At 36.9% G+C, this 72,089-nt stretch overlaps 1 protein-coding gene across 1 annotated transcript; it reads right to left on the bottom strand.

Moving 5' to 3' along the window:
- Positions 1–21,384: 21,384 nt before the first annotated feature.
- Positions 21,385–43,551, bottom strand: LOC106956511 (solute carrier family 2, facilitated glucose transporter member 1-like). Its single transcript, XM_015047395.1, has 10 exons — positions 43,147–43,551; positions 31,855–31,950; positions 27,093–27,253; positions 26,749–26,989; positions 26,097–26,259; positions 25,057–25,244; positions 24,855–24,959; positions 24,315–24,416; positions 24,024–24,227; positions 21,385–23,055 (listed from the first exon to the last, which is right to left on the bottom strand). The coding sequence occupies exons 1-10, from the start codon at positions 43,159–43,161 to the stop codon at positions 22,855–22,857; spliced, it is 1,476 nt and encodes a 491-aa protein (XP_014902881.1). The 5' UTR covers positions 43,162–43,551; the 3' UTR covers positions 21,385–22,854.
- Positions 43,552–72,089: the final 28,538 nt, after the last annotated feature.

The following is a 72,089-nucleotide window of genomic DNA, read 5'->3' as shown; positions in this document are numbered from 1 at the left end:
GTTCAATTTTGAAAGCAATTCAGGCTCCCACACCCTTTGCAGACCTTCTGTGAGTAACAACGCATTCAGTCCACTACAAACCCACATTCTGCTCCCCAGCAGAATAATGATAATATTCCTGGTCATCTTGAGTATTTCATAAATAAGACCTTCTTTAAGGCTATACATACAAGAGGTTGCAGACACATTTATTACTAAGGACATTACTGTAAATCTGACAGCCGCCCCACTGCATCTTTCTGGCTGAAGAATGATGTTCCTCGCATTAGAGCTAACATGATGAAATATTAAAATGAAACTGAAAATATTAACACTGATTCTGAAATAAATGTAGTAAAAAAATTTTGCATTGAAAGTGAAACAAAAAATTTTTTGTGAAAAAAGATTCATTGAAACTCTAAATATATAAGACTGAAGATTGAATCGTTCTATTTTTCCTTCTTGCATTCAGACATGGAACCAAACCAGCTTTGTTTGAAATGATGTCACACTTTATTGCATGTCCTGTTTGAATTGGTTCACAACAGTGTATGCATCAATCACATCATCTTTTTTCTGTCTTATTTCATTAAATAAACTGGTGAACAGGAGTTCACCAGTTTGGATTGGATTAGGTCTAAATACAATGACCTAATCATTGTATTAGGTCAGTCACTCCTGGTGCTTTCCACATTGTGAGGATAATTTCCATACTGAAGACATTTATTACACAAAAGCATGTTTCTTTCCTAATGAACTGGGAAAATATGTCTACGGAAATAAAACGCAGCAGCTTGGTATGCTGCAGGGAGTGCCTCGCTGATGATCTATTTATTATGCATGTTAAAACCGTACCTCTTGCTCCATTTTTCTTTGATTTTGTTAGTGAGCTATCTACTGTTGTGCCAGCAGTGCAGGTCAGGGAGGATCTGAGTTCGTACAGTGAATTTAAAGCACTTATTCAAAGAGACAATGTCCTTTCACTAACCTCAGAAAAAATACTTTTGGTGTAAAATGTACCAAAAAAGATCCTCTGTTGAACTTAATTTAACTCAGATCACTTCATGGTAATTTTACTTGAGATGAAAGGATTAAAAAAAAAAACCAACATTTTTTGCGAAACTGAATTGAAACAGGCTTTTCTTCTGGGGAAAGTGAATATTCCTAGGAAATTTAGCTTGGTGAAATTCACCCAAAACAATCTTCTGTCGTGTTTTCTTTTATTTAGGCTATCAATATTTCATTACATGCAATGAGATTTCTAGATTTAAAATGTGTTTGTCAGATTCAAATAGATCTTAGCAGGAAAACAAGTTTGAAAAGGTCTTAAATAAATAATAAATAGACCTTCTCTAAATTTTTGCTGCATTCTGTTGCAGAAATGTCCAAATTCTGGAGTAAAACAGTCAAGGACACAGCCAAAAACATCTGCTTTTATTTTCACCCAGTTGTTTGTTTTCACTTTTAACCATGAATTAAAATGCAGCTATGGAAATGTGAGTGTCTGTTATTATACACTAAAAATGGGCAGGACAGTATGCTGTGTATGTTTTGCACAACTGTGTTATTCTAATGCGTTTTAATGAAGAACACTTTACCTCAGCCATCAAACCTAAATGTTATCTCATATCTGTTGCCTCCAAGCCTGAAGGCCTTCTCTACAAAATCCCAAAACAGTTTTATGGAAGTGATTGTTTTGCTGTTTGGTGTGAATATTAAAGACTTTTGCATACTGCATACTGTTAACCCCAAACTTCCAAAAAGTGAAAGGAATTGGATTTGGTCCATGTTGTTAAAGTCTGCAGAAAATGACTTGATTAGCAGGCAAAATTTAATGATGGTGCAGAAACATGACCTTCTATATAAGGGATTTTTTTTTTTTACCTTCTCCTGTCCTTTTCCTCATTTTTTTCCTGTCCACATCATGTTCAACACCTTCATTTCATGCCCAAACTTCCTCATTTTCTTAACACTGTTAGAAATAAAATCCATTAACCTTCTGTCATGTAATTAATGATCCCCTTGACCTTTCTGAGTAATTATTATGCAAAAGACTGAGAAAAGTACACATAATTCTTCTTACTGCCACAGCTGATCTTTCTGTCCTCACCTCTTATAATTTCAAATAGCGTTCAAGTCTTTTCTTAAGCCTTCGGTAAATTATAATTATAAAAGCTACGTAAAAAAGCACGATAACGTTAAATATCAGCGTATGAATCTCCGTTTTTATTCAAATAGCTTTTTGTGTTAAATGACAAAAAAATAACTATGCAGTCATTCTGTCACTTAATTGTTTTTGTCATTTTGAGCACAAGTTATTTGTTAGACGCAGCTTTTAAAATTTGATGACTAGAGCTGTCACAGATGGTTTGAGTGTATTATGTGGAAATAAATATAAATGACACAATTAATCAATCAACAGAAAGCCTGGTGCCATGTCTCAGATTTGACAAAGAGTCTTGCAGTTTCTTTGACATTTGATGCTTCAGTAGTTTTGGTGTACATATCTAGTCTAGTACCAGCTACACTTTCATCATTTTCTTAATTTAAGTCAAAATTAATTATGCGTTTTCTTTATCATAAAATTTCACTAGGGACTTTTTATTTCTGCAAGTCTCGTCTAGCAAAGAAAAGGATTGAAGTATCAAATATGTGACCATATGAGGCAAAACGTATCCTGATTTCAACCAGACATGCTCGTCCTCAGAGCTTAGCTGCCAACACTCATAACCACTTCATTTTGCTGTTTTTAAAAATTTTCCAAGAAAGGCCATTTCAAATCAGGCTCACTTTCTATGAAGCCCAATTGGTCCGAGACCAAATTTTCAAATTGCTATTGATTTTTCTTGGAATGTACAAAGCTCATTGAAAGAAATCCAATCATCTCCACTAACCGTTCTGTCATTAACGAGGAGGGTATTAGATTTTCAAGGCCTGGAAAATTTCAATCTTGCAAAACAGAGAGTGACATTCAGAAACTGAGTAATGGATTAATGTCACTGAGCTGGCAGATGCACAAAAAGGGGGGACTGTCAGACTAATAATGTCATTCATATGCTGACTATCTGAATATGCAACTTATAATACACACTACTATAGCCCCCCATATTGAAAAGATTTTTTTTCACTACAGATGTGAATAGTGTTTATGATTTGACAGGTTTGCTTTTATAACTGAAGAACATATTTCCATAGATGTTTTGATGATGTTGTTCTCAAGAACTCTGCCTGAAACCAGATTTGCTTAAAAGCTCAATGCAATCACATTATAGTGAAGCATAACTAATGATTTTTACATTTTCTTTTAAAAGAGCACTTATTTGTTGTTCAAAGTGCGGCTGTATGACATTGTTCAGTTAAGAGCCACGGCCAAACACTTAAATCAGATGATAATTGACAGAGCAGACTGCTTTCAAATGGGCTGAGCAAGGACAGTATACCTGAAAGGTGAAGGGCACCAACGCTGCTTAACAGATCAGTATTCATTACTCAGACCTCAGTTGCACTGAATATTTTCAGGGAAAATATAAACATGACGTGTGTGTAGCAAACTGCAGGAGGGGGAAATTGGTGAGTTAGAAGACTTTAATCTTAGTGTGACTGATAATGAATGATAATAAACTGATAATAAATGATTATGTTGATTTGTTAACAGGATGAGGGGATCAATTTTCTTTTCATATATTTTCAGTTAAAGTTAGTAAGACTTATTCTATATCATCAAACTTGCACATATACACAGTACTTTTGTATGTTTTTTGTAAAGAAGCCCTTGTTGTTTCTGACAAAGTCTCGCCGTAAGCAACAGAGGTGTAAACATTTGCATGCTCCTCCAGTCGTCACACCCAGTCAACCCAGCAGAACATAGAAACAGAAAGAAATAATGCAGTGTTCAAAATAATATCAGTATTACCTGACCGCTAATGTTGCAAGAGATTTTATTTCTACATGACAAATATATTTACTTGTGGTTGTAGTAGAGCAAAATACATGTTTCTAATTCTGCATAATTGAATTATTTCTGTAAACATGTGGTCATAATGGTAAGAGTGTGCATCAGTCAGTGAGGTCAACACGTCAAACAGCTGACGATTTATTAGATTCCTTGTTTCTGTAGAATATTACTCTAAAGTATTCGCAGATAAAAACGGCCTCTCCTATATTTCAGTATAGCTGTGGAACAATCTAACCAAGAACTTTAAATGGGAATGAATATAGAAACATCCAAAAATTGAGTGTGTTGGAATTTAAATTCCTTTCAGTTTGAGTCAGAAAATGTCACCATACATGACTTTGACATTTAACATTAATGTTTTATGTGTCTTGAAATCATGAAAGTGTGAGAAGGAAACCAACAACATGCACGAATGCTACGAACAGTATACATAAGTAGTTTCTTCTCTAGCTTCTCTAGTTATTTTCAAAAATTTCACTGAGCAGCAATTAAGCCATGGACAGCTGGTACAAATCCATCCATCAGGCGTTGCTCAAGCAGAAGTCATGTCATTATTCCTCCATGGTCTGCTGCCTCATAAATCCTTGGCTTTGCTGCTTATTTTGTCCCTTGTGGTCTGTTCACAAATGATAGAGGAAAGACAGTATTACTTCTGAGTCCAACGTTTCAACATGTTTTGTTTGAATGAAAACAAAACATTGCAAAAAAAAAAAAAAAAAGACAGACATATTTTAGATCAAATCCAACACGGAATAAAGAGTTTTAGAGAAGGTAGCATAGCCGTGTGGTTTTGGTAAGGAAACGTGGAGAAATTATTTCAAGTTTTTTGTAGACAGCAGAACTACAGTTTAAAAATTTAAGTATGTTTCTATGGCAATACATTAAGTAATTGTAAAAGTTTAACAGGATATGAGAAAAAAAAAACATAGCAGAAATTTTACAGCCCATTTTTAGGTTTTCTTCCCTTGGAACCCCTTAATTAGTTTATTATTGACCTAATTCAGAGCCACTGAGTTTATCAGAACAACCTGATCTGAACAAATCCTCTAATTCAGAGAAAGAGGTGAACAAGTGTCACAATTCCCCTCAACTTGAGGTTCTCCTGTTAATCAAATAACATTACATCCTCTTCAATAGTAGCTTATGGTAGCAGCCAATATCACCTCGGATGACGCTGATTATCAGAACCCTGGAAGGGACTGTCGTATCCTGGCTTTTCTGCAGTCACACAGAGCAGTGTTACTGCCTCTCTGTCCTCCTCCATCTGCTCTCATTGTTGTGTGCCACTTTTGATTAATTATGTTTCACTGCCAGAGAATCAGCTCATGATTTCTAAAACAACAACAAAAAAACAACCTTTTAGAAAACTCTATTAATTGCATTTATTAAAGGTAATTTTTCATTCTCTCTTGAGTTCCCATTCAATGTGAGTCACTCTTTGTTCACGTAACACATAAACATATAGTGCCCACCATCAGAAACAGACTGATGGAAAAAAAAAGAGATGATGTGTGGTGGCTTTTGAAAAAGCAGTGTCTCACTCCATGTGTTTGTATTGCTCTGCCGTGGACAAGCTTAATATGGTACACCAACATAAAGTGGTATAAAAATTGTAAAATGGAAGTAAAATTTCATCAAATAGAAGGAAAAATAAAACGGCTTTGTGGAGAGCGTTTTTATTCAGCCCATTTGAGTTAGCACTTTGTAGAACAGCTTTCCTGCAGTTATAGGTGCACAGTTTTTGGATTATATGTCTAACATTTCTAGTGAGTGTAATTTTCATTATTCCAAATTAGCTTAATATCATTCAGATCTGATCAATGATGGCAACATTTGAGCACCGCTTACGTTACAGAATTGGTGTTGAGCCAGTTTAACACATGATCTAAACCAATCTATTATATCTCTGGCTCTTTAGAGTCATTGGCTGGAAGGCAAAACTAACTCGTTTGCTGCCTCTTGCAGATTTTTTTTTTTCAGAATTGCACTGCATTAAGCTCCATCCATCTTTCAATCATTCACTAATCAATCAACTTGAACAAGCTGCCCTGTCCTGTGGGGGAAAAAAAGGCATGCCCAGACCATGATGCTGTCCCCACTAATATCATCATGTAGGTTGAAACTTTGTCTGGCTTTCTACTTGGAGAGCACAGCTAATAGAAGAGCTGACCTCAACCTGAGCTGTGGATCTGTACAGCCTCTCCATAACTGGAGACTCTTGGCTCATTTCATGCTTAATAAAGCTCTGAGCCACTGTATTTGTCCTGAGAATTACACACAGATAAACATTTCAGGTTTTTTTTATTACAAAAAAATGTAAAACTTGTAACTATCTCCTTATAAATATGCAATACTTTATCAATCAAACAAGTTTATTTGTGTAACACATTTCAGCAACAAGGCATAGCAAAGTGCTTACATCATAAAAACTTTATGATTGTTTAATACTGAAAATCCTGTTAAAATACATTAAAAATTGTGGTTGGAATTTGACAAAATGTCAAAATATTTCGAAAATGAAAATACTTTTGCAAGGCACAGTATTTGTTGTGTATTAAGGAAATTATCTCTGTTATGCCAAATAAACAGAACTGAAAGGAATTGATGTAGAATCTCTTTAGGAAAAAAATCCTCGATTTTAATTAATTCTTTAATATGATAAATATGTTTTTAAAAGAACAATCCAGATGATGTTATGTGGGTTGGAATACTGTTTTTCTTTTCGTCCTAGATGATACTGTGTTCTATCAGTGAAGATGAATTCTTTGGCTGGTGAATGTGCACAAATTGATTTGTCTTGAAAGGTTGTTTTTTTTTTTTCTTTAAGCCACACATGATCCTGACATGTGGGTGTTGTTTGATAGACACACAACAAAAGAGGCCAAGAAATCATGTAGGAGGGTTGTCAGTTGTTTATTTGAAAAAAAAAAAGAAACAATTCTGCACGTCAATAACATGCTCAAACCAAAAACACAGCTCTTCTTTTCATATGATGCCGAAGGACTTTCACCCTCATATCTTTGGCTTGCAAGAGATCTAAATATTCAAGACCATTGCAGATGTTTACAGATCGCCCCCCCCCACACACACATACCCCCCCCCCCCACACACACACACACACACACACACACTTCACCTCTTAGAAGAGTCTCTATTTCCCTTCTGGTGACTGTTGACTTCATTGAGCCTTTGATCAATAAAACACAGTTTAATCTTTGTGCTGTTGTAATAAACCTCTGTATTACAGCTGGGCAGCCATGAAAAAGGAGCTCCCCCATAATGCCCACCTCAGTGATTGAAAACAGTAAAGCAAGGCAGCAGGTGGGAGGTAGGGATGTCTGTTGTGTATGTGGATGAAAAAGTGAGGTCTGCGAATTGTTCACTCAAAAACAAAGTCAATCAATCTGTAAAAATGGAAAACTACCAAATGCAACAGACTCCTTCTTAATTCTGTCTGATTAAAAAAATTATCTGTACAAGGAAAAATTCAACGTCTGTTGGGATTTCAAACCACTAACCTCCTACGACTGAACAACAGATGAGTCAAACATATTTTGCCTGCATGAACTCTCTCAAAGACTAAAAACCCAACATATTTATTTTAAGGTTTCTGTGGTTTCGGTGCATCTGTACATCTACTGGAGCATCAGAACAAAATAGAAACGCTTTATTGTCATCAAATAGTGCGAAATAAAATGCAGCAATAGTCAGATGTCATTCAGGTTCATCTTTAAGTTTGCATTGTTTGTTAGTTTCAGCACACCAAAACCCTCATACATCTTAAACAACAGCAAACATTCTGAAGTGCAAAGTCAAGGTATTAACAATTTGTGAAGCCATTAGAAAGCATAAAATAACAAATAGATTTTTAAAATAATTTTGTTCTATTTTTATTCTTAAACAAAAAGTTATATTTTTTTTTGTTAAAGAAACAATAACAAAACTGTTTTCTTCCTTTAACTGGACAAAAATTTGACACCAAGAGGAAAGTGACTTTTTCCAAGAAATACCAAGTATTTTGACTTTTAATGCTGGAAAACATCAGCAAACAGGTTTATAATTTATTTCACTGAATATTCCTTGTGTATAAGTTTGTGTATGTTTATATTGTGTAATAGCTGTCATATATTCTGAATGATTGTTCTGCTTTTTTGTCATGGATAATAACTTTAAACTATTATGTCTTGAATTACCTACCACTGGCTCTCACATTGTTGTAGCTGTCTCAATACCTGTACAATTCATCTTGGACCTGACAAACACGTACTGTGCTGGAGAACTGCAACAGACTTGTGGTTTCCCTGCTGGATCAATTGCAATTAAGTCTTATGATGCTCTGTGACCACCAGCACCAAGACCTTAAGTTCCTTTAAATCTCAGAGAGGATTTCATTGAAATTATCTTTAAGAGCCGATTATGTAGATCTCCCTGGTTGCAATTGGTAGTCGCAGCATGTCTAAATGATATACAGCTTCTGTCATAGAAGGTGACATGAGACTTCTATTCCACAATATAAATGACAAATGAATGTCAAAGCTGGTTCTGAAGGCCGTTTTTCTATTTGACATTTTATTTAACCACAAACTGACAACAAAAATATAGTAATAAATTAATCAGATTGATATGCTATCGTTAGATCTGGTACTTTTGTGTCTGTGATGCATCTTCAGGTATCTTGAATCCTGACGTGAAGCTTCAACAATTGTATCTTGAACGTGCACCCAAAGTGAAACATGATTGTTCATATTCCAAAGGTTACCGTTAAATAAAGGAGGAAAGTGGGGCTGAGGAATCTAAATCTGAAGTAATCAGCAAATGCCTGTACTTCTATTTGGAATATTTTTACCTCATATAGTTATTTGGTCATTTATACGTTCTTCTATGTTCCTTCATTGCATTTCCTTTGCGCACAATCACATGACATACCAGTCATTTCATCTCTGACAAACTTCTCTGCCTAAAACAGAAAACGTCCTTTTAACCAATTAGTTTAGATTTAAAAGCATATAAAATTCCACTACACTACTACAGAGTTGATTAATATATTTACCTTCATATTGTAGCAGATGTGAGGCAGCTTTATCACCTAGGCCCCAAAATATGTCAGCCTACTTTTTCTGTTGACGTGTGGTGTTAAGGTTCTGAGTGGGTTGTATGTCGGCCAATCTTATTACTTTGTGAATATTGGTATGCCTGAGAACGTTTTACATTGGCTCATAGCTTCTCTCTCTGATCAGTGGAGTTGGTGAAGCAACTAAATATGCTACTATACATAATTAGACTTTCCCATTTGTTATTTAAAACAGTCGAAGGTGCAGAAGCAGGTGTTTTCAGATTTTCTTCATGAAAAAATATTTTTAAAAAAGACCATTTATTCATGTGGGTGGAGTTTTGGGTCCAGTCTCAATTTAATTTGAGAGAACTTGCATTAAAAAACAAATAAAGCAGAAAATGTTCTTATACAGAAGGGAGTTGTTGCACTGCAGTACAGCTAGCTGCCACAGGAAGCTAGAAAAGTGGCAACAAAAATCCCCAGTAAGCTGCAAAATATTAAAAAGTTATTCAGTTGTTTATGATTTGCTGTTGTTTTTTTCCCCCTTTTGTGATAGCAGCCATTTAGGTTTTTAACAGTACATGTTCATGATATAGATTAATATTTTTTATTAAAATAGATGATTAACAGGCATTAAAACAAAAATTTTCCAACAACAACATATTTTCTTTCAAGATGTTAAGTGTGTGAAAAGATAAAGCAATACGAATTTCCTACTAACTTACACACATATATTTGTCACTGTTACGACCTTGTTGTGAATTTAGTTAATGCTCCTTTGCTGCACATCTGTGTCTTCCTGATGTTCTTCATCAGAGGTGCAGTTGTTTAGAAAGTAGTCTTCAACACTCCCAAACCAGGAAGCATAGTTAGAATAAATGAAATATGATTACTTTCTCTTTATACTAAAGAATGAAAACAGTGAAAATCAATCAAATGATTAATCCATATTTTCCCTTTCAATACTATTTATCCCATTCTGAATTTGTAAATCTCCTTCAATCAGAAACATTAATAACCGGCAATAATTTCCGTAGTAGTACCTCAGCAACAGGTCTGTTTCTTTAGGGTAATTGGGTTCCTGGAAATGGCTCCAGCAGTGAAAACTCATCTTCAGAAGACAATAAATCTGTTCTGAACAACAAATAAAAACAACTGAGGAATATATATAAACTGCTTTGAGGTGTATCCTAGCAGACCACTTGCTGTCCCACAAGAGCTGCAAAGAAATATTGAAGTCGGAAAAGTGAGTTTCAAGCTTGCATCCCTGTGCTGTGATTAAGCCTCAGTTTGTGTTTCATTCAGTTTAACTATAAGAGTTTATAGGACAGTAGAGTTTGACTTTCATAGCCCTGTGAATAGTAGAGAATGACATATTACCCTGTTAAAAAAAAAGTCTTGGTTCATTTTTAATTAACTTTGTATCTTAGCCTGGTTTGTTTTCTGTATGCACTGAAACACAAAGAGCACCTTGAGAAACTCACTACAACTTCTAAACAACAATACAGAAACAAGCAAACATTTAAAAACGTGTAATTAAAAATATTCCCCAGACTCATTTCTTCAAATTGAATGGATGAAATAAATCTAATCTGGATGTGGTTTCTCATCAGAGTTAGGCAGCAACCAGTTACACTCCCACAAGCTTTGAGGGTTCCCAGTCTAACCCTTCCAACTCCAATTCCAACCATCCAACATTTACACAAAGCTATGGTTTGTCTGATGATATAATTATTAAACATTAAATGATTGATTTTTTTATTTTATTTTTTACCATTAACTTTTTTTATGTAACTTGATTAATTTCTTGGACAGCTACTTTTTACTTGAGTAAAAATATGTTGAAGTACTGCTGCTCATACTTGAGAAAAGTGTTTTGGTAGTCTACCCACCACTGTTTCTCATTAAACCACATGCTAATCAGACTTCCAGATACTTTTCATTCACAGTATCCACAGTACCCTGATATGAAGATTCAGTACGACTGTTTGTCCGTCTGAATGGTAGTCTGTCAATCTTCACATTTAACCAAAGACTCCGAAGCTCTGCTGCATCTCATTTTGAAACTTATTTTGCATTCAAAGCTTCTTCCAGTTCTCATCCAAATCTGCTTACTCTCAGAAAATTACCAGAACACATTTATGAAAAATTTCTCTGAGGGTAGTTGCTTCTTTAGTACAGTGTATAATAACTGAGAATGATGGATGAAGTGCTGAATTCATCCATTTATTTATCTGTCCGTCCATCCATCTATCTATCGTTTTTCCTTAACTGCCTATTCATGTAGTAAAGGGAACAAATGCTGCGACCCACTCAAACAGGTCAAAGTACACCGGCTAATCTGCATTCAGTTGGCAGTAGAATCATCATTATGATTTAAAACAAGGGTCTGCTTTATTAATGTAAGTTTTTTCCTCAACATAATGAGGCTTCATGGTTTCATTCACAGAGGTGTGGGCCAGAATGCACTCGCTATGCTGACTGTTCTGTGCTACAATCCCATTGCTGGTCTCGTGGGATCCCGTTTGGTGAAGTAGAAGATGTGGAGGATGGGAATCCAGGGCTCTGTGTGGCAGAGCTGCTGAATTATTCATGTCCCCCAGCTCTGTTTGCCTCCGTTCCTCTCTGCAGTGTTGACTTCCATAGCACTGTGAATGAACGATCCCTGTCTTTCCTTTTCACTAAATCTCAAATGGGGTGTTCTTTGTCAGTTTTATATAACTCTTTTTCTAAAAGCTAGCAGCCACCAGATTTGGCGATTGTGATTCTATTATTCTCGGCATGAAATGTAGAAATAATTTATTCCAAAGCTTCACTCAAAGAACAGCCAAAAAGTTCTTTTGGTTTTCATTTAAACTGCAACAGGTTCTTGATTGAAACATCGAGATCAATTGTTGGAACAAACTCCCTCACTCTGAAATATTCGACATGAGTCCATAACCCGCTTAATCACGAGTTGATGTTCAGACAAACGAGGGCCCTCACAAATACAAATGACAGCCTAACAGAGGCTGAGTGATCCTTAGCAAACACGGAGCACTAAATTTGTCTGACCTCGGTTACCGTGGAGAAAATGGATCAGCTTGGGGGAACACTTGTACTTGTTTCTCCCAGTCTGCCTCCCTCAAAATGTCAAATTTGCGTTTCACCTCACAGACACGATGCTTCAGCTGCGCCCGTGCTCCAGCACAGCATCAGGCCAACTAATGAGAATTAGTTTTGCTCCTCATTAGTATTCAGTGGCGTCCCCAGAACTCCTGCCTTATTAGAGGCTCCCCACAGGCTACTGTCTCTGTGTCCATGCTGATTTATCCATCAAGATGAGTGGCTTGATTGATGGATGAACAGACTTATAACCAAAGGACTCAGTGATAGGTGTTCTCTCAACTCATATTTAGATTATTCCCCGTCCTCCTCATCATTTCCTCTCCAATATGCTGCTGATGTTTAGCTGTTTCATATTAATATCCAGGTTTTGCCCTTCCTCCGTATGCCAAGTTTGGCTTAATTGTCATATAGCTCAAAGTGACAGTAACAAATGTGGATATTTGCCTCAGTTTGTCACAGTTATTTGCACAGAGGCCAGTCTGTGAGGGGGAAAATGATAAGCTGCTTGTTTTTGGGCAAACATCAAATATCATTCAATCTTTCTCATTTTACTGTGTTAGCTCACTGAGGAGAGGACAGAGATATTGAAACAATTTTCTACATACAGTTATGGCTTATTGCCAGGTCACTGAGCATAGCAACTAGCAAATTCCCCTTGGTTTTCCAACTTCAGACTGGAACAAACTGAAGTTGGATGTGACCAAGGAAGGAGCAGGTCTAAACTATGGGGTTACATTAGCACCAAAAATATGTTCACATATCTATGGAAGATGTGTATGTAACATGCTTATGTATTGTAACGTTCTATGTTGAGTCTATGTGGTCCACCTAATGTGGTGTACTGACCCACAGCAGTTCTAAATGAAGACCCATGCTCTAAACCTTTTAGCTTTTGTCAACACTTAAGGTGAAGTTCAAATGAATCCCTTCATCTCTGTACAGCTGGAGTCTTTTTGTTTGGTATTTTGAGCTAAATCGAGTTGTTTTTCACCACCGTTAATATTTATGAAGAAGTCTCACCTAGAAGAAATATTTACCCAGCACACAGTGAACACTGGGATTTAATAAAAACAGTGAAAGCATTACTCTAATTTTCTAAAATTACACTCTGGAATAGAGACAAAATCTAGAAGCTAAGCTTGTTTTAACCAAGGTTGTACCTGTGAGTGTAAGCCTGGCCTGTCCTCCTTTCATTAGCCCCCCAAACTTGACAGACTAACACGGGCTCCTGTGTTCCCTAACCCAGCTGTCTCAACAGGAATTTTCCTATTTTCTACCGATTAACCACATCAGGCCCAGTGACAAGTAAAATCAATCTGTCATTTGTTTAACTGACTTATGTGTTTCCAGCCAGCGCAGACTATTTGAATGTTAATGAAATCTGACTTTTTACTGCTTTATCTAAAACATTTTTTTATTATTATTTTTTATTAATTTAAAATTTTTTGGGCTAGTTTTCAAACTTATTCTTGGCTGTATTAAAATTAGTAATAATTTATTTGATGTTTTCAATAATACACACAAAAGGTAATTTTCCTGTGAAACTCACCTGACTATTTGCAGTTGGATGAGGCTCAGCTTATGGCTTCAACAATTGTGTATTGAGCATGCACCTTTGACCCCAGGCATCTTTGACTTGTGGCATTAGGATGAATGCCACAAGTCGTTGGGGTGAAATAGCCTTATTTCGTCCCATTTAAAGTTAAATTTATGTTTTTTTTTCCCTCATTTAAAAAAAAAAATCTGTCTCTCCACTATTTAAAAAGATGGTTTGTTTAACTGCAAGAATACTAGTCCAATTGTTGTGCACACATTTTACTCAAAGCATCATGGGTAATAAACCAAATAAAGACTTTACATTGTTTATTCTTGTCAAGGCAGACTGGATATTAAATGTAAACTGAAGGTGTGTTTTGACTGGAAAACTGGAGTCTTTAGCTTGACGACCCTGAGGTATCTGAGCTTTCTATTGGATTTGCATAATAAAATCTTGATTACTCACAGCTGCTGTCAGGGGGGAGATTTTAATGTTGATTTCAGCCTCCTCCTCTGTATGCACACTGCTGAAACAAACAGCCTGTGAATGTGCTATGATAGAAACTGATATGTGCACGTTTCCAAACTCAGAAATCTACTTGCACATTTTTTTTTTTTAAATACAAGATGTTAATTGTAGTGGAAGATTTTACTCTGATTTGTCTGATTGCTTTAATTCTCTTACCTTTATTTAAACATCTTTTAAATAAAGTTCACAGATCAAATACGTTTCACAGAGATAATTTCGAATGTCATTTTTTTAAACATCATCAAAGCTGCAGATACAAGTATTAAAGGCTTCGCCTTACAACAAAATCCAATTATGATAAGAAATTACAAGGAATTGAAGATAGTTTTGAGGCGACAGGGGAAGCATGTCTGAAAGGTTACAAGTTAATGGATGTAAAATTCTTGTGTGTAATTTTAGGCTGGATGCTATGCTCAAGGGCATTTTGCTAAAGATAAAAAGGGTTACTCTGCGATTAGTCGACACCTGCTGAGCAAAACCAACCTCCTCGCCATATCCTACACATACAGTCAGTTTTGTAAACAGCTTAAAATGGCTTATCTGTGCCTGTGGATTCATTTTGTATTCTGTAAGGGTATTTTATTAAGTAGTTAATCTTTGCAGTGTATGCCAGGCTTGTACAAATAGCTTTTACTGATGTAATTAACAAAGGCCTAATTTTAAATAAACTAACCACTGAATACTTCAGAATTTTTATTTTTTTTTATTGATTTTTTTTTTTTGGTAACACTTTATTTGAAGGGGGGGAATAAAACTGTCATGACTTTTTTTTTGCGGATTTGGTAAACATTGCTGATTATGTTACCATTTTTTAACACTTTTTATTGATTTATTTTATAAAAAGAATCAAAAATCACACACATCACTTATTACCTATGAATAATAAATGATGCTTTGGTTTGTAATGGCACTGACTGCTAGAGATGCAAGATGAATGTAATATATTCAATAATGAAAGATTATGCACCACTATTATTATTATAATATGTAGATTGCTGTCCTTATTTTTCTCTTCATCATTAGATGACATGTAGTTTACTTGAACACCTCCTGTTCAGTTTTACACCTTTGAGAACTGGTTTTCTCACTTCTAAAGGTCCTTCTTGAACTGCATCTTTTGTAAAATAACCCTTATTTAACACAGGTTGGGATCTTCAAAATAACTTTAAAATAATCCAAGGGAGTTACCGTAATACCTTGAATGAAAAATCTTGGTGATTATCTACTCTTGAAAAATTGCAATGTGAAAACAGTCCTATCGAGAGGTATTTTTTCTAAACTGTTAGCTTACTGACATTTTTGGTGCTTTGTAAAGTCTCTCATTCTAAGGAATATTGTTCAGGGGAAAAGCATGACACATCTCTTCCACCTCTGATTGGCTGATTAGTTTCTCTTGCTAGGTCTCAGCTAGCAGCTTACATTTGCAGTGAGCTGATGACTCTGAAGGCTCAGTCAAAAGCAGATAAAACAGAAGAAGCCTTGCTAGACCAGGTCAGAAATTATTGATTACTCTTTCAAGATCCAGTTTGCAATAGTTGTTTTTTTATTTATAACATCCACTGCATATTTCACTATCATATGTAAAATAATGCCACATTTCAATGTCTTTTGGTAACTTCCGTTAAGGGCATTGCACAGTTCTGAGTACAATCTAGAGAACCTTTAGCCACTTCCAGCAAACAGAGGTGGAGGAGAAAGAAACTACCTATACAGACACAGTTGGTTCGATAAAAGTGAACAGCCATGTCTGACCACACTAAAATATCTTTGTTTCCTGTTTTATTTTGGTGGTTCTGATGCTGAGAGGTGACAAAACCAAGTCAGGTTTCTAATCTTGGTTTTATCTCTTTTTTTCTTCCCCTTCCACTTCTCTTTTTCTCATACAAAGAATAAGCAGGTGCACATTGACTTGTATTTAAAATTAACTATAATGCTTGTGGATTATTTAAAAAAAATGTAAACTTTTAATTGATTAAATCTTATCATTAACTTAAGAGAAACGTTGACCTTTACAAGCACTCAGACAAACCTTCTATTTGTCTGAGACTTAAAGCCAACACTATATCACATTCTACTTGGGCACAACAAAACTTTACCAGAACATCTGAAACATCCAGCAAAGTTATGTTAAAGGGAGATGGAGGAAAACAGTAAAAGTAGAAAAAGGTCAAAGCTGATGTGCTTGTGTTTACTACACTGTCAGAGAACGACAGGCTTCAAGTCATTTCTCCAGAGATCCAGTTTGAAATCGGTCCTATACCAAGTTGTATTATACATGCACATCACACTAATTTAGTGTTGCTCATTTTTCTTTGATTTTCAGTCCAGTAGCAGAAATACTCCAGAGAAAAAATTTAAACAATCAGAAATCCCGAAGACAACTTCATAGTCTTCAAAACAAAGTCTGACTCAGTTGAAGCAAATTAAGTACAAAGAAATGAGTGAGTGACTTAAATCTTTCATAGTTGCATAGCAATCTTTTTAAAACATATTTTAAGTGTTATATATCCTTTTTAGGTTTTTGTGGCACTAGTGGCTTTCACTAGTAGATGAACAGAGAGAAGGGTAGACATGCAGCAAACCAGGAGCAACTGCATTGAGTACTGTGGCCTCTGCATATGGTGTGCCTGCTCAACCGCTGAGCTGTGTGCCCCAAAGTGCTATTTTCTGTTAAAATATGCACACAGTCAGTATTTATTATCAACTTGGGGCACAGCTTATATTTGCAGATAGGGAAATTGGCCAAAGGCCATCATAACCAGTTCTGATATTTAGCCCATAGATCTTTCGAAAATTACTTGCTGTTAAGATAAAAACAATGTGACACAGCATTAAACTGGAGAAATCTGAAAACTTTTTTCTTGTACAAAATGGCTGGTAAGTCAGAATTTAATAAATTACAATTACCCCAGAATGGCTATACCGAATATCAGTAAAAAAAAAAAAAAAAACTGAAAAGATTTTCATAACCTGGGTATTTCAATTTGCATTGTATTAGATTTTCTTCACAAGCCCAGGAGCTTTTCGTCCAATCCCGGCTGTAAAAATTCAGCTCTTCAAAATGAGAGAACAAAAAGAAATTAGGTTGTTTCTGATCATCTTTTAACATGATAGTTCGCTCCTATGAATGGTCCAGACAGAGATATTAAAAACATTTTTTTTCACAAGTTTCTTCTGATGTTTAAAATCCAGTTATGACAAAAGTGTTGCAACTCGATGAAGGACAATAATATGAGAGCGGTGCCAGGCGGTCTATGTTGTGATTGTGCCACAGTTGGCACATTCTTGAAAGTCTGATGGCAGACCTTTAGCTGATCCAGCCTGGTCCTGGCAAAGACTTGCAGGTCTGTAAAGATTGAGACAGAAGCTACTTCCTGTCCAATAGTAGCTTTCAACCTAAAGAATGTATTATTAGAAGCTGCCATTCGGTCTTTTAAGGATCGGCTGCAGCTTGAGCTGTTTCAACCTTAACTCTTTCACAGTCCCTGCTCTTAACACTCTGACATTTAGTTCTCTAGAGAATGGTTTCACATTGACTTGTCAGGATCAACTTGTCTGATGATCATTCCCCAATAAAAAGCTCCATTTTCCAAGTATTGGCTGCTGAAAGCTATGCCCCACAGGAAATAGGGGTCAAACCGCCATGTTAAAAGGCAATTTACAGGCTTGTGGTTCTTTCTTAAGCCATAAGATTTTCGGATGGTCGAGTTATTATTACAGCCAAGTTGTTTTGGTACACCAGCCACCCACAAAGGTCACAGTCTGTTCTCATGGCAGTGAGATCAGTGGGACTGGACAGAGATCCTGCTCGAGGATAATGACATCTGTCTTCAATGTTCAGTGCCAGTTCCATCAGATCAAACAACCTTTTTGAACTAATTTCACAGCTCCATCAGGAGCTAGTTCTCATTGTTTTATCATGTTGTATCTGAATGGAATTAAAGAATACATCTTCTAGCACTTTTAAACAAACTGTTGAATTGTTTTCTCTTCTCTTTGCTCATGTACGTAGTTTTCTATTGGCTGGATTTCCAATGTGGGCAATGTGTGAAGTTCAGTTCATTCAGATATTTTAACACGTTTAACACTTTCATTTTCAGGAAGTAGAGGAATGAAAATGACTGAAAAGCAACCATCAAGGCAACATCTGATATTTAAATCATTTTTAATAATCTTTTTACCATCAAGTTAGCACAAAGGTTTTTTTAATGTTATTTTGCTCTTTAACCTGTTATTGGATAGTGAACAACACATAATAATAGATAGTTGCAACACACTGAAAACTTAAGTTGTCTTAGAAAAGGGGAAAGCTTAACCTATAGCCTAGCTTAGCTTAGTTTAACCCGGTTTAACTTAGTTCATTTAACAGGGACAATGTGCAAATAAAGGGGTATAAAAGATGCTTTGCACCAGATTTAGCTTAAGCTAGTTTCTATTTGTAGCCCCAGTGGCTTCTTTTGGTGGATTCATGGATAGCTAAATGTAGTAAACAGTACCTGGATGCTGATCAGTCATTGTTGGTTGTTTTAAAGCAATAAGATCATATTCTAGCCTCATAATACTTCCTAACTAAATTTAGTCCAACAGTTGCACTTGAAGAAATGAAAAAATACAAATTTAGGTAAAATACCGTTTCTTCTTTTCCACTCCAGCCTACTGTGGGGTTAAATAGCAGAGAACACTATCAGACACTTTGGCTGCAGCTGTCATAACAACTGCACAAGCATGAATCTAAGGTAATACATGCAAATTAGTTTTTTAACCGACTTCAGCACAATGTTTCTTCTATACTCCTGAAGAATTTACTTTGCTTTTTTCCTGTCAAATCAATAATCAGACTCCAGTTCATGTTCACAGAGGTATTCAGCAAAAAAAAAAAGAAAAAAAAAAAAGAATCAACCCTAAACACATCTTGTCAAAGAGGTTCATATGTGCAGCGTAATGAAGGTAGAAAATGTGGAAGGTAAGCCAAGGACCCTGTGTGCTACTTTGTTCCACCTTGAAGTCTTCCTGTCTCGTCTGTAGTCACTCCTTTGGCAGGACATGATCAAACATATTCAAATGCTTACATTTGCCGGAGCCTCTCCTGCATCTCATTACGCATGCAGGTCTCTATGCAACCTTGAACGATGGTTAAAATTCACAGGGAGGGTCCTGGATTTCCAAATGCAATTTGCACCTTTTCTCTCGGCTGCACAAGTACTTTTTTACAAATTGCTTCAAACCTTAAATGTGATAGTTGTACATCTGTCCCTTTATAGATGGCACACTTGAAAGTTTTCAAGCAGCCTTTTGAGAAGTCCAGAGACAAGAGATAAAAGTGAAAAATAGCCTCTGGTTTTAAGATGTAACAGATGTCAGCGAAAAGCCGCAAAGTGGGGGTGAAACGCTTGTACATTATTAAAGGCAGCAGAAAGACATGAAGGAAGTTAAGTATGTCTCAAATACAGATTGACCTACTCGTTTTGATGCTGCAAGTCTTGAAATCATCTCCTTTCCTCCTCTTTTCTTTTCATCGAGAAAAGTCAACACATCCATTTGTAATTCTCTACAAAAAAAATATGTTTAAGAACAGAAATACTTTACCCCTTCAGAGTTATAACTGTTTTCATAGATTACATAAAAATATTGAGCCACAGTGGACGTTGCAAAATGTGGAAAAAGAGAAAGTCTGGACAATAACATGGTGTAAAATTTAATTGCCTTGAAATGTACTGTTTCATAATCAAACTGTACTTTTTAATAAAATAAATAAATAAATAAAGTTAAAGGTTCAAGTCAAGGCCCAAGCTGTCAGTACGTCCTGCCTCCTTTCACTTTAATTTAATGTGTTTTATTTAAATATACATGCTCACAGGCACTATAGGGGAGATTGTATTTTTGTTTTAGTACAATACTCTTTTTTTTTTTCAAACTAAACCTTTGGTTTGTGTTTATATAATTTTTGATGTTTTGTTGGTTTCAATTCACACTGAGCTTCTCTACCTGCCTGCGGTTTAAACACTCTTATCAGGTTTCAACCAGGGATCTTTACGCATTTACCAGACTTTCTTTATTGTCCTAACAATTCCTCTTTATTAAATGTAACTAAAATATGTTTATTTTTTTAGATTGATCAGAGTACTGCGGAACCTTTTTGCTGGAAACCTCTGACATCTTTTGTCCATGGAAGGTAAATAGGACGATGTATTTACTCTTCAAAATCAAAATACAAGAGAACATAAACTTACTTGAACAGAGTGCTTTCAAAAAAATTGTCCCCTCAAATATTTGATAGGTTTTTGCTTTTTTGTCACACTTTAATGTTTTAAATAAAATGCAATACTATTGGTAGCCTGACTAACTAGAGAAAAAAAAAACAATTTTCAGGAAATTAATTCATTTCTTGAGGAAGAAAATTTCCAAACCAACCAGATAAACAGGCATGTTTTACTACTTACATCCAATTGTTGATCTAAATCAAATGTGGCAAAACAAAAGCAAAGAACAGAAACTGAAAGTATCAAATAAAACTTCACAAATCTGTTTGTATGATTTTGTTTATTCAACTGACAAACACAAGTTTTAAACCATTTTTACATACAGCATCAGCTCTCACAGCTCATATTACCCACAATCCTCGAAACACTACAACAAATTTTACATGCAAATCTAAAAGTTACAGTATTGAAAAGTGGAAACAATGTAGTCAGACAGAAAAAATAAGGCAAAATGTGCTGCTCTACATCATTAATAATTTAAGTGTAAAAAAAACCCAAAACATTAAAAAGTAAAAGATTTACGTTATCTGACGGGTATGTATCTATGTGTTGTCTTCATCCCAGGTCTTTAATCTGCGTACTCAATATCACAGCCTATACATATGACAATTCAATGCCCAAACATATTTAATAAAGTATATACAAGAGTGAAATTATAACAGTTTTTAGTATCGGCAATAGACCTCAGTTGGTGCTGCTACTATAAAACGTTTCTGTTGATATTAAGTGAAAGGCACACAAAGGCAAAGAGTGGAGATGTTACAGTGTTACGGAAAGAACTGCTACACAAATAGCAGGCTGCTGGTCCTCGAATGGTTAAAAACTTCTTTTTGTTGCTAATGTTAAACGTCTTCATTGCTGTGATATGATTGGTTCAAATCTGTGGAGAAAAAGGGCTACGGAAGATACAAACACAAGCACAACGTTCCAAGGTTCCATCTTACAAAAAAAAAACATTTTTGAAAAATCTGTCAGCAGTTCTTCCATCTCACTGTAGTGACAAAGTATACACACTGTGCATCGAAAGGTAACAGACTCGACCTCATCGTTTGTCTCATTGTGAATAATAAAGTGCTGCTAAAACGATAAACTTTCTCAAACTCAGAGAGAAGACACGGCTTCTCACAAGGGATACAGCAGAGATAGACAGCGATTTGTGCAGCAAGGCAAACTGGGTTTGTTTCAGTTTTTCTGTTGTTTTGTTTTACAAACATCCATGCAGAGTAAAAGACATGACTACAGAATAGCAAGAAAGCAGAAACATTCTGCTCAATTCAGTACTGGTGGCAAAACAGTAACAAACACTAACATTAGCAGAACTTGTAACAAAACATAATCAGGGTAACAGAAATCCTTTCATTCAGTTTGGTCTACTTTACTTCCGTCTCTGAACGGCAAGCAGCTCCAGACAGAGAAAAACACGTTTGTTTGTTTGTTTTTTTTAAGCTATTGCACCAAACTCTCAACTCTTGGACATTAGAGAATTTAAACTGAAGCTTTTCAGTCCGGATGAGGTCAGCCTGACCTGAAGTATGTCTAGTGACGGCTGGGGAAACACCGTTGATTCAGGTGGACACTTAAACCTAAGTGAGGCATTTTTTCTGGTTTTATGGCAGCTGATTGTGAGTGATTTAATTAAATTGTTGCAGCTTACTCCATAGATGGGGTATTTCCAGTTCCTTTTCTTAAAACTAATGTCATTAGTTGTGAAAGCAACTAAAGAAAGAACACAAATATATTTTTAAAAATGACATTTTAGGTATGAAAGGTCTTTATAAGCAGAATAAATTTTGACATAGTAACTAAACAAGGAGTTAATTTAAGAAACATTCAACTGCTTGCCATCACGGTTTGTATACTAAGTAACTTCATTCTGTTTCGTCGGAGTGGAACATTGGGCACCTTTTGTAAAGTAATAGCCCCATCTGGTGGAAGAACACAGTAGCACAACGGCACCGGAGTCTTAAAAAGATACAGCAATACAGTCTGGTCGATAAAAACAGGAACCTCTCCACAGTGAACTTGTTTTTACAGTTATAGCACTCTTTAACATTGAGATAACAAACTCAATGTGCTGAGTTTATTATCACATCGATCAGTAAAGAAAATATCAGAAAAATACTAAAAAAATAGGTGGTAGAAGCTGGTGGAGTGATGCAAATACATCTTTTCCTTTAAAAAATATTTCCTCCTGATCTCTCGTCAGCTCCTCTCTTCCCTACAGTCAGGAGACGCCTCAACTATAATATATATCTGTTTTACGCAATAAGAGCCAAGCAGTAGAAACCGTCGCTTTGGAGACGATGTCCGAAATGTGGTGACAGAGTAAAAATTAGTCCGACCAGAAGATCTGTCTACTTCTAACCAGCGGACCCTTCCAGCTCGCACTCGGCCTGCGAAAAAGAGTTTGTCTGAAACATTTGCAGTCGTTCGCTCAGAGCTGAGAGTCCGCTCCTAGGCTGTTCAGCTCCTCCGGCGAGTGCTTCTCTGCTCCTCCGCCGGCCGTCTGGCGGAAGCCTGCGGCGATGTCGTCAAACGTCCGGCCCCGGGTCTCTGGCACTTTGAAGTATGTGAAGATGAAGAAGAAGAGCAGCAGGATAGTAAAGATGACAAACACGTAGGGGCCGCAGACTTGCTGTGAAGACATAAAAAGAGAACAACAGTTATCACTTTGAAATGTGTTCCTTCTTCTTCTTCCAGTTTTAAACACTACAGCTCCATACTTTCTGACTTGTTTGTGTACTTACAGTAATCTTTGCTACAGTGCGAAAGCACAAAATCTTACCAAGTATTTTTGGTTTAGCTTTTGGTGCAAACATCTAAGCACACTTGAGATAAAACAAAATTAGTTTACAAGTAACCTTCCAGCAAGATTTAGGAGCTTGTTTAAGTAAATAATTTCTTAAAATTGGTTTAAAAAAATACTAATTTGCCTGGCAGATTATTTCACTCATGAACATAAATTGTAAGTGAAATAATCTGCCAGTGGAATAAGTACTTTTTTATCATTAGTCATGAATTCTGTCATGACAACAAACTCCCATGTTTTGCTAAAAAGTTATTTTTCATTTTGTTTTGTTTTTTTTTTTTATTTCTAGAAATTTGCACTAGAAACCAGACCAGAAATACTTAGTAAGATTTTGTGTTTTTTGCAGTGCAATACCATATTTGTGAATTGTTTTATACATGGAAATGCTAAAGGTGGAAGATTAGCAACCATGTCCAAAGAAACAACATTTCATGTTGTAATGTGTGGCGAGTGGCACCTTTAAATTAAAAGTTCTAAAATACACGTTCTACAATGCCATACCTTTAACAATGCGTCATTTTTTTTCTGTAAATTCCAAATGAAACTCTCTTTAATTATAAATAATACATTAATATTCAGGAGATGTAAGGTGTAAGCATGATGTTAGTGTCATAATCCTTAAAATTATCATTTGGGTTTGTTAAAATTTGTATTTAATTGGTAATGTGCACAGAGAGAGCTCTCTGTGCTGAAAGCCTCTGCCTAAAAGCAAGAAGTTGCATTTTATCTTCTGGCCACACGAGGCCGTGCTTGACTAAGTTTATCACCAGGCCACTCTGTTTTTTTCCACTCACCTCTATATACTGGAAGCTCAGTGCCACTATAAAGTTGGCTGTCCAGTTGGAGAAACCAGCTACAGCGATGGCCGACGGCCTGGGTCCCTGAGAGAACAACTCCGCCACGATGAACCAGGGGATGGGACCCGGGCCCATCTCAAAGAACGCCACAAAGGCGAAAATGGCCACAATGCTCAAATAGGACATCCACTCGAGTTTATCCTACAGAAATAAAAGACGAGAAGGAAGATGAAAAATATGCGTGATGCGGAAAGTACATGTTTAGTGTTTCTTGAAAGGCGAGCCTACCAGCAGAGCCAAGGCTATGGTCATCAGGACGGCAGACACGGCCATGCCCATCAGTCCCAGGAGGTGCAAAGTTCTGCGTCCTGCACGCTCCACAACGAACAGCTGAAAAACAGATGAGGAAATACAGTTACACCAAACAGAGCTCGGACAGCTTGGTTCACCGTTATTTCTGGCTGAACAAATTGTATTTGGGCAGATTTAATCTGATCCAATTTAAGCAAATTTAAAACTTATGAATGAATAAAGCAAAAATCAACCCAATCAAAAATAAGATAAAACTAAAATGGTTGAATTTTGAGTGAAGGCAGTGCAGCTGTATGGAAATTACAAACAACTGCAATCCTTTTGCTGACATTTGTGTCTGCAGTCAATGAATGATCATGCAGAGTGGAGTCACTAATCAAACAGAAATTAGTCAAAGGACTTTACATTTACAGTTTGGCTTCAAGCATAAAAATATCCATATATTTTTTATATTGCTTGTTTTAATACATTTAACATTACTTTTGTCATAAGAGCCGATCTTCATGCAGTACTTACAGAAACTACAGTGAAAGCAGTGTTAACAACACCAGCTCCGATGGTGGCATACACTGGCTGTGGAACTTTGGCTTTCTCAAAGATGCGTGTGGAGTAATAGAAGACCTAAAGCAGAAAAACACACAATCCTCATGTCAGTGTCTTCAGGACCTTCCGACATTTACAACACACACAATAGATGCGTAAATATCTAATAACTCACAGCATTGATTCCAGAGAGCTGCTGGGAGAGCTGCAGGATGATGGCGATAATGATGGGCTGGCGATAGAGCGGAGAGCGGAAAAGCTCCGGGATGGTCACTTTTTTCTCCCTCATCATCTGCCGGCTTTCCTCCTTCATCTCCTGCATGTCAGAACTCACGTCTGTCACCCCTCTGAGCTTCTTCAGGACTAAAATGGGTCAAAAAAGGTATTAGTTGTAAATTAAGCCAGATTATTCTTTCTCTTCTTGCCTCTTGGAGTAATTTTAAACCATGCAGGCATATTCCAACATAACTATAGCAACAAGGCATGGGCTGGTTACTAATATCACTAACTTCTAATCTGTAGTTAGGAAGAGATTAATTGGATGAATTGTGATGAATCGATTATTGAGCTAATTGTGATCTAATTTAGTGACTGATCGATAATTAACTGGAGTGTACCGACCCAAAAAAGGCTATTTTCTTAAAAAACAACTAAAGTAAAACTGTACAAAAAATATACATTTTGCATTTAACATAAAAAACCCACTTTTGTCTGTAAATATCTTCTACTCAGAACTCCTCAAGAGGCAGTTTTAGCTTTACATGGTTTAAATTTAGTAAAAAACAAAAATCTCCAAATAATCACGTTTACTGTGCAATAATTAATCGGCTGATCAAAAAAATAGACGATAGATCAACCCTACACTGTATCAATGTTGAGTCAGGCAGAAATGCTGAGTTTTTTATATGCTGATGTTCGAAGTATTTTTTTAGCTACAAATGCATCCTTTGCTACAAATGATCAAGACATAAACTAATGAAATGCTGTTATGGCATTTTAGGCAATACAATTTTTAATTTCTTATTTAAAAAGTAATTAATAATTTGTTTATTTGTATTTTTTTATGTATTTATAGAAATGTTTAAGAAGGCTCCGGTGGTTTAATGACAAATCTGCAGAATGTGCCATTTGGTTTTATCTGATTAATTGATTAATCATTAGAATAACTGATAGAGTAATCAATTACTAAAATAATCATGAGTTTGTTTAAGTCACCTGCTTTGGCTTTGTTCTCTTCATTCTTGTTGATGAGCAGAAAACGGGGGCTCTCTGGGCACAGCGGCAGCAGGATGGACTGTATCACAGCCGGGATGAAGAGGAAGCCCAGCAGCAGCGGCCAAAACTCAGCGTTACCCATGATCATCTCCAACCCGAATATCTGGAGAAAATAAAACAACCAGAACATTATAGACCATCCATCCATTTTCTGTACACCCTTGTCCCTGGTGTGGTCGGGAGGGTTGCTGGTGCCTATCTCCAGCTAACGTTCTGGGTGAGAGGCGAGGTACACCCTGGACAGGTCGCCAGTCTGTCGCAGGGCAACACAGAGGCACACAGGACAAAACCACATACACTCACACCTAAGGGGAATTTAGAGAGACTCCAATTAACCTGACAGTCATGTTTTTGGAGGAAGCTGGAGAACCCAGAGAGAACCCACGCATGCACAGGGAGAACACGCAAACTCCATGCAGAAAGACTCAAGGCTGGGAATTGAACTCAGAGCCTTCTTGCTACAAGGCAACAGCTCTACCAACTGCACCACTGTGCAGCCCCATTATAAACCAGCTGCAAAGAACATGGCAGGACAGCACAGGAACAGGAACATTACACGAGGTTAAAATAGGAGCATCCTCTGATCACCAACCTGTGCAATGAGGATGCCTACGACGATTCCCAGCTGGTGCAGCGTGCCCAATGCGCCTCTCAGGGCTGTCGGAGAGATTTCGCCGACATACATGGGCACAAAACCAGTGGAGAGGCCGGAGTAGAGACCCACTACAAAACGACCAATGATGAGCATTTCCCAAGAGCTGGCCATCTTTGAAAAACCCATCAGAGCAGCTGCGATGAAGGCTAAAATGTTGGCTATGAGCATGGAGTTCCTCCTGTAGAAGTCACAGAACCATTTAAAAGTCATGTCTGTAAATTAAAGAATGGTAAATGAGATGCTATGCTTCGGTGCTTATGGCTCAGGTGTAATTTATTTACCTTCCCAAACGGTTGACAAAGAATCCAACAGAGAAGGAACTAAAAATGCCTCCGACAGAGAACATGGACACAGAAATGGACCAGATTGCTGTGAGGAAGCTCTCGGTGATGGGCTCCTGGTAACGGTCTCTATACGTTTCATTGATGAAATTCTCAATGATCTGTTTAAGAAAAGAACACATTCTTTTAGTGCACAAATATAAATATCACAGATTTATGCTGCGCTTACACGAGGCCGGTGCCTGGAAACTCCTGGTATTTTCAGATGTTGATTGGGAAAAAGTTCCACATTTAAACTGTAGAGGTCGGTGAATCGATCCAAAATATTGATAGCATCGATACCAAGTCGAAATCAGATCAATAATAGCATGGTGTGATCTTTAGTTTCAGATTCCCTCTTGAAATTTCAACTCAACTCTACCTGAAAAAAGATTTTGTTTTGATGTTCTGTCAAATGGCGATGTTTTTGTACTTTGTATTTTGTAAACTACGTAAATTCTGCCCTGAGTTTTAATAAATTATTCAAAGAAAGAACTACAAAAACATCTAAATGTCAGAAGTTTGATGGTGATCGGTATTGGTATTGGCGATACTGGCCACATATTTAATTGGTAGCAGACTGGAGCCAAAATATGAAGTATCACACACCACTATTAGGCAGCATTGCTAAGACACCTTAAGAATTGATTGCACATGAGTTTTGCACCCTTAGCTTCCAAACTTACTAGCTTCCATCTCTTTCTGAACAGTAACCCATCTCCCCTCTCCCATGAATGAAAGTGGTCATGTAACACATATATTCCTTATCAGAAATTGTGTCAAACTGAGCAGAACAATACAGCACATTGTTTTTGTTATCTGTCCATGTATGTGTAGGATAGGCTCTACAGCTGTGCGTTCTGCACATATGCAATTTCACACCTCCAAGGGGGGTGTTACAGAAAGTTAGAGGCTTTCAGGCAGGTTCTCACTGCAAATAGGATCATAGATTTTAATGTTACATAATTAAACACAGCTCCAATTCACGGCAGTGCACATTTCTAATGCGATCATCACAGTTACATAAGTGCCTGAGTCTGATCATGCGCAATGTTGTCCTCCTTCTTAAATCCAAACACAGATGTTGGCAGAGTAGCAACCAGCTGAGGGCGGTACTCTATGTAATCCCCATAACTTCCTGTATAAACCAGGAAGTTTGTCAGTGACACAAAGGAGTGTCAGATTTCTCCTCCCCTCCCCCGTTGCCACAGTTTCTGTCACTAATCACCATGTCAACAAAACACTCCCACGAGCGGCGACACCAGCGTCTGTTTAGGAGTCGTCTCTCATAAGACTCATAAAGGTCACCGCCTAGTCTGAACTTCAGTCAGTCCTGCTTGCCCCGGTTGTGTCATCCGTCTCCTGACCAGAGATCTTAATGCACTGGAAGCTGAGGAGAGGCAAGGGGAATTAGAAAGTCAGCAGTGTCCTGGCAACGTGGTTAAAGAGCGTGGCTATCACTTATCAAGGGCTTTCCTTTGTTGGCAGCACACATGTACACTGACACTGTGACCACAGAGCCTGGGTCATTTACACTATCGACTTACACTCACAAGACCCCGCTTGGTGATATCACAAATATGCTATCATGCGTTGCACTGTACCCATGACCTTCACATACACACGTCTGCCACTTTATTTAGAGGCACAACTTCATGTGCAAAAGTTGCACGTAAAATCATCAATATTGCTTTTTATGCAACCTTTTCAAACCCAAAGAGCCATTTTTGCCTGGAGTTCAGCTGAATAAAACTCAATAAGAGCCACAAAAGTTACCAGAGCTACTGAAGAAAGAACATTTAATACTTATCTACTTTAGGACATGCAGCATTTTTAAACCACGGCCTTTTTTTTTTATTTTAACTTGTAAAACACAAAAAACATCTTTTGCAAGTTTGTAGAAAAAATATAGTGAGGAATGGGGAAGAAGCCCGGATTTCAACCTAATGACCAGAAAAAAAATTATTCAAACTATTAGTAATTGCATTTTTAGTCTCATTCAGTGGAAATGCAAAACAACTTTTCTACGAGAAGAACTAAAACAAATGCATATATCTATATTTAAAACACTATTCAGTTCCTAATTACTTTTAGATCAAATTATAAAGAGCCATTGTGGAAGGTTCAAAGAGCCACATAAGGCTCTTGATCTAATCTTAGAAATATTTTAGTATCTGTATTAGCTTTTTCCTTTCATATTTTTTAAGATTCATATGGCTTTTATTGTTTTACATAAACTAGAAAAATCTGTTTTGAGGCACTTGGATTCCACTTTTCATTGGCATAAAAAAATTAAAAAGAGACCGTTTGACCGTTGAATTATTATTTGGTGTCTGTTTTCTTCTTTTTTTGTTCAGACAGAAAGCAATTAATTTATTCCAGTTAACCTAGCAGCTGTAGCTAGGTCAAGTAGGCCTCGTAGCTGCTGGCTGATTCAGTTCCTATTTTGGGTTTTTATATTAAATACAAAGTAGACAACACTTCAAAAATAGTTTTAAAGCTACCGTAGTTTAAAATACCAACAAACAACATTAGTCAGACATATTTTGCTCAGAGTAGTGATGTGTCGTTTGCAAAAGAGCCTCTTTGTAGCAAACAGGAAGAGTGAACTCCTGCTGCTGAGTGCTGAGTCCTCAGATGCCCCTGATCAGCTCTGCTGAGAATCCACGCACATGAGGGCGGGACTTCACTATGATTGGCTCACACAATAGCCAATCAAACACAAAGACAGTCTAGCGTCATACAATGAGAGAAGGAAGTGGAAGAGAAACTCCAAGGACACATGTAGTGACAGATGGAGGAAATTAAATGTGAAAACTTAACAATAAATAGCATCTGAAATGTTTAAAGTTTCTATATTCCCAAACGCAGATATTATAAGGATCATAGGAGCAATATGCCCCTTCAGAAACTTGTGGCCTTTGAAGAGTAGCACATGTCTGCCAACGTCACATTTCACAGTGCCTACTGACTGACTGTCAGATTCTAAGCATGTAATTAAAACAAAAAATGCTGTTGATGGTAAGCAGTATATTAAGCACGCAAATTGTGGAATCTCAGATATTTAACAGCACAAACAATGCTAAACAACTACGGATGTTTCTGTCGTTTCTAGGGTGAGCTTGTTCTGGCTGGAGCTTGTTCTGAACCCAACCAGTTTGGTTGGGTTCAGAAGGAGGATGCTACAGAACAGTAGGAAACAAGGTCCTTGAGTGCATCTAATCAGAGACGAGGCTCAAGGTCTGCTCTAACAGCAGGATCACTGCGGCTTTTATCAAAAACTGGAGCTGGGGAGAAAAAAGTGGCGGCGATAATCTAAACGGCGTATGCCGCATTCTGGTTGGGTAAGAATTAAGCATAAAAGAGCATCATTTTTCATCTTTCAAGCATCTGAGGTTGCTCAAACCTGAATGTGTGTGAAAGGGAGAGGAGAGTTTTACACTGGGTCAGGTTGTCCCAGGAGAAAGGCATCTGACTCAGCTGACAGCAACATGCAAGGCATTTCATATCTGAGCCATGGGGCAAACAGCCACCATTTATTGAGCTTAGAAAAAAAAAAGTGGCTGTGCTCACAGCTTCAATGTTCTCGAGGCAAAAGAAGAGAATATCTTTAAAGAATGTCCTTTCTGTAAGGAACAACTTTTAGCTCTGTGATACTTATTGTCAACAATAAACAATTTTCTTGGTTTTATGGTTGTAACTAATTATGTTAATGATTGTCCTCTGAAAAAGGCCCCACATTTGAATATTTACTTAGAAATATAACCTCTTTCCACCTGTTTCCCTTTTTAGTGGTTCATGGTATATCGTCAGGAAGTGATTTTATCTCTATCAGACCTGAAAACATTTCTTTTGTTTCAATCAACTTTTAATTTCACAAGAGGCTGAGAAAAGGATGATTCAGCTGACAGGTGATATATCAGGTTTCTGTAAAAAAAAAAAACCTCAGGTCTTCAAAAGGGTAGGTAAAGAAATTCAGGGTGTTTCTTTTACATTTCAAGTCATTGTCAGAGTTCTTCTCCTGATTTCTCCACATTTTTGAAGTCTGTTTAAATCACAGCCTAGAACATTTTTGACAGCATGATAATTAAGGTGTGTTTTATTCTTGTACTGTAAGCAGAAATTGTTAGATGTGAGCATGGTCAAGGTGATAAAAAAATATATCTGACCTGTTTGGCAACCTGTGAGTCATATGAAAAGGCAGCTGTGTGGCTGCAGGGTGTGTCCGGACCAATGCAAAGCCATCTCACAAAAGTTATTTACTTGTGATGAAATGTTTGACATTCCAGGAGAAATTAGTCTCTCTGGTTTCCCAGTCTGTCAAAACCCACATTACAAATGTTCCTCTGGGGGCATGAAGATTTATTTTTCATTATTTTATTTAGCTACAGGGATAGGTAAGTGTTTGCATATTATTTTTTCTAAGAAAAAAATGCTGCCCTTTTCCCGCAGACTGCTGAACAGACGACGTCCTTTTTAGGGCACAGAAACTCTGGTACTAATGTCCTTGGACTTATTAGGACAGAAGAGAGCTACTTTTATCTCTTAAGCCAAACTTTTTCTATTCTGTCCTGACATCCAGTCCTCCAAGCAAACAAATTCAGAGTTAACTAACTAACTTTTTTTTTTTTTTTTTTACAGATATTTAATGCTTTGTTAATTTTTACTATTGGTCTAAAATGGACTCATGTCCTGATAATCTAAGGTTGAGTGTCCAACTCACCTTCTGTGGAGCATTGATGACACCTGTGTTGTATCCGAACTGCAGGGAGCCAATCACCGCAGTGCCAACGCTCATCAACAAGGGAAGCGTTACTTGCTGCAAACAAAAACACAAAGCACAGGTTTTGTATTCAGTGAAAAGACCAGCTCAACCAGTTATTCACCATCTTAACCAACAAACATTCATTATTTCAAAAGCACAAATGACATCAGATTATAAGGTTAAAACAGCATCACTTTACTGAGTCTATTTTATTTGGCTAAAAACTCTGATGCAGCTCTACTTTCCACTTTCTGGGAAAAGTTTTGTCTGATATTGTTTTAGTTATGTTTGTTTTTGTTTGTTTTTGAGAAAGATATTATTCTATGGCTTTTTCTGCATGTTTAAAAGTGGTAGTTATTTGTAATAACGTAGTTCACGGTTAATCCAGATCTGCACATGTTTATAAGAATATTATATAATGTAAGGCTCATAGATAATAAGTAAAAGAATATTGCAACATGTAGCATAAATTATATTTATATATTTAAAATATATATAAAAAAAACAGATTAAGATAAATGTTATGACTGAATAGTAAGGAATGTTTCTTGGTAGCGGTCAGTATGGGATTCTGCTGCTTGATAACCTTGATTTGAACCTTGATTTGGTTTTGTAATAATGACATGTTAATGTCCATATTAAGTCAAAACTTGACTTGGTTATCAATTGCTTGCACAAAAACATTTAACCTTCGTAAGGGTGGCTCAAAATATTATTTGTCTTTTTTTTAAGGGAGATAAAATTGCATTAGTCTTCTTTCAGTCAGCTGATAGGCAGTGTGCAGTAACAGGTAGAGAAGGCTTTTGTCAACATTTCATCTGGGTTCTCACGAAAAGATATTAACCATATTAATCTTACCATATTAACGGTTGCATGTTTGGAAATTTTTACTTTTTGCACTTTGATATCTTTACCAGACCTGCCACTGCTCTTATTACATATTACTTTCAATATTATCCCTCTGTATTGCTTTTTATGTTTAAGGTATTTGACCATGAGGCATATTCAACCCCATGTAGTCATCCTTATTGTCCCTGAACTTTTGACCGGGGTTTTCTATGTAAGCCTCTCTGATGAAAACGGTCCTGGTTAACCCCAGGTGGAGTGATGCTTTGTCTGTGTTCGTGTTCCTGTGATTACAGAGCTCATTTTGAGCTGAAGCTCAGCAGAGCCCCATAGATTAGAAAGGATTTTCCTCATACCAAGAAGTAAATAAAGCATGGTGGGGTATGCTGCTTTCATCTTTCCTCCTGCAGGGCAAGGAAATAGCAACCTTATTAAAACACTATCTGTTTGTCTTTTAGCCACAACGACTTTCTGCAGAACTACGAGTCGCTGTGATTATATACATAAATTGTAAAAGCATTTGCGGAAATTAACATTTTCACTAAAAATAAATAAATAAATTTAAATTGTGTATATTGCCTCAATTCATGGTAACTGAAGGCTTTAATTATTTTAAAGTTTTAAAAAATTCTCAATCATATGTTCTCTGGGTATATGGTGAAACAAAACCCTGTCACTCCCGCACTTGTTGCAAAGCACTGTCATTCAGCTGGCTGAAAAAAGACCACTTAAATTTTGTCTCACTCAACTCCGGAAAAAATAGACAAAACATTCATGTAAGGAAAAAATCTAAAGGAATAACAACCAACTGTCTTAACATGACACTATTTTTAGTGGCCTGTCGATTCAGGAGTTATCTGATCAGCTCGCTCAATCACCAATAAAACATTTTAACTGGTTTGTTATACTTGTGTTTCTGTGTTCTAGGTTATGTCAGTCAAAATAATCTCTAATATAAAAATATAAGTGTAATATCCTATATGATTTAGTTTGTCTGTTTTGTAGAATTTTATGGTAGTTCTACTTTAGGTTTTCATACTGTGAGAACCTCCCATGACTAGTTTTTAACTGTTTTGTCTTTTATAACTCACACTGAGATCATCCAGGCTGGAAAGTTCATGTTGTTTATAAGTCCAGTGCTGTTTCAGTGATTTACTCTGGATAGCTGCCTCGTATTTTGGAAACATAAGACAATCACATGCCTGGATGTCACCTCAAAGGCTTTTTCTAACCTGAGGAGAAATAACCAAGCAGAGGCCTTAGCCACATAATGATATTAAAGTCAAAAAAGGACAAGCGCTCCCTGAGGCTGTAAATAATGACATGCGAAAGTCCAAGAGACAGTTTATTCATTATCACGTGTAGGGTAAGTAATATAAAACACCTTTTGTGACATGTGACTGGAAGTAGCAATTAGAAGTTTGGAAACTATGATTATAAACCTTCAGTGATGACTAAGTGGGTTTATGGGACCCAAACTTTGCCAAGAACATTTCTATCATGCAATTAGAGCAGCACTGTTTGGGGCTTCATGCTGGTGATGCTAAATTCCTCAGGAGGAACCTAAATTCATCAGTTTTTGTTTCGGTAACCAGCCCTTCTGGTGAGTCCATGTTCAACGCAGAGCATGAAGATCCGTTCTTTATCACCAGAAGAACTGAAAGTTATTCTCCGTATTAGGAATTGAGGGAGTGGTGAAAAGTATTCGATACATTATAACTATTTTGTTTGTTTGCTTTAAACTAGGGATACTGATTGGGAAATGTTTAACAATATGGATATTCATTATTAATGCTTACGTTGTGGAAGAAAAGCAATGGTGGGCACACCAACGCACTAGTAGTGGAGCTACGTTTCCGTTAATTCAAATTCAATTCAAATTAAATTAAAAATGTATTTTTTAAGAGGTATAACACTTGTTTTGTTAAAAAAATGACTGACATTAGCCGGTACCAGGGGTGCACAGATTTATCTGCACTGATTTTTTTAATTTTGGGAGATTGGTGAAAAGTCTGAAAACTATTAACTATTAAGGTAACAAACCCAAAAAGTTCTCAATAAAAAGGTACATATGTTTTGTTTTTTTTAAAGTATTTTGAAAAAGAAGCACAGCAGGTGAAACCGAATGCCAAATGTGAATCAGTTCCAGCTGATCTCATTAACAACCAGCTTTTTCTGCCGCAAAGCTAATATGGTCCACTGAGCGGCAAACAAACCAAATTCTTTCTTGCTTTTTCAGAAGGTTGCTCTTTACACAGTGATGACTGCTGTTGTTTCTCCAGAAATCTCCAATTTTGCTGAAATCTTCATAGCAGCCTGGCATTTACATTAAACTTTTCACATAATAAAAACAAGATTATTTTGAAGAAAACCTCTCAGCGTTTCATAAAAAAAAAAGAAAACAGCCCTGAGAAACTATTTCAGATGATTATATAAACTGTTCTCCTCTGAGATATTATGAAAGCACACACCGCTACTTTTAAAAGTGACAGAAGACCTGGCAAGCCTGAAACTGCCCAGTTTTCTCCCCCTAGATCTGATAGTGAAGAAGAAAACCTGTGTGTGGGTTTTTTTGGAGGCTGTCGCTGCACGCTTGTTTTCTATAAAGGACACGTATAAACTGACTCTTACTTTTTCAACCAATAGCGGCTCCCGTTTTCAGGTCATCGAGTTTGTAACATAGTTTGTCAGCTGTATATTAAAACACACACTGACTTTGTTTAGCAGTCTGGGTTTGAGGTTTAAAGCAGGCCTTGGGGTAAATGAGGAAACCCACATTCTGATTCTGAAGGTATATTCTGAAGAACTGCAAGAGCTCTCAGAGAACTACCAGCTGCTTTTTACTATCAACAATGAAATCCTGTTGGTGCCTCTGGGACAAATATATCTATTTAAATCCCTCCTCTCTTCAGGGAATAGATGTATTTGTCCACAAAAGAAAAAACAAAAAACAATCTCCTCAAATGTGGATGTTTGACTTCAGCTACAAACAGCTCTTAGCAGTTAGACACTCTAGCTTTCAACCCTTCAAAACACACAAACTGCACAGGGAATCAAATTTATGAGAAGCGCAGAGTAAAACTTTAAGAGAGAGCATTCTAAAGAAATCCTAACAGTTTAACCAGAACTGACTCTCCCAGATGATAACAAACCCTTCCTTCTATACTGTGAAAATTCATAATAAGAAAATAGGTGATATATTTTATGTTTCCTGGAACTCATAAACAAGAAGGCCAGCATTATACTTTGCTTCCTCACAAGAGAAACAGTGAGGTTACACCCATTAGAACTATCCTACTATCAAAACGTTGAAGCCAATCCCTCTCTCCTCATGCTTCGTGTTACATCCCTGCCATGTTTAATGCAGCAGGAGCTTTCAGATGTGTTTACATTTTCAAAACAAGTGGTTTGACCTGAGCAAGCAGTCACAAGGTTTTTGAATAAACTTTATCAAAGCCCTTCCTGGATCCCTTCATGCAAATGTTTCGCGTTTGCATGTGAAGGTTTAAGCAAGACATAAGTCTGCAAGCAGGACTTTTCTGTCCAGTCAAGGCAGCAGTGCACAAACCACAGCCAACAATGAGCACATGTAAACCGGTACAGTCAGATGAGCAGAACAGGAAGAGTTGAAAAACCAAAGTCAAATCGGTAGATGCTCAGCCATTCTGATCCTTTTTTCAGTCACGTAGAACTGGCTCTTGTTCAGTTGACGCAACAATAAAACGTAGGAGGAAATGAAGCAGGGCAGAAGCCCCGACCCAAATTTGGGCATGTGTAACCACAACCACTGACATAAACCAGCATTTCACTCTCCATCCTCCCGCTCAGCCAGGGGACCTGAAGGGATCAGTGTGCTGAAGTACAGAATCTCCTGTTGATAAAGGAGAATCTCCCTCCTAACATCCTTATACTCTTTGTGCAGTTGAATATTTCTCCTTATCCTGACGGCCGTGAAGATCAAAAAAGGAAATACAGCCCAGGCTGTGAGAATCCAAGCCAGCTGACAGAGAGGTGACGTCAATTCATGATAATTTAATCAAGAAAATGAGGGTTTAGCTACAAAAAGGGATGTCAACAGGAAATCCACAAGTGATTCAACACCTGTTGCCAGATAAGGTCCTTAAAAGCATCCTTTTAGCATCCTCAAAACCTTAAAAAACCTTAAAAATAAGAGTATCTGCGGGCTGTGGCAAGTTAAGTTGAAGACTTTTTTTATTACCACCCTGAATTAAAATTAAGACCAAATAAAGTATAAATATAGTTGATGGTTGGGGGATCATAGTATTACAAGCAAATCAGTGAAACTTCTGGGGTCTATTTGTGGCTCTTGGCAGCAGCTATGTGTTTTTCAAACAGCATATGACTCTCTACAGCCTTGACATCCACAGTGCCTAGCTTAAAAGTTGGTGTGCACAGAATATACCTAACCTTTTATGGGTTGGCAACAGAAGTGAGCCAATGGCAAAAACAATCGTCATCCATCCAACTGGTAACAAATTTGAATTTACCCACAATGGACACAAAAAAGCTATACTAGCAGCTAGTTTATACTACTAGTGGTAGTCTCCACTGCCTCAAGTCACAGAACCCAACAAAAATATTTGTGTGCGACTCAAACTTTTGCCTGACGAAAAAATCCCATGAGAAAAAGAAAAACTACATAGAATATAGAAAATTAAGTAGTCATGCAATGACAGAATTTAAGACCTGTGATTAACTTATTTAGATTATAAAAGATTTTAATGCCTTAAATTTAGATACAAAAACATGAGAGGCCCTTTAAGTCATAAAAAATTAATTTTATCCAACAAACATGGCACAAAGTATAGCATCTCCATTCATGAAGTGTAAAATAGAATAAACAGATTCTTTAATAAGGGAGCAATGAGTTCAATCTGATGTAATAGAAGAAAAACGGATGTATAACCAACAGCTTACCACAGTTTTTTCACACATGAGCAGCAGTGTCTGTGATCTTTAGTTTCTTTTAATTTGCATTCCATGTGTCATATGAGAAAAAAAATTACATTTCATCACAAGGCACATCAAAAGGAAAACCACGTTGGTTCGATTCCAAATAAGGAACTTCAAAACTGCTGCAATCAAAAAGTAGGTCACTTCAACAGAGAGTTTTGAGCAGCCTTGTGTTTTTAAAATGCAAAATAAGTCATAAATGTTTAAAACTATCTCACTTGCACTCACAAACATAGAGCTACAAATGGTTTTTGGTGTCTGGTCTATAAAATTACAAACACTTTTCAAACGTCCTTGAGGGTGTTCTAAAACTTACTGTTTTACCAGCCACAATAAATATTCACTTAAAAACACTACAAATTTAATATTATGGAATAGGACATTTTTGCATAAACTAAGCAAAAAATATTTGTAATAAGTGAAGCTCTGGAAAAGGTAGTTTTTCTGTTTCTCGGTGACTCATCTTAGCCATTCATAAGTACTTCCCCGATGAATAAGTAAAGGATTAAAAGCAGGCAGAAGTGCGACTCATTTCATTTCCTTTTTGCCAGTCTGCGCCGGATCAACCGCTCTGGCCTACACTACACCCATCACGTCTCTCAGCATGTCATCTCTTTGGTCTCAGCTTACACAGCTGTGCGGAGCCCGACATGCGCCCGCCTCCTAGAGCGCCCTCACACTGATAGCAAACCCTGCTCCCCCACGGTGGTCACTTAACAGTTAAACAGTGGTCAGCAGAGAATACATCCATCTTTGTGATTAATAAAGCTATAGCTTAGATTCTGAAAGAAATGTCCTTTATCTTGTGATACTGTAGTGAATTAAAAAAAGTCACACGATTAAAAAAAAAAATGCAAATCATGACAAGCATTGTCTACGTGAGGGGTGTCCAAAGTGTGGTTCAGAGGCCATTTGTGGACACTGGAGTGATTTTGTTTGGCCCCTACACGCAATTCAATAATGTTTGGACTGCCAGGATTTAAATTTGACAAATTTAAATACTCTTAAGATGAAAAATGTTGGGAACAATGCAAAGTATATAACATTTTCATTTTTTGCTTTCATTTGAAATTCTTAGTTAACAGGACCAAAAACATCCAGCTACAAAAAAATTTATTAATTTGAAAAAGTTTTGAAAATTGGGCACAACTCTAAATTTGTCTTTCCAGAAATGATCTGTAATATTTTGCTGTTGTTGTGAAGGTAAAACTGTTACATACCAACAAAATATAAATAATTCAAATCCCAACAAGGAAAAAAATAAACAACTGTCTGCCTCTTCTGTTTTGATATGCCAAATATGTTAACCCATTGTTGTTGTTTCAGATCTGGACTTGTTTAGGTTATTACTGAAAAGTTGAAGGTTAAATAAAATCCCAACAAAATAAGGAATAGACTTCCATTTTTAATAAGAAAAGAAGGAATTGGGCCCAGACGTACTTTCAATTTGCCAAGTGTTTCTTGTGAAATTTCTTGCAACACGAGATATCTCCTTCTTTCAGAAGGGCTGTATCATGAAATATCTGCACAAAATCATCTTTTGTATGCAACCCCAGCTTCATTATCCACATTTGTGTCCACAGTTAAGAATATGAAGCAGCTAACGTTGCATGTTTGCCGTGTGAAGCATTTCCAATTGGTCTCATGCAGAACATCGGGTCACCTGTACACTATGTACGATGTACTCAGCCAATGCCACTGCAAAAGTCTTCCGGGCCTTATCTATCAGTTCCAGTGACACTTCAACCAGACACAGATAAAGACGTATTTATAGTCTGCTCCGCCCCCAGGAATGTGTTGACTGAATTTAATTGTGACACTAGTGACAGCTCACTTGTAATATTAAAGTCAACAGTGTGTATATTTCTGGACATAAGGCATGGGTGAGCAACTTAACCATGACAGCATCAAAACAAAAATAAAATCCAAAACAACATGTGTAATATGATCTAGCCACTTTCATTTCGTTGTAGTTTATAAAATGTTACATACTGATCGTCTGCACACTATGTTTATTGTTGTTTTGTACAAGTGAAACCTCAGGTACAAAATTAGAATAAACAACTGTTAAATATGTAGTTTTCAAGAAAATATTCTTCTTACTTAGAATTTTATATCTTCCGGCATTCTGCTCTTTATAAAGACAAACTAAGTTCCTGCGCACTATTCACGTCAATTCCACATGTTTAAACACTCCAATTTATTCCAGCTCCCATCAGTATTTAAAACAATCTGGACCTCTGAACACATAAGATTTACGATGCATGGTGGGTTTAATCATGGTCTTTATGATCCATTGACCACAAAAGAATTCAATATTGAAGTAGCTAAAGGGTTACGAGTAAGTAAGATGGTGCTCTGCTAGTTTAAAGGGAATTGTCTAAAAATATTGCCTTCTTTCAGGCAGTGCACAGTAACAGGGGAGAGGGACAGCATTGTGCCACTGTGTTTTCTATGTCAAATACCCACAAGAGACTAAAATCTTTTCCTCAGTATTTACCTCATTAAAGGCACTCTGAAGTGTAGGAATGCTATGGTAACTAATTGAAGTGCTTTTGAAACTATTACTGCTTAAAACATTTATAAAATTTTAGACTGGCAATGTCTAGTGCAGATTCGAAGGAGCTGAGAATCGGTCTTGTTTTTCAGAACAAATTTCACTTGTTATATAAAAAAAACAAAAACAGGATTCAACCACTTCCTGGGGCTTTAATGCTTTTGAAGTCAATATGAAGCATGTTTACTGTTGACCCAAGTGGCATTCATGTGTTAAAGAAACTGTGGTCACAGATGGTTGGACATTATGTGAAGACAAACATGGTGGAGGATCCACCAGGAGCTGCTTTCTTTTCTCTATTTACTGACAGTCACTTTTACTAAAAAAATGTAGGCTTTACTGTCCCCAAAATACTGTCCCTTATCCTTTCAATGAGGGTGTACAGCTGATTCTCAGCTAATGGAACTGTTCTGTCTTTGGGTCAAGCAGGTTTTGCCCTTCTATCCTCCAAAAAGTCTCTACACTACCAACAATGGTAGGGTACACCTTAATACACGTTAAACACAGTATGTCTGACTTCATACCAGTCAGAGGACTAATAAAATACCTTAAACATGGAATCTTGCTTCACTCTGCATCATAGTCAAGTTGTAGTGAAATCTTCTTTTGCAGAAAATCCTCATTGTGCCTCATTACAACAAAGATGACAGTTACATTAGGAGACATGCCGAGGGGAGGCAGTCTTGCAGATGAAAGGAAAAACTACTGGAGCATTTTAAGAGCGGTCAGAGTTGGCAGAGGTCTGACAAGCAGGGAATGGAAAAGACTTCAGCTGCTGTCATTGCTGATGTACTATGAGCCAACGGTACTGACTCTGGACCCCCCAATCAAAATACCTGCTGCCATACGAGTTGGCAAGAACTTAACAGCTCTCCAGTTCCAAACAGAGCAGATCAGCCATGTGCTTGGCCCCAGGTAACAATCCTCATTTGGGTTGGAAGACGGGGGGGAAATTTTCCAGTTGACAAAAATCACTGAAAATCCAATGCTAAAAGGATAAGTTCAAGATATTAGGAATAATTACCAAAGCACTTTCCATAAGCAATGTCCTTCCTCTACAGCATTAACAAGCCGCACCTTGTTGGGACAATAGTTGCCAATAGAGACGCTGCAGATTAAACAAATGAATCACGTCATTGGAGGCCAAACTATGACTGGTGACGTGTTAATCTGCTCTTAACTACCCAACTCTAATTGAATGCCAGATATTAAAATCCCGATCACAAGACGGTGATTAGCCTATGCACGGAAACATAAATACACACAACAGCTCAGAAGCACCAATGAAAGCAACATCTGACACAGAGGGAGCTCTAGGCTTGAAGACTCACTATTTTCTCTAAGAGCTCTTACTCAGGAGCAACTCTGTGTCACCATCACACCGTGAAGTGGAAACACTGAGAACCATCCCATAATGTCCCTGAGCCCCCTCCCCCTGCAGATGGAGGGACATAAAGGACAGCCAGGGAAACATCAAGGGAAGAGCAGGAGGAGGATGGGGGGGCTGAAGTCCTGTGGTGTTTATGCTTCACTGGTCTCCGTGCAACTTGTGACCAAAAACATAGCAGGATGGAGCTAACATTATCACGCAGCAGATAAGTCATATTTTCAGGACATGGAGCATTATAATACATAACTCTGAACTTAATGAGACAAATACACCATCATATTGTTCCGATATGATTAGTTTAAATATGTTTGTTCTGAAACAAACCAGAACCTTTAGTTGATAGCTTGATACTGTATCGGCAGGACTGACAGAGTGTCACCAGTTTTATAAATTGTTCCTGATACAAAATGTTAGAATGTTCTGAAACCAGATTGCCAAAAACATCGACTGTTAAGGAAAACTGTTTTGAAAGTAAATCACATTAAAAAATGTCGATACTAGACTAAAGCTAAACATTAGTATCTTTGAATATAATAGGCAGCAAAATTATTAAAGACACATGTCATTATTTTCAAACCAAGCTAATCATTTTTCAGCAACTAAAAATTTGTTAACTTTTTATTAGTTTTATAAGAAAAACATGCCACTTTTTAGTATTTTAATACGATTTTCACACTGAGAAGATTTTGTTGGCCTATACTTAAACTTTCATAAACTTCAAGTTTAATAAACACATCCTAGTATGAAATTCCTTCTAAATTCCTGTGGTATTACAATATTTAGCAAAAATAATACATATGAACCCCATGAGATTCTCTTTCATGTATTTTACTTCAGAAATTACTTTGAAACAGTAATCAGATAGGCAGAAGTTATAAACCAGATCTTTTTTTTACCCCGTCCTTTTGTTTTGAAAAATAAAATCTAAAATGTAATCCTGATTATCTTACTTATTTTTGTTTTAAATGTTACTTTTATTGTTTTATTTTAATAACTAAAACAATTAACGTTGAATACATTCGGAATATTAGTACCACACACATAAGTATTAATCATGACGTATCCGGGGTCTTTTGAAACTTTAGTCACGTAGCCCCTTACAGGAACAGACCACCTCAGTCTGCATCAAGCCCCCTTCCGTGACGTCATGACGCATAGTAAAAAAATGAAACATGTGGACTTAAGATTCCCGCAACTTTAAATAATTTGAATGTGATCGGACCTATTAAATAAAGACACACATATTGACTTGAGATGAAATCAAGACTATAATAGCTATAATTTTGGGATTAAAACACTATCAGACGCAACAACTATGTAATAAGCAGACAAAAGGATGTTTAAGTATTAGCTGTGTCATGGCGCCCAACGGGTTAAAAAATAAGAACTGGGTGAAGTGAAATCTCACGCAATGCCTTTAAAACCACCGGCAACTAAACGAGTTTGACAGGATAGAGAGCTTGTTGTTGCGAAGTTTTATTACCTTTCCTGAATCCATGGCAGCGAAAGGAGAAAGGCGTTTTTTTCTTTGTCTGTCAGTTTATCGTTAGAGTTGATGGACAGCCTTCCTACGGACCTCTGTTCAGAAATTGTTCATCTTTACTAAGCTTCTGTTCCTCTGAAAAGCCTTTGAGTCTTAGGAGTTTTCTACTTTTCAAGAAGTCTCTCTCTGTTTCAGCGTGGTATCTCTCTCTCTTTAACCTTGTATCAGGTCTGGTCCTTCACCCTTCCGTCGGTTGAAATGAGATCTCCTTCTTCTGTTTCGTCTCACGCAGTTTTCGTGGATGTGTAAAAACTTCCAGCTGCAGCAGCCTTCTGCCTCTTCAACCTTATGGAAACAGACATGCAGACATGAGCTGAGCCACGCGTTCTTATAGCAAAGATGACGAGTTTCTAAGTGGGTTGTCCGAAGCAAATGAAGGTCCTCCCACTTAGCGGAAGCCCGTAGAGGAGCGAGTCCTGACCCTTTGTGTATTATCAAACACTTTAAAATGTAGGAGGTCCACAAAAAATCAAGCTCCTCCCTCTCGCCTTGTACTTACATGTGAACTTTAATCAGCCGGAATATCGTCTAAAGTTAATTTTATTCATTCAGACAAACACATTGCATATTACACACAGTGTGATGTACGCAAATTTAAGGTTGAATATTTACAGCGGTTTTAAAAAAAATCAGTTTATCAGAAAATTTTAATGTTACACAACACCAATAAAAATTATTTGAATGCAAAAATTGTTACAGTTGACCTACACAGTCCTTGGGAAAACTGACTTGACAGTTGTACAGCAGTCATTGACATACCCCAAAAGATGGGTATACTACAGGAGGTCATTGCTGTATACCCTGGATTATGTAAAGTTGAGTGGAAGGAAAAAGTGTACCAAACAAAGATTTACAAAAAGCATGTAGCCTTAAAATAATTATGAAACAAAGCCTATTCAAGAGTTTGGGGATTAATCAAAAAGGTTGAAAAAGTGTGTCAACATTTGCCATACTACTTATTGAAGGTTAAAACTGTCACATCCCAGTTAAGCCACACCAGAACCACAGAGAAGGATCTTAAGTCAGTGGTGTCCAACAGCACTGGCTGTATAATTCTTTTCAATAAACCTTTCTCTGATTTGCTTGGAGAGTTAGTTTCAGGAGTAGTGATTAGTAATGCATAAAAAATGCAAGAACTGATCAAACTATATTCTAAAAAGCGGTCCTTGCATTCCAAGTGGACTTTATGCGATCTCAAACATCACATTTTTCCGGTTTCTAGCTGAATAAAGAGGGCCTGGAAAAACCCCGCCAGTGGAGACTTTGTATCACATAAAGCCGTGATACAATAAGGAAAAGACTTACTCTGTCTGTTCTTAATCCTGTTTTCTGCTCTATCTGGGTACTTAGGCTTAATTTACTCTATATCTAACTAGTCCCATGTTCATTTCCTCCTTGAAAGTTGAGTCTTCACTTGACTCCCTTCCCTTGATGGCAAGTAATCCTCTCTTATATTAAGTTTAGTTTGGCGGTCCCTAATTTTGTTCTGTTTATGAATCATCTGCTTTTGAAATGTTTGTTGTTAAAAGATTTTATAAATTCCACACCCGCTTGCCTGCACAGTTTTGTTTATACATACATTCTTTATGATGTTTCCTTTAACCTTTGCGAGACATAAAGCATAAGGAATTATATTCCATCTTTATTTGCAAAAATATTGAACATGGTCCAAAATCTACTGGGGTTCTTTGTGTAACTTTAAAGTTGGAAACTACTTTTTGACATGGTTTCTAAATATCCCCCAAAAAATATACTAAAATTGATGTTTTGAGAAAAATGAAATTGATTAGTTTTATTAGTACTAAATTTGGTGATTTATTTTGGTTTTCAGCAAGTTAAAATATATTGTCTTTCTGACAATATTTGGCTTCACTTGAAATTAAAGCAAAATTCACTCTGGCAAAAAGTTAACGTTTCAGGGTTAATTTTATTCAATTTATTATTAGACTCATGAGTAAGCATGTCACTACTGTAGCTGAAATTATTCCTGCATTTCTGTAGGATTTTTCATCGACTTTTAAATGAGGACTTCAGTTCTTTAGATGTTGTTGTTTATTGTCACGTGGCCTCTTGGGTGATTAACTGCTTCTGTGGCTTAAGTCATTTTTCAATAATTTATCTCTAGCTCCGTGACAGCAAAATCTGTTTTATCTTCAGGTCTCATTCCATAAACAACAAGCTACGGATTTTCCCATGAGTTTGCCTTTCATTCAGCCTCTCTGCTGTGAAATTGTAGTGTTTGCTTCCAAACACTTCAAAAAACAAATATTAAAAATGAAAACTAAGAACTTTTGTGTAGGATTTTGAAAGGTGTCCAGAGGTTGTTACAAAAACTGAAAAGAAAATAATTTCAAGGATTGTAAAGGAAACACATGTGTTTGCAGAGCACCTGAAAGCACCACGGGGAGGAAGGATACGTTTGTCAAAATTTGGCCTGTATTTTTCTTCATTGCCTTTGAAATCTTAAGACAACAGTCCACTGAAAACATGGAGGAAGAAAATCTGAAGCTGAATCTAGTTTCACTTTTATTATTCAAACGTATTTACTCAACTTTTTGGGGGAAATCTTTTGTCCATTTCTTAAACAAAAAAAATAACATAATGTGCGCAATCTAGATGCCAGGATAAAACTTCCATGATGCACATTGCCAAAGCTTGTATCCTGTGAGATCTCACAGAAATCAAAAGAAAAATAATCATGATAGCAGAGGAGGAAGAACGTCTGCATCCATGCAGTAGCAGAGACGAAGAGGAAAAATGGCAAACTCTGAAACTGTTTGTTATTGCTTGATTTCAACCAGCAAATCCTTTGAAACGCCAACAAAAACAATAACAGCCATATTCCTGGAACAAAGGAGCAAATGCTCTGAAGGGTGGTATTGTGTCGTAAATCAAACGGTCAGGATGGCTGTCACATGGAGTTCAAGTCTGGTCCTTTGTGAACAAAGCCTTTACGTATAAAGCTGCAATACAGAGTACGCACTGCAGGATGTTTCACCCAAAGTTTTCTGTATGTTGTACTTTCCAAGAATCCTCTGACATGATTTCTATTGTGTCTGCAAACGATGAAAAGCTGCGTACTGCCTGAAGATAAATGTTACATAAGTTATTGGATACACAGAAGTTAGATTTTATACAAAATTCAGCAACTGCGAGCCAATGGGTATAACCAGACAAAATTATCTTCAGTTACAACAGGTATTTCCAAACAAGCATAACTGCCTCAGAAAAAAAACAAGTAAAATGGCAATTTCACATTTTACTTCTTCAAGTAAAATGACAGGCTAGAAAAACTGACAGCATACAATGCAACCATGTCTGCTGAGAGGATCATTGGGGCTTTCCCTCCATCCAGACTTTGCTAGGGTAAGAAAAAGGGTAGCTAACATCTCTGCAGACCCCACACATCCTGGAGACTATTTAGACTTTTGCCATCAGGTTGACACTACAGAACACTTCTTGCTAAAACCAATCACCATGGAGACAGTTTATCTCCCCAAGGCTGTGTTTTTGTAAATGCAGAATGCCCAGATTGATACTATGCATAAATGCACTAATTCAACCTCGTCTTCCTCTTTTGTAAAATACACATACATGATATTTTTATTTTGCCTTTTTAAGTACTTACATTTTAACTGAGAGCAAAGCAGTATGTGCACACACTTGGTGAATAAGGCAGATTTTGATTCTGATGCTTTTATATGCAAAGTAATAAAGCGGTGCAAGTACTGCTTCCATCTTCAATCAGACGATGGAATGAACAGAGCTCCGTGAGATGTTCAAAATTTGGGATATTGTTTTTCAATCCAGCCCTTCTTTAATCTTTTCAACAATATTTTCTCAGAGATGTCTGCCATGTTCTTTGGTCTTCATGATGCTGTTTGTTCACTAATTTTCTCTGACAAACCTCTGAGACCTTTCCAGCTCTATTTATACTGAGATTAAATTACACACAGGTGGATTGTTATTGCTAACAATGTGACTTCAGAAGACTACAGTGGATTTTCTCTAGGGGTATCCATGAAAATAAGCTTGAAAGAAAAGGCACATAATCATGCATGACTTTTACTTTTTGCATGATTCATTTATCAGAATAAGTCTCTACAAAAAGCAGAGGGTTTTTTTGGTTGTCTCGTGAAGAAATGTGCAAAATTATTGATGGCATGAACGTTTTTTGTCAGGCACTTTAACATAATTTCTGTTTGAACTGATTTGTGCCATGGATGTGAGACCTTCAGATTCTCTCTTTGCAGGCAGGTAAACATGGTGAGATCAAATGCACCGGACAGTGCCCAGGATAATTTTCTCATGACTCAACAAGCGGCTCGAATTCACCTGTTCACAAAGAGAGTCCGCACCTGATCTGTGTCCTCACGCACGTAGCCTCCCTTGCTTCGCAGTGAGTCAGTCTTTCTTTGTGCCCCAAATGCTCTTCTCAGGACACTTTTCTCTAACTTTTCAGAGTATATTCGGTTAATGTGTAGAGTGATTATACAGAAAAGCAACAATTTTCTATGAAAAAAATTGTTTTAATTATAATTCATTAAGTGTTTCATGTTTCTGTGCACACATGATACTTATCAGCTAGCAGTGATGCGGCAACTATGAGCAAAAGAAGAACTGTACTCACACGGGGAACTTCCCCTTAAACAATATGCTAAAAGCAAAAAGCAGTCAACTGTAGAGTTCCTTGGAAAATATAAGGCTGATTTCACCCACCTTACTTGTAGGGATAGGTAGAGTGGTGTTTTGAACACTTGTATAGTAGGTTTTTTACCAAATTTAGCCAGAATTGACATCAAAACTACTTCTACATTTAAACAGTTTTGTTTTCCACCAGAAATGTTACAGGAACACATCAGATCGTCTACCTGTACAATCTGCCCTCAAGTCTTCAAATATGATATATACTCTACTTGTAAAACCAAGGTTCTTGACTTTATGTTCCCAATACTTGGTATTTCTATTCCTTTTTAGTGACGTTTCGTATGTATTAAAAAGATCCTGTTAATCAAAAGCTTGTGTTGTCATCATTATGTCATCCTGAAACTGCTTAACGGTTGATTCCTGGCTATGTGTTTCAGGTTGCATTCATATATCAAGTTGAAATACGACTAGGAGACAAGAGAGGGTGTTTTATTCACAAAGGTGAACAGATTAAGGATTACTTTGTTGCCTGACTCACCCACTTGAAATTAAACATAGGCATATGCTTTGAATAACAACAAATGTTTTGCTTCAAACCCAAATTTTCCAATTTGTGAATTTGACAATTTGAGAACATGAATCCACATTCACACATGCTCATAAGGTCAGAAACAACAAATCAGAGCCAGAAGGAGGGCCTTAGATGTTCTTCAGTTACACTCTATGGGGTGTGGTTGCCACTAAATATACTATCTTGTTTTAAATTGTAACATGTACTTTTCAGTGATGTTATAATAATTAGTATTATATATGCATGTTTTGTTTGTAGCTGTCTTTTCTTGTTTTTGTTGTTTTTTATCTTTCTGCAGGTCTAGAGGCAGACTTACAGTGTGACTTGTGTTCTCTCTATGCTGCGTTCTTTCCTCCACTTCTAACTCTTTTCCCTTTAAACATTTCCCCAACTTTTCTTCATTTAATTTCTGTACATCTGAAATAAACCCAAAGCTATTTTTGGTAACGTTTCATATCAACTCGAACACCATGGCAAAAGCCAAAATGCTCCGCTTGTGAAAGTAAATCTGTTGGGCCTCACCTTGACACTCAGAAAAATACTCTGAGTGCCACACTGCAGGACAGGACATGTTAAAAAGACATGTCATGCTCTTGGGTACACCCACACCCTTATTCTGTTCAGCAGGTATTGTCGTTCAGTGTGCTGTAGCTGTGCTAATGGCGCAGAAACAACAGAAAAATTGCAGATTTCTCCAGTTGTCAGCAGGCTATGCAGTGAAGGAAGAACAATGGACGGTGAGCTGTAGCACAGCAGAGAGCAAAAAGGTGATGAAGCTGTAGGTGTGCTTGTTCAAGTTTTCTCAGAACTCCCTACTGCAACTACAACAAGATTGAATTTGTGGTTTGTAGCTCTTTCCACTTGAGGTAAAGTTTATTTAATTTTAGATCGAAGGATAGACCAGGTTAAAATTGTAGATTTGGTGTAGAATGTACTCTCTTGATTGTTGTATGTTAAGGGCGATGAGAGAGATGTTTACTTTCTTGGATCAAACTCCATTCATCAATCCATCTATTGTCCAAACTTCTTATCTCTGCAGGATCACAGGAGGCTGGTGATTAACTCTGGAGGACATTGGGCGTGAGGCAGAGTACGACTTGATTTGTTCATTTGGATTTAGTGAAAGAATGGCACTAATGGATCCATTATTGCAGCACTCAGACAGTAAATGGGCATAAAGAGTGGGGGAGAAAGGTCCCAAAGTGCAAAGTTGGAAACTGAGATCTTGGAACCAGAACTTTTAAATTCTCATTCAGTTCATGACCCATTGTAATAAAATAATTATATAGCAGTAACTTGCATATAATTTAATTCATCACTGCTATTGATGCTAGTTTCCACATGTATCATAACTGCATTAGCAACAAGCTAATAAAAATCAGTACAGATCAGTGTTAACAAAGATGCCACCTTAAGGCCAAGCAGCTGTCATGTCTGGTTAATTTAGTGTTAAAAAAAACTAACAAAGAAGCAAAATAACCTTATCGTTTTTGTCTTTACCGCGCCTCATCAAATGCTTAGGTCTAGCATTAATAGTTGCTGTTTCTCTGGTGCTTTATTTTTTATGGAATCAAGGTGAGATTTTGGAACTTCCTTATTTTTGATCACCACTCAAAGTGAATGATAACATTAAGATAAGAAATTCAGATCTATAAGTGGAAGTGCGACAGCAGGATGTGTACAATGACATGTGCATGTCCGGCACGCTTTGTATCTTTGTTGGAGGCCTTCTGTTAACCAAACATGCAGACGCAATACTGTGTCCCTAGAGCCTGGGCTTGGGTCTGTCAAAAATCAGATTTATTTCCTGATAAGCAAGATCTGGGTTGTCCTCCATCTAAACAAATGTATCAAAGGCTTTCTTTCATCACGAGGAGAAAGCGGTACACAACTGGCTCCTGTTGTTTCCGTACGGCTGGTTATTAAAACCTGTGACTTACAGCATCACAAGTTAGCCTTCAGCAGCATTAACATTTGTATGAAGTCTTGTGTTATTACAATTCTTATTTCCATTCCTGTTAAATCATAAAGTTGTTCCTTTTCTTCTTTTTTGTTGCTATGTCACCAAAACATTAAATTTTTAATTCAATAACTGTTTTGTTTACAGAACTTAATTGTCAACATGACCACAACTTCTCAGTTTAATCCTTGGGTAGATTCCTTTAATTTATCAGGATCAAAACAAATAAATATCTTTCACCCGTCGGCAGCATTCAGGCCTTGTTTTCTTTTTTGATTGCTTTTTATTGTTAGAAACCCAAACACAAACATGTCATCCTCCTTTTTAAGGGCTTTGAGCATAATTGGCTGATTGGATCTAATAATGTGCTGTGCCAAAAAGGGTTGGCTGTTGAAGTGCAGGGATCTGTCCACTTCATGAATAGGACTGTGACCATCTAAGAGGTTCTCAAAGGCATCACTGGCAAAACCATGGATACCAAACTGACTCTGGACGACAGCTCTAACCCAGAGAGGGTCACAGTTATGTAGGTCTGTGTTTCTTAACAATTCTCACAGACTGTCTCTACGGACAACAGTTTCTCAGCTGTTTGTGATTATTGCTCCATTACTTTGTTCCAGACTGCGATATCTTTTTGTCGATCCAGCAGACGTCTGACTGATGAAATTGCTTTGGGGAGAGAAGTTGTGCTGAGTTCAACTCAACTATGATTGATCAACATTAAAAATAAAAGTTTTTATTGTACTATGACTGAAATCATGCTCTTTTTTTCCTCCTTTGTGCCTGAATGTGGAATTCTCACTTCCATGTGTATTTGTTAGAAAAACTGTTTTTATATGTTTGTCACTGTGTTTCCACAGCTGAGCAAATCAATTTACCAGTAACTTATTTCACAGAAAGAACAATGGATTTCTACAGTTTATCTTGATGCTTCCTTTGTGTCCACTAATTAGACCTGAAACCTCAGCAACCAACACGCCTCAAACTGGGATATCTATCTGACCAACCCCCATTGAACAGAGCCTATCAGGAAGACCGATAACCTAGTGTTTGTATGCAACAGACTCTCTTATTGCCATTCAAAAATTTAAAGATAATAATTTCCAATGTGTCGTCACACAAGCCTAGAGCAATACAATAGGCTCTATCAAGAGTCAACACAAATGCATGCGTGTGTGTACCGCTTCACTGTTCATAGTACCTCAGTGCAATACGTGAGCTTTTATTTAACCCCTTAAAGGAACAGTCAGGACCTCATGGAGTGGGGTTCCATGAAAGGGTTAGCAACAGTTGGTACATACTGGATTTATTGCTATGAAAAGAAAATCACAATGGGCTTGGAGAAGCAGGAGATAAATCTCTTACACAGGAGTGAGGCTAATGGTTAGCATAACGGGGACAATACAAGGGGATCAGACAGATAACTTCTTTACCAACACCCTGTGAAAAACAAGACCTTTATAGATTTCTGCTGTTTTTGTATTTTTAATCACACTGAAATATTTAACATTATTGTACACATTTTAATATCAGACAAATATAACCCCATTTATTACAAAAATGCCGTTTTAAAATGATGATTTCACTTGTTGTGAGTGAAAATCTGTTGAAACAGGCTGGCTCTTTGTAGAAATAATTGCCTCCTAATAACTGGTTGTACCACCCTTGGGAGGAACACCTACCACCAAGTATTTTGCAATAACTGACAATAAGTCTTTTACTTCGCTGCTGAGTACTTTTGGTGCACAATTTATTTCAGAATCATTTTCATTCAGCCATTTTGGTGGGGCTACGACTCAAAACAGCCTGTTTGAGGTTATGTCACATCATCTCATTTTGTTTTAGTTCATTCAGATGGGGTTTTTTTTCTGTTTGAGTCACTGAGAGATCAAGCTACTGGTGTGGTTCAGATCATACTCCTTTAACATAACCCAGTTGTGTAATGTTTTGTAGGCTTTTTTATAAGACCAAAATGCAGACAGGAACTAGGGATAAAATTTGTGATGGCTTAAAAACTCAAACTGAGCATGGAGAGGACATGGAGCACAGATAAAGTAACAGGCACTTTGGTGGAAAAATCAATGCAGGTGAGTTAAACAGGGGATTAGAAAAGAGCAAACATGCAGCTTCCTTTGAGTAATTAACACAAAGAAAGCTGAATTTAGACATATAGAAACTACAAACCAAACTAAAAAAAAAAACTAACATTGTTCTTTTAGAAACAAAATGATATTTTACAATAAGCAGGTTGTTTTGTCCCTAATGTTCACCACTATTCCGTGTTTTCTCTGTAAATTGCTGGAATCCAAAGTAGAAAATGTCATGATCCATGTTTCTGTGTATTTATTTTTAGGGCTTTCTGTGTTCAGTTTCCTTCCTGTGAGTCTCTGTTTCTGCGTCTTCCCCGTTGATTGCTTCCCAGATGTGTCTCATTCCTCCCTGTGTATTTAAGTCCACCTGTTGTCTTTGTCTCTTGTCGGATCGTTGTCGTATGTCAGTTGTTGTGTGTCGGCTCTCCAGTTGAACTGAGAAGTCCTGGTCTGCTTAGCTCTCGTTTTCTGTCTTCAGTGTATCAGTTGCTACCGGTAACTAACTGTGTGCCATACTCTCTGCCGTGCCGCCTGTATCGGACTGTGTGAGCTTCAACATTAATTCATAATTTTCTTCACAACCTGGGTCCTGCATTCATCCTCACCATGTCCAACTACGTAATTTATGACAGAAAAGGGTTTGAGATGTTTTTTATAAACTGATGTTGATGACTTTGTTTCTTATGTATTCTTGAATTTCTTTAGATCAAGATCTTGTTATATCTGTTTTTTTTTTCCAAAGGTTGTACCCAGTTGCATCTAGAGAAAATTAAAACAATGTTGATGATTATAAATAGGTAACTCCTTCAACAAAGAGTTAAATGTGCTTCTGGGAGAAAGGTAACCAAAAGAAATGATAATTTCATGTTGCTGTTATTCAACATATGAAAAAAATCACATGCTGATGTAAAATACAACTTGTATAGCAAGGGAAATCTTTTTACTCTAATATGAAGAAACTTTCTGATTCACTATTCTGTAGATTGATTTTGATGATATTTTTATATTTTTAAACACCAGTGCTATCTTTATTCATGCTCTCTTTGTTAATGGGGACAGCGAAGCAAATTAGCCAAGCACCCGGAACACCAATGAAGACTTACGTAAAGGTGAAAAGTTGTAACAAAGCCATGATTATAATGCGCTGAAACTGTTTCTTGGCAGAGCTGCTGCTCTCTAATTTGTTGAAAACAAATGCCAAGAATTTGCTCAGTGGTTTCCAACAAACTGGTCAGGTGATTGATCAGCTGGATTTCATGGAAGGAGTTTCCTGTTTCCCTTGATCTTTTAAAGGATTTTCATTTTTCAAGCCCTTGTGGTGTAGCAAAACGTGATTAAAGACTCTGCAAACCTGCCCACCTTTCATTATTTCCTTCCTTTGGAAATGACATCAACAGTTCTTAAAGGATTTATTGATCAATTGTCACAAATATTTGGAGCTTTAATAGTGGTTTTTACAAAAAAATACAAACTATACATTAAAAAATAAAGTCAGAACATATGACAGTTTTGTTTTGCATGTTGCTTACTTGTTTCCTTATATAGCAGTAAGTACTACAGCCAATAATATATATGCCAGTGCCAATGTACAAATATTGATATATTCAAACTCTTGACCATTGACCTGAATTATGAGTTTATTAAAATACCCTGCTTTGCTTGCAGGTGTAGGAAGCAAACTCCAAACTGACCAGATGTTATTGCTCAATGAGCAACTCAATAATTGAGTACTCTGGAGCAAATTCACGTGGAAACACATGGGCATTGTCTCTACTTTTGTTTACTCAAACTCTTACTTCACCAACACAAAGAATGTTATTGTTTCTAAGAATTTAGAGTTTTTGCATAACATTCCTACACACGTGTTAACGCCACCTTATGCTCAAAGTACAGAAACAGTGAAATTTAGCTTAGTGCAGATGATCTCTCAGAAGGTTTCAATGATTTTTAAATAAAATCAAATTCTTTATAGTCATTGTGAAACCATAAAGCAAAATTCAGCGCACTGAAGAGCCGGGTTTTATTTTAAATTAAAATGGATAAAATACATAATGCATAGCAACCATAGAGATAATCCTCTGAAAATTGCTTTAAGTTAATGTGGTATTATGTTTAATGTGGTGCTTAAAATTCAAAGTTTATTGTGGTAGCAACTTTGGGAATAGCAAGGTTTTGATGGACTTGTAGCGTTCTTCAGAAGGCTTCAGTTCAGACAAATGATGGGCAACAACATATGAAAGGTGAAGATTATTTAAAAAAATCCAAAACTTCTACTAATGATGAACAAATGGAGTAAGAGATCCAAAAACAAACCATGAAGACGCGAACCATCATTTTCCCTGATTTAATGTTAAACACTCAGAAAAAAGTCTTTTTTACTATTATTATTAAACATATGTAAACATCTGGTTTTAACTGTGTAACCAAGACAGAGACAAAAATATTTAAAATAACCCTAAATCCACCATGAGCTGATACAGATCTCTGGCCTACATCTTTTAGTTTAGGTAGGTTGTGACTCCAAGCAGTGCTCTAAAAACGTAGACATCTCTTAAGAAAAAGAAATCCAGAGCAGTTGCTTGACAAACAAACTGAAACATTTACACAAACTGGTTAGACAAGCATTTAATTTGAGTGATTCACAAGATAAAATGAAGATTCAGGTTCAGAAGAAATAGTTGCAGCAGAGATTTTCAACAACCTAACAAGTGTGACAGGATTTAAAGGAAACAGGAACGTGATCCAAGGGCTCTGATTGTTTTTCAGTTCCTCTCTGGTTGTGAAACTTGGAGATAGAGCACAGAAGTTAACATATGGTCAGGTGTGGTAACAACTCAAGTTCTCAAAAGACTGTGTGGTATTTCTCTACAAAACTTTTTCATATCTTGTTTGCATTCCATGTTTAGAAAAAATCTTTTTCTGATAATTTATTATGTAATCTGTGTTTCCTCAGGAAGGTTAAGGTAGCTGTGTTTCCAATGACAACATAATTACAGAATTTGACCTTTAGAAAATATATGTGCTCCATGGGAAAACTCTCTATTTTTAAATAAAAATGTTGGCACTAGATTGGGATGGTGTAGATAGACTAAAGAATTTCACAATGGAAGCAATTTTTTGCATCATACATGTCACATGATTAACAACCAGATGTTGCCTCTGGGAAACCACGAAGAAGAAGACAACAGGAAGTAGTTTGAGGATCTTGGCACCGCATGTTTTTCATGTGGACTAACTAATTAATGTGTGATTCTAATAGCTTTTCTTATTTACTGGAAACACTACAATTGCAAAGTTGTGTTTTTTTCAACATTAGCGGAATATGGACAATGTTTTCTGCACATTTGTAATGGAAATGCAACTAGAGTGGATGAAATGCTCAAATAGTCATTTTGCAGACAGACATTTTCAGTGTTCATTACATTTTAGATTTAAGATAATGCATTGTGAGTTTACAATCTGTTTCTTTTCCTGTGAGAAAAATGTATTTGTGCACTTGTTGGCACCCAGGTGCTGGTGCAGCATTACTCATAACTTTTTGCACTGTGGAGGCCTGGCACAACCCAAAAGCTAACCAGAATGAACCGACTGCTCCCAAACGAGGTAGATTCCACAGAAGGACTGAATGCACTTTCTTTTTTTTCCCCATTATGCCTCACACATCTTTGTGAGGTTACCCATTCCCAACAAGGCCCTGATTCACAGTGGCCAATTCTGTAGCTCTGCTCACTGCCTGCTACAGAAGCGCAGTAGACTGGGCAGCTGGAAAAAAAAACATGGCTCTAGATCTCTGCTGAACTGCTGACACACTCCTTTCAGTGCAGGACCCACAAAGGCTTCTGGCCCCGAAGGCTGCCAGGAATTAAGATGCCACTGAGGTGTGTGATTGTGTTTGGAACTAAATGTATTTAATTCCTCACTAATTAAACATCCGGGAACAAAGGAGGCCAGTATATAATATCAAACTTATAAATGTCATTGTGAATGTTTAGTGGTAAGCTTTCCCAGGACCTTGTTGCCATTGTGATGTTTGGTGCTCAATACACCAACCAATAAGTTTGGGTAATGTGAATTCACATTACCCAAACTTATTGGTTGGTGTATTGAGCTTCTAATTAATCCTATTGATGTCACTCTGACATACGTGGTAATGTTACTACATGTTACTACATTCAATTTGAATTCTCAGGACCAATAAACAAATAAACACCAGAACTATCTCCTGGGTTTTGACCAACTGGTAGCCCACATTCACAAAAGAATCAAAAAGTCACGCTGAACAGGGAACACACCTACTTCTCTCCTCGCCATTTTCTGCAATTAGAAAAACATCACTCCGTTGGCTCCCTTCAGTACCGTGCAGAAAGAAAAAACAGATTGTCGCATTGCATTAGTGTGAGTGTGCGGTGTTTGCTGAAGCTCATTGGAGCATCTCTGAGGTCTGGATCCCCAGAGCCAAATGAGGTAAGAGGTGAACCAAGCCAAAACAGAGAACATGGAGGACCATGGTCCTCTTCTGTGAGGTAATTAATAGGAGCGCAGCTGTGTGTGTCCATCCTGTCACTGTACACCAGTGTCACACAGTAACTGAGAAGGTAGGAAAATTTGCAAGTGGCAACAACTCTGTTGTTTGTCTCCGCTAAATGAATATGGCACCCATAGTAGGCCATTACAATCTGGTAAAGCATTTTGAGGAAGAAACACTGTAACTCAGCATAACTACTGTCATCATAAACTCAAATAATAACTAGAACTGCACTGTAATTATATGCAGTTGAATTTAATATTTGTCTTGTAAAAACCCTTTGGAAAGACATTTGTTATGCCTTGGACCCACGTTAATAAAATTATTCAAACAGAATGATAAGTCACGCCCTCAAACGACATATTCCATCTGACTGTCCCTTATTAGACTGATGTTAAGACTTAAGCTAAAAACATGACAAGAGTTGCACTAAAAAGTGGCAAGAGAAGGCCATAATAGCTGCTATTTGCATCGTGCCAAAAGTCATGTTTAGATTGACAACTTTCTGCCGACTGGTCTGAATCTAATTTTTCAGAATTGTGTTTTAATTGCATCAAATTGGATTTACTGGATTGAATGTAGACACAATTTTTGCTGATATGAACTCAGTTGAGTCTGTTTTGTTTTTTTGTTGTTTTTTTTTTTTTTCCATAAAATGAACTGAAATAAATTTTGTCTTTGCGTGAGTGTGTGCATGCATGATTGTTGGTCCTGTGTGCCTTGGGAATTGAACTGAGTGTCTCATTTGAGAGAACATTATATCAATATATTAAAAGCAAAATAGCTAAGAAATTAGAAAATTGTCCAAGCACAGCTGGAAGTTAATTAATAAATTGTGTTTTAATGGTAACAGAGGAAATTCGTAATGTGGAACAATTTTTTTAATGGAACTGGGAGGATAGTTTCAGTGCTTCTTGTGATCAGGCAAAGTGGTGAGAGCTTCGTAAATGTGGAGGCAGGAAACCTGAAGCGATCTGTTGTTTGCACGATGGCAATGCATTATTAACCTTGCAACCTGTGACAGAGGGAATGCCATATTATCCAGGTCATTCAGGACTACACTGGCTCTGCATGGATTGTGGCATGACCAGTAACACACTGACCCTGTTTCTGATGCTGCATAATTCACTAGTTGCTCTTTAATTTTTTTCCCTCTCTCATTTTTACGTGTGGTTGTTGATTTTGAAGCTTCTTGCTCTCTTTGCTCCTCCCTCTTTGTGATTTGACAAAGGTTGAGTACAGAGAACAAATCAGTCAGTAAGTTCTAAAACTAAATTATAAAAAGGTCAACCAAAAGTGATATTTGTTAAGAAATTGATACATGAAACTTTCAGTATTTTCACAGGATAAAAACAGACTGGTTTTCTCCTTTAGTTTAACTGAACACTATGCTGATGACTATTTCATGGGGCTGATTGGCAAATGAATTTATGGTGAAAATAGGATCATATGAATGGATTATTAAATTATTCCTCTAAAATCCATTTTTACTAGCATATACAGGGATATAAATAAAATAATTGAAATCAATTTTGTAATAGAAACCAAATAATCAAAGCTTGGCATTCATGGTGCGTTCCAAAATCAAAATCACTGCTGACCAAAATTAATATGATAGGTCCCCAAAACTTTTGAAAAAACATTGGAGACAGATGAGGCAAAAATTAAACTTTTTGAAAAGTGTGAATCTGATTATATTTGACATAGAGTAAAGCATTTCAGAAATAAAGCATCTTACTGCCAATAAAATATGCGAGTGGCAGTATGATGGTGCTGGAATCGCTTTTGTGCTGAAGAGCCATGATTCTGTTTTCTAGCAGAAAATCCTGAAGGTGAAGATTTCTCCATCAGTTGGTGACTTTAAACTTGACCACACTTGAGTTTACATAGCTGGTCTGAAACACACCAACAAGTTAAACTTGAAACTGCAAGAAAAGAAATGTTAAGCCAAAGTCCAAATTTTAATAAAACAGAGATTCTGTTGCAGGATCTTAAACAGACCGCTGATGGCTGTTGTTGATGTCAAGGACCGCTGATGGCTGTTGTTGATGTCCCAAACTTTGTATAATGTAGTCATTATACAAAGTTTGGGATTTTTCCCATAAAGTCAGTATAGCTGGGATAACATTTTTCACTTGATAACTGAAAGGGAAAACTAAAATCTGTATTTTGTATTTATCCTTGTCTGGCTGGTGATCTGACTCACTTAAATGTGACTTGAGCATTAAACAGAATCTGGATGTAATGGGACTAATACATTTTCACATTCTGTAAAAATATTGCATTTAACTGTCTCTTCTTTGGGTGTCAATGTCAACATTTATGGGGCAGGAGTTCATAAGTTTCTTATTTCTTCCAAACCCTTTTCGAACATTTTAAGTTTATTGTAGTATAAAAATGTGTGTCTTTTGCATTCCTTGTTCATTTGTGTGATTTTATACTCCTATCATGTTCGAAATAAATAAATAAAACAACACTGTACAACAATGGATTAATTCACCAGTTTATATCTCAATCACTTCCTCATACTTCTTCTGTTTCTTCCTGATTCTCTTTGGGTAAAAGCGAACCTTGAGTGGCAATTGGCACGAAGGAGAAGCCAAACATGTGACACTACTCTGTAATTTTAACCTTGAACACAAGAATAGAATAGCGTGGGGTGACGGGTGCTGCTATTTGCCATCTCAAATACCATTTTCTCAAAGATTAAATTTTTCTACAATGTGTTAGTTTTCTTCTTTCATGTCCTCTTCCAGTAAGTACGTTTCTTTATGTTGCAATCAGTTCATCAGTTATATGACCTGTCCTCTTAGAAAAGTAGTTCTTGTATCTGGCCATATATGTTATTCATTCTCCTTTTTAATATGAACTAGTAAAATCCAAACCTTCTTCACTGCAGACGTGCAAGTCTCCTCCTCGCCTATTCAGTCTTTCTGTCTGACTCACTGATGATTTCCAGGCTACCAAACTCTCTAAGCCCCTTTTTTCACACTCTGCCTTTTGATACATCACAAGCTCCTGTGGTCTAAAACCTCGCCACACTCTTATGCTGACAAACGGGGAAGAAGAAACTGTGTGCGTGCAGGGCGGCATGCTGCACTGTGCTGCAGGAGCCAGCCTTACCAACCACAACATGAATGAATGTTATGCAGTAGTTTTAAATCTGCCACTACTTCTCTGCTAATGCTAAACCAAACCAGTGGGTACAAACCACTAAGCTAAGCAAACAGGAAAAGCAGAGCTCCTCTTATATCCTGACTTTAAGATCCTCATTCATTTACATTCATTGACCTGAAATGCTTTTTCTACGTCACTCATCCACCCACAGACACACGCACACATGTTTTGTTTTTCTATCTTTACCAGGACTTTGCATTGACTTCCATTAATTTAAGCAGCTTAACCCGAACCTTTACCCTAACCTAATCATCATATGTACCTAAACCTAAACCTAACCTAAATTTACTTCACACTTTAGTCTTAAACTTAACCCCTAACCCAAAAACAACAAACAACATTTCTCTTTGTGGGGACCATAAAGAATAGACCACACACACTCTCAGGGGAGATACATTTAGTTTGCTCATACTGAGTTAATTTACTGTTTTTTCTGGGGGATGGGAGCTTTTTTGGCCCCTTGAAAGACAGTTGGCACATTTTCTTCTCTCATTTTACAGCTCATGGAAAGCTCTCTCTCTCTATGCTGCTTTGGTGCGATAAATGCTTTAGGATTTCATCATTTCCGTCACGTCTGCCAATTGGGTTCCTAGAAAAGCTGACTATCACTAACCTATCAAGTAAAAGAGAAGGACAGATACTCAGAACTAGATTTCAGTGCCACAACTGCCATCAACTACTATGTAGTTGACGTTCCAAAACTGATCCATGAACAAGGTAAGTTCATAGAGTAACCAGTTGATCAGCATTAACTACAGCTGGTGGTAAAGGTATTTCCTGTAACTCATCTGACTTCTGAAACACCTGCATGCAGGAAGATGTTATTTTCATATGTGGTCACTGCCTCATGCCTGTTAGCAGTAAAAACATGGCAGTGATTCCAATTAACATATCAGGACATATAGTTAGACATTTACAATTTAATGCCAAAACTTTCCAAATAATGAAACAAAACATATTCAAACATTTTTACATGTGCACTTTGAATATCTTACCATCGTTTTGATATACAACTACAAGGGAGTAGTTGTAATCTTACAGAGACAAACCTATCTTTATGTGCAGAAGAAAAATCTTAACGTATAATTGAAGTAGTTTAATCATAGAAACATGTGTATCTGTTCTGTGACGTAAACTTTGGAGAGTTATTTTCAGCTCTCTTTCAAACTAACTTGGTGTGGTGCCAAAATATTTGTGCAGTGGGTTTTTTTCCAAACATTTCCATTACAGCTTTAATTGTTGAATGTAGAAATGGACAATGTTAGGCAAGCAGGAAGGCCAATGGAAATCTGACCTACTTGAAAGACATGTGCTCTTGTCTGACCAATTTTGACCAAAGGTAAATAAAGAGAGATGAGTCTTAGTCCTATCTCAATAGGAAATCAAAACAACAGAAATTGTTTCACAAAAACCATGATCAAGTTATGAAAATAAATTATTACTTAGAACAAGTGTGAGTTGCATTTAATTTGAGTGAATTCTAATTCTGACCTATAAAACATAGTTCATTAACAAGTAATGTGTTGTTTTCTTTGTGGTTGGCACAAAATGTTGATCACATAAAATATCTTGAGTCTTGAAGTGAGTCACAACAAATAAAAAATAGATATTAGAAGTCTGTATTAAACATGTGGGGTACAGTTGCTGTTTTAATTAGAGGAAAATATAAATGTTCCCTTAACTTTTTATCCTATCCTCTTTCTGTCAACAAACAAAGACCTCTAGTATTTTTATCTCATCACTGGCTGCATCCAGGGAGCTTATATGACTTTAAATTAGTTTAAAACTATCATGGTGGTATCTGAGAAAGAATATAGGGAACAAAACTAAACCAAATGGCAGCACAAAGGCTCTGCCAATGGAACTTTCATTCGCAAAGACAGCTCTGTAAAACACTGGAGCCTTGTTCTTCCGCACACATCACGACACGCTACCCAGCATGTCGTCATGTCAATGGAAAAAAAAGCCTATTATTTTGATCGGGTGTGTGGGAATTGAAGTAATGAGTGTGCTTGATCTATTCAGCCGTCTTGTTTCTACCGATAAGGTGGAAACACTTTAAGCTCTTGTAAATCTTATGCCAGTGTTGCCACTAATGCCACTTAAAGGAACTTCAAGAGATTGTGAGAAAACAAGAAGGACCTATTCAAGTACGGCAGTGGAGCTGAGTCACAGCAGCTGTAAAACTTTATAACCATCACCTCATCCAACAGACTAAATATGTCTTTATAACTCTGCTGTTATTTGCACATCCATGTTTTGCATAGATTTTTTCACTTATTCAAGCACATTTTGTACATTTGTCTTCTTGCTGAAATTAACCTACCAAGCTACACATTACTTTTACATCAGGGTAAACTATTTTTTAAACAAATGCACAGTATTACCTTTCTTATGCTGTAAATTTGACAGTACTGAACAGTTCCTTATTTTTAATTTTTTTATATGTTTTGAATATGTATGTTCCTGCTTACCTAAACTTATTAAGACACCAGAATTTCCCCCCTGTGGAACAATAAAGGATGATTCTATTCTATTCTATTCTATTCTATTCTATTCTATTCTATTCTATTCTATTCTGAAACATACCTGTTTAAATGTAAAGGTCAACCACTGGACAGCCAGTGTTCCTCAAGTTCTTGCTCATACAGGCTTGGTCAGTATTGTGCAATACTCCTTGTGTATAGGTGTTCATATTGATGCAGTGTTTAGCCGACATGTTAAACAACAGGATGCCCGTAATCTCCTAACCTTGTCTGTGAAGTTTGTCTGCAGCAGGGAGGGGATGTCTGCTGGGGCTGAATCAGACTAAATATCCTTTTTCACAATAGTCATCCTTGCTGTGCAAACAGTAGAGGGACAAATCGGAGAGTTATAAAACAATGACAAGAAAACTGAGTAATTCTTAAACTAACAAGCAATCTTTGATGCCAGAGGCCTCTCGACCGTCCTTCCCAAACTCTTTCATACAGTAAAAACAGTTCAAAAAGGCATCAATGTGAAGGTTGGGGTTGTCTTTGAAGAAATTAATCAAAACAAACGCAAACGGACCTAGCAAAGAGGAAGTTACTTCACGACAGCCTTTGACTCCAGGAATTTTCATTGTTTCAGAGGAACAATTAATCTAGCTCCCGGAGTTATTTTAAATACCTTCCCAAGCCTAAATGAAGACAACAGCAAAGTGATTGCTTTCTTAACAGGCTCAAACTCAACAGGAACTATTTAAACTTTTATCTTTCTATCGATACTAGACTAGAGAGCCAAGTAAATACTCTTGGCAAAAACAACTAAATAACATTGACTAACTTCACAAATTACTCTGCATAATTGGTTTTGTGACAGTTTTTTTTTTTTTTTTCGAAATAATGAGCCTGAGAGCCTAAAAGGCCTTTGAACAGACTCTAACACAATGGCACACCCAAGTGGATGAAAGCTCAAATAACAATTACTAAAATCTCAAATCAGTCGGTTGCCTAAGATGCAGTCTGATGACTAAGACACAGAGGTTCTGGAAGTGAACAATTGGGCAAAGCTTTATTTGTTGCAGCTGTATTCTCTGAAGTGTATACATGTGGGTATACAATTCATGTATACCCACATATACATACACTTTAAAACTAAATATATATTAAGATATATCTTAAATTTGTTTTTGTGAAAGTCTTTGTATTTCATTTTGTAATATTAATCTTGAAGGTTCTAAATTAATACATGTTTATTTACTTACTTACTCACAGCACAGAGTGTGCACTGCTTAGGATTTTTAATGACATCGTTCCAACCACAGGCTCCAGAAATTGTGTGACGTTGGTTTTATTGGGTTTAACAGCTGCATTTGATACTGTGGACACAGGCGTTTTAATTTCTTGCTTAGAACACCATATAGGTTTTCAAAGGACTTTCTTTTGTTGGAATGTTGGTTGTATCTGAGAGAGAGCACATTCTGTGCATTTTCAAATTGTCCTCTGTTTGCCTTTCTTGTGGGGTACCACAAGGCTTATTTCTTGGGTCTGTTCATTTTTAATTGCTTCTGTTTCCCTTGTGCTCCACTTTTGAAAAAGTACAAATGTTCCTTTCATCTTTGTGCTGATGACAACCAGGTATGTGTTCACATGAAACAAGAGGGAAACTATTACATGGAGTCAATGATTAAGTACCTTGATGAAATTAGTAACCTAGATTTTTTTTTTGTTTGTTTTGTTTTAAGAATCAATTATATAGCCCTTTCTCAAACTTGGAGAATAAAAACAGGAACCACATGATGAAAATTATGTGAAACGCAGAACAGCAAAGAAAAACAGCAAATTGAAATAAAATATTTTTTGAGACTGGATTTGTAACATACAGCAGACTGGTGACCTGTCAAGGGTGACCCCACCTCTCGCCCGGAACGTTAGCTGAATATAGGCACCAGCAACACTCCCGACCCCACTAGGGACAAGGGTGTTAGAAAATGGATGGATGGATGGATGGATGGATGGATGGATGGATGGATGGATGGATGGATGGATGGATGGATGGATGGATGGATGGATGGATGGATGGATTTGTAACACAAACAGTCTACATGCTGTTAGAAGCTCACAGTCAATTTACTCATTTAATTTTCTCTATCCCTTCCATCCCTTTTTATTCAGATAAATGTCTGGTGAAATTGCTAACAAATAACACTAATATAGTCTATATTAGTGTACATGTGTGAAGAAGGATTATATGTCTGAAACTAATAGTCAAAAAGGCAACTCCTGTAGTTCTCAATGTGAGAAGAACACACACTTGCATAATTCCTTTTTATGTTCTTTGCGTGTGGTTACATTTAAATTTCCATGTTAAATCCTCAACCAAAATTCAACCGCCAAACAAAACAACTGTTTATAATCATATAGGTTTTGATTGTTAAAATCATGCTCATTTTAGGATGTCCTGTATCTAAGCAATTATTGTTGACACATTGTGGTCAACAATGAGCACCTCAGTTGAGCGCCACATAACAAGGCCAGCAGGTGCCAGCTGAGAAAATAAAAAGAAGAAGCAAACAGTTTACCATCTCAAAAATGTTTTTGCACTCCAAAGGTTTTATTTTCTCAGCTGGCAAAAGCCAGTGAAGGAATGGTTTGTTTTTACTTAAACATTAGAAAATTGTGAAGTGTAACTCTAGAAACAGAAAGCAGAATGGTGTAATTTGATAACTTCTGATATTTTTGTTTCTTTGAAATATTTTTGTAGAATTACCTTACACTACTTTTGAAAAAAAGAAACATAAATGCATAACAGCATAATTCTTTAGGGTAAATATGTTCTTCAAAGTTATTTTTTACTTACAGAAATCCTTTAAAAGACTGTCTTTCGAAGGTTAGATTGCTAAAGCACATTAAAGTGACTATGTAGGATGTTTCTCACCAATATAGAGCCGCTGAAGAGAAATAAATTTGACTAGGAGAGCGAAAAGTCTGATGCTAATTAAGGTCGCACTGCAAAATTCTTGAAACTAATCTACCAACTTGAGATAATTGGAAATGTTTCCCAAAGAGACTCCTCTTCTATGTAAGGACTCTCCAATGTACTTTAAAGAAATACCTTTAATGTTAACCCTTTGCCTTTTGAGGCAAAAGCTTTCTGATGTTTAAAGAAATTTTATGTTAGCTTCCAGCTGAAGAGACTTGATTTAGTACATGTATTTCAGAATACACCATCACCAACAAATTTGTATAAAAAAAGAAAAAAGTTTGAACTGTGTTTCATACTTTATATTGTAAGCTAACTATAAATATTTGACTTTATTTGATTAGAAGAAAAAAATATCATACATGTTAAGCTTTGGAACCATGTTCCAGTAGATCACAGAGTTCAATTTTACGTCTGTCTGCCACAACATCAATATTATAATCCTGTGTCTGTGGCTCTAAGAATCGCCTTTGGGATTAACTGTGTTACTGGAATGATACTGTGTTCATAGTGATGCTGCAAGTGAGGTACCAAGGGAGCTATGAAAGAGCAGATAATTAACTCAGGGGCCAACCAGATAAGTCATATTCTAATAAATTATTCAGTATTTGCAAGGAAATGAATACTGTCCCTTCTCATATTGCAGGCAACACAATAGCACCTCCCTGAAACATTAGAAATTTATTGTTGTCCGATTCACAGCCAAGCTAGATCATTTCCATATATACATATTGAAGACTTTGTTTGTACTTTATGTGTATAAACAATGCTGAAAACTAAAGTGCATGAAGCTGCAGCTGTTCTGAAGCAAAATTACATGCTTAAAAATTGTGGAAATTCAAGAAATGTTTTCTCTTTCAATAAAAAGGAGACATAGGGGGAGATGTATATTGACATAACATGAGCAGTTCTGACTGAATTCAACAACTTCTTTTGCTTATGCTTAGGGGCCACATGGGCTGAGGCAGATAAGTATTTTATTTGCGAAAAGATGAATCCTGCTAAGAGGATTTTTATTATTTTGTTTCCAGGAGTCATATTTTAAAATGATATTTAATTTACCTAAATTTAATTTTAGTGGTTCCTTTTTTCTAGTGGAACAAAAAGTTCTTTTTTGTTTACTTGTATATCAGCAGCAAATTAGGTAAAAAAATTCATTAGATTATATAGCTACATATAATCAAACATTACTGTATCTAAAATTCAAATACAACCCATTGACATTATTTCAAGTGTTACTAATGACATTACTTTTGCTTGGATTCCAAAAACCAAATCTTAATAATGTGTGCCAATGTGGGAATATTTAATAAATAAAATGTGGCAAAAGGAATCTTTATGGGAGACTTAACAAAGCTTTAGTGACAATTTTGCATTGATTAAGTTACTAGGTTTAAAAACTACAGTGACTACACATCCAGGTTAATAACATGAGTGCTTTTGAATTTTGCTGATCAATGACAGTGATGACAGGTGAGAAAAAGATGCAACTCTGTAAAGATGTAAAACTAGTTTTGCACACCAAAAGAATCACTTGGGGCTTACTTGGAGATAAGCACAGGAGAAAAGACCAAAAGATGTAAAAGATTGTTACCAAAGAGGTAACAGTGACATTTTCCCCTGTCCCTCTTGGGAAGCGTTTTATTATCTTGCATTTTTCAGACAGAGTGCAGCAGAAGGACAGACCTTTATGTTGCCATGGAAACAGTAAAGTGGCGTCCATTTGACAACGGAGAGGAAGGGGCGTGATTGCAATAAAAAGGGGGTGGGATTAAACCATACTCTAATCCTATTGGTCATATTAGTCTGACGTCGCCAGAATGGAATGCAAATACAAGAGTTTCTTGCTTCTGCTGCTGTGCTGCTGCTGGTCTGATCGAAGCCTATTGGGCGCACCGAGCTACCGTCCAAAATTTCAGGTAGAAGAATATTTGGAGGGACAACTAGGAACCGAAAGCTAAAACGAGGCGGGAGGCTTCAGTTTTCTTGAAAACGGTAAGGTGACAAACGTTTAACCCCGTGGAACAGAATGACGCGGATGGCACGGCTCTGTCAGTTGTGCCTGTTTGTGTCGGAACGCGTGAGGTTAAACGGCTGTGCAAGCTAATGCCTGTCCAGGGGGCCCAAAACAGAGGCATGCAGGCATGCAATGGATTCTAGCACCGAGGCTAACGCTGATAATCGGTTACACGGCGGAGTCTGGTGCACGTTTCCTCATTCACACAAAGTGTACTACTGTTGTAAACAAACGAGACTTCCTCTAGCTAACATTAGCTAGTTTTGTGGTGGAATTTGTGTTGGAGTTCAGTGGGAAATGAGCTACGAATAACAAGCAAGTAACCGAAACGTTTATGTATTAAGGCGAACTACAGTTTCTTTCTGTATTTCAGTTGTTTCTGTGCTATGTTTCATTACTTAAAAGAATATTAGCTAATGTTAGCCATAAGCTGCCTGGTTCAGAAACTTCCCTTATCTCCGCGGCCTTAGGTTCAGTCGAGAAGCTGCTTTTTTGACAGATGGAGCTCACCAATGATAGGCAGGCAGTCTGCCACTAATCAGGAGTCATTACAAATGTCCAAAAATCAGTTGTACACTTAGCAGGTCAGAATTATCTTAAATTTTTATGAGGAAGAATATAAATTACTTGTTTCAGTTCTAGTTTATTATACCAATAGCAGAGAGTAGATCCCATTTTATCTGTGCTGTCAGTCACAACAGTCGTGTTGAGATAGCCTAAGACCTTCTGCAGATCAGCTTATCTGCGTTTAGCCGTTGTTTGTGGGCTAGTTTTTATATTGGCCGTTCTTCAGTTGACACACATGCATAAGGAACCAACACAGCTGTGTACAAAAAACAGATCAGAGTCACTTTGCTCCATCCACAATTTGTATCCCTAATTCATACCTATGCCTTACCATTCCTAAACAGTAACTTAAATTTTAAATTGTTATAGCTCATGTATTGTTTTAAGTTTTAAAACAATTTCCAAGGTTACTTAATTAACTCAATGTGGAACATTTAATCAAGACACCTTAGACTGTGGGACTCTCAGAAGAGATGAGGTGCAAATAATTCACTGTGGTAGGCACTTTTCAGTCTAAACATAGTAGCATTCAAAATTTTTAAAACTGCAAACATTGGTTACTTGTTATCTTGATCACCTTATTCCTTTTCAAAAGAATATGTAACTTTTTTACATTTTTTATGCAAAATTTGCAACAATATTTTTTATATTTTATGTTGTCAGAAGAGATGAAAAGTGCATTTGGTGTAAACACAAGGACTGTGTCGGCTTTGTTGTATTTGCTGGTCTTTTTCTGCCAGCTAATATCCCTTGCTTCACTTGCTTCTGCCACTTTTGTTTTTATTGTCACAAATCTATCTCTCCTCCATCAACTTTGCTGGTGTGTCTGTGTAAGCTACGTCTTCCTCAGGGTTTGAACAGGGAGCCGGTTTATTAGTTTGAGAACTTCTGCCACCTAGTGACTGGAGGCTTATTTATTGACCAAGCATGCATTACGACACTAATACTAAAAAGTATCCTGTCTCTCACGCCTTTTACTCCTCACTTATTTACACAAACCATTTCATACAATGTATCTAAATCTTTGCACATCAATTTGTTTTTCCTTGTTTTTTTTGCACCTGTGTTTATTTTCGTACAGATCCTCATTAGAGTCATCTGATGTCACACATTTGCGACTGTTTTACTTGTCGCAAACAGTGGCATTTTTCTGCCCCCCAGTCAATGGACTGCATTGTGTGACGCCAGTAGCTCCACCGAATCTGTAGTGGAGCTACGGCTGTGCAAGTCGTATGTTACAGTATGGGTCGGTTGTATGGGCCGCTTTAACAGTGAAAACAGATAAAATAGCATACCGAACTGTACTGACCCATGCCATACCACTCAGTGGAAATGAGGCATAAGAATAAAGCCAGACACATGGCTACAGAAAATACTTATAGACTTTTCTGTCAGGCTTACAAGTTGGAATATTGTCCAGTTTAAAGCATTGCAAGCTGTTCTTAAGGAATAGCTGCCTTTTAAACCTGTGATCCTGGTCAAAGATAATTCTTTTCACTTCTGTTCTCATAACAGATAACTAAAGCTGTTACTAGTGTATTAGTGTACTTATTTTTTATATTATGAACAAGGTTTGTTAATCTCACAAGAGAAGAAAAAACAGACACTTTCCCCAAGTTTAAATGAGAAATATGTTTTCCCTCACCTTTATGTCACTTATTTAGCCATTCATTGGATGCATATTAAATGAACAGTCTGACTTCCCAGTGTGTTTCAGTAGCCCAAATATTGCTACTTCTATTTTTGTACACAAAAGCAGAACAGTTGGAATGCTTTGGTTGGCATAATAGTCAACAGATGTTTCCAAGATGCCAATTGTGCTTTCTTGTGAAGGTAATTACTTTATTTTGTTCTACAAAACAGCTAGAATCCTCATGAATGTTTTTGGATTTAACTTTGGATTTCAAGTGTTGAAACTTTACTCTGAATTTTATAAATGAGTGGAAATGTGGATGTGTGAACTAAAAGCAGTGGTTGTTAGAGTAATTTTCTTTGCTTTGCAGACCTAAACCGTGATCTGCTGCTGCTGCGGGTATCCTTGAAAAGGTAAGCCAAGTGTACTTGTAGAAGAAATACCAACACAATGCTTGCACTTAGGTCTTGGTTCAGTGGTTCACCACTTTCCCCACTGTGGATTTTTCTCTGTGTCTGTGACCTTGAGGGGCCGCTCTTGGGCTTTATGGGGGTCTCTTGCTGTTTAAAGAATTAGTTATTGCAGGAGAAATGCAAAACTTCTTCCACTTTTTTTGAGCAAATCTACCACTCATACAAAAAGACAGCCAAACACACCATGCTGTTTTATTGAGGTCCCAGGACTTGGCACAATATGGAACATAAAAACTATGTACTACATACCCATGTTGTGAAAAAGGCTTAAAGACTAATGATTGGATTTGGCATTTGAACATAAAAAACATGTTGTTTTACACTGTTAATTTTGAACAGAGTAATTTTTTACAAAAGTCTTTTATTTTGTAAACTTATACATCAGTCAACTTAAATATTATTCTGAAAGGTCTTTGTTTTTATATTTACGACTACATTATACAGTATATTGTTCATATATGATCATTCTAATGCCTGGTGTACGTGATGTATATATATTTGAAAGATCAGTTTGAAATTCAGTAGTTGGGTATTGCTATCAAAGAGTGAGAAATTGAGAAATTCCCATATTGCCTGGCAATAATACATGGAGTCTCACTGCATTAGCTGCCCATCACACAGATGATAGGACTCAGTATGCTTAAGGTCACAGAGAATCATAATGAAAGATGAGAGATGGGACTGAGGGAGATGTCAGTTTACTGCCACTCGCATTGTAATTGCAATCTTGGAAAATGGTACTGAGATTACAAGACTAATATTGTGGAGCCCTATTTTGCTTGAATTGTACTTTGAAACCCACATTGGTTTTATTTTATTATTCATCTTGGCTCACGCTTGACCCATTTCTTTTTCTTTGCGAGTTAAAGTTTCCCTAGATGATGCCTGGAACACGGATTAGAAATACGTCTTGAGCTAAGCATGCTGGTAATTGGCAAGCTTTGACTGAACTATTTAACTGTGACACTTCAAGTTTAGAATGAAAATCTGTGTGTATCCCTTTCAACTTATGTCTCCACCTCTTAGTCTGCTTCTCCCATATTTTAACAATCCAAACAATCTTTAGCATTTATTGAATCTTTAGTTCTCATTTTTAATGAGTCCAAATTGACAGAGCCCATGGGCATCTTTAAAGGGTGAAGTGCAAATGTTTTGTTACCTTCACAGCATGGGGCTGCTGGAATTTTGAAGGCACTCAACAAACTTAACCTGAAAAGATGTCAGACTCATTTTGTGCTGGTTTATTCATCTGTGAAGTTAAGGTCAAATTCAGTTGGATGGCTCAATTATGGGTAACCAAGCAACTTTGCCTCGTGATCTTGGGTATTTTTGTGTCTTACACAAGACACTCACATAGGCACTGCTCTGGTTACTGTTGAAATAAGGACTGCAATCTATTCAGCCTCAGGACATGCATAACAGAGTGATCTACTTTTATGTGTGCATATATATTTTTTTCAGCATTCTTTAAAGGACTTCTTTTGACTTGATCCAGTATTTTCATGAAATGAAGATGTGAGGACATTGACACGTGCTTGTTTTTTTTTTGTTTTTTAACCGTCCATTTTTTAAAAATTTGGTGTTTAGTAAATCTAACAGAAAAGTATTGGCATTATTATTTAATTATACAATAAAATGATAGTTTCTGACATTGCAATCATTATGTTCTCATGAAAATTATAATTATGAGGAATTCCAAGCCTTTAATTATTATGAAAGTTATAATTATATAATATTATTATGACAACTTAGAGATTATAATGCATGTCAAGTAAAGA

Source organism: Poecilia latipinna, unplaced genomic scaffold (assembly GCF_001443285.1).
Source record: "Poecilia latipinna isolate Pla-1442-1.1 unplaced genomic scaffold, P_latipinna-1.0 Scaffold824, whole genome shotgun sequence".
In the NCBI taxonomy this organism is placed as follows: domain Eukaryota; kingdom Metazoa; phylum Chordata; class Actinopteri; order Cyprinodontiformes; family Poeciliidae; genus Poecilia; species Poecilia latipinna.
This window is presented reverse-complemented; position numbering and strand designations above follow the sequence as displayed.

Excerpts from the sequence above, each read along its gene's own strand:
- LOC106956511 (XM_015047395.1), bottom strand. Across the intron at positions 27,254-31,854 it reads TCATCAATGCTCCACAGAAG|ATCATTGAGAATTTCATCAA; the intron begins GTGAGTTGGACA and ends TTTCTTAAACAG. Across the intron at positions 24,228-24,314 it reads CCATAGCCTTGGCTCTGCTG|GATAAACTCGAGTGGATGTC; the intron begins GTAGGCTCGCCT and ends TTATTTCTGTAG.